Genomic DNA, 72089 nt, shown 5'->3' with positions numbered 1-72089 from the left:
CAAAGCTTGCTTTGCTTTCTTTAGGGATGCCCACCTCATGTTAGCTTACCAAGTTGCCGTGCTTGCATGCCTTCAATGCCTGTCATATGTTCGAGTGAAGTATAACGGTGTAAACAAACTGCTTGAGTGTATGTACAGCACCATATTTTGTTCGGTGATTCTGAATTCAGATCGATAACCCACTACAAAACACTGAACTCAACCCATGCCGCTTCACTCAGTATATTTGCTTACACCAAAGAGTTCGCGTTTTATTTAGTAATGGTAGAATGGAGATAAACATACTGTGTTTTCAATGTAGAGCTACGTTACCTGTAGATTTAACCGCGCTAAATTTAACATTTGAAACCTCACGCTGCGCGTTCTGTTCCAAATTCAATTTAGCGGGGTTAAATCTACAGGTAACCTAGCTCTACATTGAAAACACAGTATGTTTATCTCCTAATTCACTCATTCACCTGTTGCTGCATCCAAAGTGTTGTCTCCTAATTCTCCAAGTGTGTAACGGTCGTATAGCCCTTTCTCTCTGGCTATTTACAACATCCCCTCGCTTCCATCCAAAGCGTCTATTTTCTTGAATCCTTGTTTTCGAAGCTAATAAAAACATAATAAATATACACTTATTCAAAATGGACAATTCTTCAAAATCTTGAGAATAATGATGCGATAATGATTCATAAGCACATACAATGGACTCTGCTTATATAGTAGGAATCCAACAATGGACTCTGCTTACAGTCGGAGTCGTACAATGGACTCTAATTATAGTAGGTATCGTAAAGTGAACTCTGCTCTTAGATTTCTTATTATCAAGGAAATGACTTGCAACGCATTTATTTGCCACTTTGGTGAAACCCACAAGCATGGATGTGGCACTGATAAACCTAGGAAAATAATCAGGGCGAATCTGGGATTCTTACCCACGGTCGTAGGTTTCTGCTGCACCCAAGAGACGCAAGACGCCTCAGGCGGCTGTGTCATCCGTGCACCAAATGTTTGGCCATGATGGTTGAAAAGTGAGTGAACTAAACCCCTGTATACGTGTGAACACGTGACCGAAACTGGATTTTCCGCGCCATTCGGCTTAAAGTCGGCATCGTACAATGGACTCTGCTTATAGTCGGAGTCGAACAATGGACTCTGCTTATAGTCGGAGTCGTACAATGGACTCTGTTTATAGTCGGAGTCGTACAATGGACTCTGCTTATAGTCGGAGTTGGACAATGGACTCTGCTTATAGTCGGAGTCGAACAATGGTCTCTGCTTATAGTCGGAGTCATAGCAGAGATTTCTTATGATTATGGAAATGATTTGTATCGCTTTGTATTTGCCACTTTGGTGAAACCCCGGAACATGGGTATGGTGCTGAAAAACCTAGGATTATGATCAGGGCGAATCTGGGATTCATACTCACGACCGTAGATGGCTGTGTGATCCGTGCACCAACTGGAAATGCTGGTTGATAAGTAAGTGAATTAAACCCCTACATAGGTGTAAACACGTGACCGCTGGCTATCACGTTTCAACATATTACAGTGGCATCTGATAAGTAAACGAAGCCTACAGCCCCGATACGCTGGCTACTGACAGAGAAGGGAAATCAAACTGTCTGTTGCAAAATGGCGGCAAATTTGTCATGACGTCATGTCATGTGTCACATGACCAGCAAGAGTTAGAATCGAGGATGATTTCGCGGACCAGACTCAACTGCAAACTTTTTTAAGAGTGAGTGAGTGAGTATGGTTTTACGCCGCTTTTAGCAATATTCCAGCAATAATGGGCTTCACACATTGTATTGTACCCATGTCGGGAATCGAACCCTGGTCTTGGGCGTGACAAGCGAACGCTTTAACCACTAGGCTACCCGACCGTCCCTTACTTTTGTAAAGAGTCTTCACATCTCCAATATAACCCTTGAATTCTTTCTGGCACAGGATGAGTTGGCATTGAAAGTGAAGGTCAATCATTCTGAACCAAGCCTCTTAAAAGCTTGCACAAACATTAACTTGAGTATTTATAGAATTTGTGAAATGAACTATAGTTTTAATCAAATCAACACAATATTAAGACAATGTCAAAGTCATTTACTCATGAAGTATTGACATTATGATATGGAGACTTAATATTTATGACACTGTCCAAGTTTCAAACATGAAATGTTCTTGATTGTCACTGGTAGAAAACTGGTAAATTTAAAATTCGTAGATCTGAGTGTAAATGAACTGCATTAGTTTGTCTTTTCTTCCAACCTGTTCTGCACATATCCCAGTGCCAGCCGCTATATCCAGAATTCTGACATTTTCTCTGTTGCTAGGGAACCGTTCGACAGTCGTGATCGCCAGTTCCTTTTGACCCTGGGCGTTGAAGATTCTCGTTGCCTGTATAACACGAAATAAACCAATATGTGACAATGGGAAAGTTTGTTTGTTTATTTGTTGTTTAACATCGCACTCAGCAATATTCCAGCTATATGACGGCGGTCTGTAAATAATCGAGTCTGGACCAGACAATCCAGTGATTGACAACATTAGCATCGCTCCACACAATTGGGATCGATGACATGTATCAACCAAATCAGCGAGCCTGACCACCCGATCCCGTTAGTCGCCTCTTACAACAAGTATAGTCGCCTTGTAAGCCAAGCAGGGGATACTGAAGACCAGTTCTACCCCGGATCTTCACGGGTCTATGTATTAATGCTGGTGGTTGCTGAAGACCAGTTCTACCCCGGATCTTCACGGGTCCATGTATTAATGCTGGTGGTTGCTGAAGACCAGTTCTACCCCGGATCTTCACGGGTTGCCAATGGGCAAGAGTTCATTACAGGTGCACAGTATACCTGTGGTCAACAATGAATCACCTTGGAGGAAACGTATGTTGTTCTGTTTTCTTTCATTATGGATATGTTATAACAAAAAAAGTAAGGTGTCATGAACTTGGGGGGGGGGGGGGGGGGATATTTTTGTGAAATTGTAAAAATAAATATTCCCAAAATATAATAATAATGCTTAGATTTGTCAGGATACAGCCAACGAATGTGAGCGGTATCCTAGAGAGTCACTTACAGTTGAAGTTGAAAGTCAGGAAAGTACTACTTACAGTAGTATATTCCTAAGGCAGGATATCCATCGCCCCAAAACACACATACGTGTGTGTATGTATGTGTCTATGTCTGTGTGTGGTGAACGTCTAAGACCTGCATCACTTCAGGCTCTCTCTCCCCCCCACACACACAAACACACACACATGAAGCTGACATGTTGTGATATAACTGGACTACTGTTAAAAGCGGCGTTAAACCCAAATCACTGACTCACTACTTGGAGAGTATATACGTGACAGGACTGAGTATTTAACACCCACATTCAGGTATTCAGTTATCATATTTTCCTTTGGGCATTCAATATACAGTAAACTACGGTTATAACGAACACGCTTATAACGAACTGACGGATATAACGAACTTACTTTTTGCTATTTGCTGTAGTTATGCTGTATATATGCTTATAACGAACTACGGTTATAACAAACTAAAATTAGCAGTCCCCTTGAGTTCGTTATAACCGTACTTTACTGTAGTTTAACATAGATCAGGTGAGTTCGTATATGCACCTGTTTTTCAAGAGATGTGCCATCGTGTGTCATCTTTGAATAGGCCCACATGCCTAAGTTACAATAAACAAGACGTCTCGCTTAATACATTATTCATTGCAGTTGTAATGGCGACGCGTGCATTCAGTCAGCCATGTGAAGACACGACTTTACAAAGGTGACATTATACGACTCCAGAAGGATGTCATTGTGCACACCTCTACAGGGACGACAGTGTAACATTCATGTTGCTCGTCAGACAGAAGACCCACATGCAGTTCTATACAATGGCGGGTAGAAAAATACAGGTTGAACCATCGTTCCCACGCCGATGGTATAATGTTTAAGCGACGTAAATACCAAACTCTAAAGTCAGTATTTTACAGAAATCATGTCAATTCCGTAATGAATCTGTTTTACATATTGATATGGTCAGTGATATATTTCGTGGATCGATGCTCATGATATCAACCAAAAGATTGTCTGGTCCAGACCCGATTAATTACAGACCGCCGTCAAATAGCTGTTAAACAACAAACAAACATATTTCGCCCTTTATTCATCTCAGCAGGTACAGCATCTATATACATGTCACGTCAACAAATTGTGGAACATGACATTTAAGAAGTGTACAGCTATTCATACATATACATTCTTGCCTATCAAAGTCAAAGTGGGCGGTCGGGTAGCCTAGTGGTTAAAGCGTTCGCTCGTCACGCCGAAGACCCGGGTTCGATTCCCGACATGGGTACAATGTGTGAAGCCCATTTCTGGTGTCCCCCGCCGTGATATTGCTGGAATATTGCTAAAAGCGGCGTAAAACCATACTCAATCACTCACTCACAAAGTCAAAGTGCCTGTATCATTATGTATTGCAGATTGTTTTTTAAATAAAATTTGGAAGGAAGACTTGAAACGAAAAAAGTTTGCAAATTTTTTTGTAAAAGACATTACCTTTGTAGCTGTCTTACAACTTATTATCTCATGCTGCATTTGTTCAAAATGTGACATTTTTTCCCCTACATTGTCTGTATAATACTTGTTCTGTTATTAAAAGTACAATATTCAATGGGTTGTTATGTTTGCCTTAAAATCCAAATAAAACATTTTCTCTGTTCAAATCATTGGTTCCATCGACAACGGGTTTTTATCCAAATGTTCAGTTTCTTCCAAATTGTTCTTACATGTTCACAATCATAGGATCCGTTTCACAGAATGTCTTATTTAGCATACTTTCCCATTAATCAATGCCATGAAATTTAACAAACTTCGGTGCTGATAAAGTCTTGTAAAATTCTTTACTACCTATATTTTGGTTTAGAAGATGGGATATATTGAATGGCATGGTTGGTCAAGGAGATACAGAATTGAAAATATTGTGTTCCCTTACCTTACAAAATCGTTTGACTGCGTTTACAACTCCATAATATTCTCTATAATTTGTTTCAATTCCATTCATACACAAAAACATCAAATATGTTAATGTTACCTTTGTCATCCACTAAATCCCCAGTGAAGGTTATACCTCTGCTTGACAAATGTTTTGAAGATTGAACTCTTTCCTATTTGTATCCGACTATTAAACCATACACATTGATCCCATAATATCTTGACCAAGTTCCATTTTACTTTTGGACAGGTATGTTGCCCAAGCTTCCAAAAGATCCTTCCAAAATGAATCAATCTCATTAAAATCAGATCTTTGTTCTCGCTGCCGCAAAACAAAGATCTGAGGACATCCCATTACGGATCACGTCAGACCGACCTTTCGCAAACTCTGACCGACCAATGGAATTATACACAAGAAGTCGACATTAGCCAATCAGAAGGCAGCTTTCTCATGCTTTACGGAACTAATTTCAAATTGGCGACTACGCTTCGAAACATATTTTGACAAATTCTCGCTTAAAAATGTGAAACCTGATTAAAAGAACATTCTCGAATGGCTAATACATGATCTAGATTGTATATATAAATTCAGTCGTTAAGCCCGTAACTATCGTTCGGAATATCCCGTATTAAAATCTTCGAGGCTGCATGATGAGAAATCACATTCCGACTGTCACTTTCATGATCTGGTAAGCGACGCTCTGATTGGTCGGATGAAAGGTCGTTCTGACGTGACCCCAAATGGGATGTCCTCAGATCTTTGTTTAGCGGTAGCGAGAACTAAGATCTGATTTTAATGAGATTAAAATAAATTCATGTTATTTAGAGTAATAACTATACATCAACATAGGAGGCATCTGCCAAACATAATCTCTCTCTACTTGGAATACAGCACGAAACTGACTGAGTCCATTTTAAGTGATTACCATTATAATCTTCTGATCCATGAACGTTTTTGTGCTGCAATCACATCCTTTATGATTAGCACGTTAATTCCGCTATGATTTTGGGATTGAGACATTCTTTTTCTTTTCACTTAATCCTGTTTTCCCTTTCATACAAATTTAAAAATTCTTTCCTGAAAAGTATCTGTCAAATCGTTTGAAGGATTGGGTATGGATGAAAAAACATGATTCGATTTTGACAATAAGCAGCTTATTTTAGAACCATATTTCTACCTATTGAGGTCAATTTTTTTTACCGTCTATAGGTTCATTTCTCTTTATTTTACATTTATTCTCCACAATATTATCTAAATCTACATCAAAGTTTATTCCTAATAGTCTAAACTATGTAGGTTTCTGGAAAGGCGTGACGGAATTGATAACTTTCCGTTTAATCCATTAAGTCAAATATATGTCTAGTCACCTCTCCAGTACATCTCAGAGCTAGGAACAAGTCCCTTTTGGTCCTCATTTATTATAACAGGTAATACAGTTTTAAATCTATTTGCTATCACTGCTGGTGCAAGTTTATAACATGCATTTAACAATGAGATTTGGCTTCAAGTTTTCGAGATGTTTTGGGCGTATCTTCTTTTGGTAAGCAAGTGATAAGCCCCTGTTTCTGTGTTATAGATAATGAATCATTTCTTTATTACATACTTCAGTGTGAAAGACTGAGTTTGCCGAAGTTGAGAAAAGCGATCTTTTCATTGAAGTGAACATAACACTTGATAGTTCACTGCAGTGAACATAACACTTGATAGTTCACTGCAGTGAACGTAACACTTTGACGAAACTGTCATACAAGAATTACCTCCCCTTAAATTGTCTCCCTTTATCCTAAGTGACTCAATCTCCTTCCCGGCGCGTGACACCTTCGTTACACCCTCGGTATAGAGATCTCCGCGAAAGGACTATCGCTGTGAGGAGCTTGTAAAGTGATTAACCCGAACACAAATTGCAGACGTTATTTTTACATTAGGTCTACATTGACAAGGCAAAATAATGACAGATAGTCGTTTATTGAGTTAATATCACTTCTTGCCGTTTGTTATACTCTCGAAATTGTTCTTAATCAACTGTAAATTTCTCCTTTAACTCGTCAATCGAGACTGTTCGTTTCGCAAAGCGCCATTTACCACTCTCCTACCCAGAGTTCCATGCAACCAGCTTAGTACCTCTGCCACCATACTCCGGCGCAGTGGTGACTCAGCATAACACCTCTGCCTCAGGCTAATTTGCATATCACGTGATCGGACTTTTCGCTTGTTTGTAAACAAACGCGCTTTTTCAGAAATCAGTATAGAACGGACTAATGTAAGTATTTGGGGGCACTTTACATATTGTTTTGCATAATTATACAGATATGCTACTACAACTGCGACAGTAAGTTGCATGACAATATATATCTACACATGAAAGTGACCGTATCTCTTGCTCTCCGTTGGGCTTCGATGACAGCACGTGGAGCCGTACAACCAATGTAAACAAAGGATAACTACGCAAAACCAAGTAGATTTTCACGTATTAGGATACTTTCTTAACGAACCGTAATCATTCTTTGACATTTGTTTATGAAAATGTGTAGACTTGTCAAACATGAAACGGATGAAAAGCATATGCAATATCTTGAATGGACTGTGTAAGATGTGACGAATCTTCACATGGCGCTGGCCCGTTGCAGAGGTACTATGCGGGCTGCCGACCGCAAGGAACTATGGGTAGGAGATAGAGTGCTCTGCCACAGGCCACGTGCTCTGTTTTTCAATATTTTGATATTTCACTTACTGTTATCGTAACCTTTTGCAAATTAACACGGTTTGTCATACAAAATGTGATAAATCATGTATAAAGTAGATATTGAATCGCTGAAAAGTGAAGCGAAAATGTCAAAAACTAAAATGAAAATGTCAAAAACAAAAACGAAAAGGATTGTCTGGTCCAGACACGATTAACCACAGACCGCCGTCATATAGCTGGAATATTGCTGAGTGCGGCGTAAAACAGCAAACAAACATATTTACGTACGTTATATATTTTAATGTTTCATTATTATAACATGACATACATACCTCGTCATAACCCTTTGCCGTCTTGGAGTAACGGTCGTACAGGGTTTGGTTATCTAAACTGTCGTCAACGGTTTTTGACCAGTGGTCACGAGCCATAGCTTTCTGTTCCTCAGTGGCGTCTGTAGAAAATTCCTGACTCATTGTTGGCTGAAAGTATGCGTGAATGAGTTCGTGGTAGTCGTGTGAATGAGCTCAGTCAACTGCAGAAGAATTGTTTGGGCCGAGACGTTAAGACCAACCCCAGTAAGCGAGTATAGTTTTACACCGCCTTCAGCACTTGACAAACAAAATAGGATGATAATTTCGACTTCCGTGGCTCGTTTTATCCCCCGCTGTACCATCTTTAGTGTATAACATACTATTAAACCAACATCTAGTGGTTAGATAGGCTTGTCTATATAATAAATATCAATATAATATATACTCAAAGTTGTGTTAAATTTTATGAAAAAGGTGTGCTGGTGATCATGGCTAGGATTTTGCTTCTACTTATCACTGTGCTGTAATCTCTCTAGACAAATGCTTATTTACTCGAATGGAAAAATAGATCACTTTTTGCTGCACGACAAACATGACAGAGCACTAGTTTTGTTTGTTTGTTTGTTTGTTGTTTAACGCCGAACTCAGCAATATTCCAGCAAAATGACAGCGGTCTGTTAATAATCAAGTCTGGACCAGATAGTCCAGTGATTGACATCATGAGCATCGATCCACGCAATTAGGATACGACGACATGCATCAAGCAATCAAACAAGTCAGTAAGCCCGTTAGTCGCCTCTTACGCGACAAACTCAGTCGCCCTTTACCGATAGAATGGGTTGCTGAAGACCTGGGACACGTTCCACAAAGCAATCTTAGCACTAAGTCGATCGTAACTCCCATTCTTTAACACTGACCTACGACAGTCGTAGCGCTAAGATCGCTTTGTGGAACGGGTCCCAGTTCTACCTCGGATCTTCACAGGTCCAGAGCACTAGTATGTCAGTAGTATGTAGCATGTCACAGCAAGTGTACTAACTACACTCATTCATACCAGACTTAAATGATACCAATTTTGGTCATTTTCAATCACTGGATTGTCTGGTCCAGACTCGATTAATTACAGACCGCCGTCATATAGCTGGAATATTGCTGAGTGCGGCGTAAAACAGCAAACAAACATATTTATGTACGTTTATATATTTTAAAGTTATATTAGTATAACAGGACATACATACCTCGTCATAACCCTTTGCCGTCTCGGAGTAACGGTCGTACAGTGCTTGGTTGTCTAAATTGTCGTCAACGGTTTTTGACCAGTGGCGACGAGCCACAGAGAGTTTGAAGATTTGTCATGTTGAAAGTTCTTAATTTTCCATTACGAGTGAGTGAGTAAGCGAGTATGGTTTTACACCGCTTTCAGCAATATTTCAGCAATATCACGACCGGTGTCACCAGAAATGGGCTACACACATTGTACCCATGTGGGGAATCGACCCCGGGTCTTCGGCGTGACGAGCGAACGCTTTTACCACAAGGCTGCCCGCCCGCCCCTGTCAATTATGGAAGTGTGGAACTGATTACAAAGTAATTTTAGCGGAACATACCGATTTGGTTCTGGCTTGTCTTGACAAGTAATAACAGACGAAAACAGGTGAGCTTGAGCTGGGACGATATACACTAAACATTCGCACAAGAGGCGTTGTACTGCATTGCTTCGTGAGTAATGCCTTCCCGTTGGGGCGGAACGATGAACCCGAATTTGTGAACGTACTATTAGTGTGCATATATTTTTTTATGCCTTTTTAATTTTTTTTTACAAATTAAACTTAACAAGGAAATATTTGCAAGCTGCTTGCTAGACCAGTGTATCTCGTTTGTATCTCAACTGGTCTGTTCCTTGGCGAGCGCATCGCGAATATTAAATAACGTAATCTTATACCCCGTTCACATGCGCCTCTATACATATGTGTGTATCGGTAATATTCCTGGATCGGGTGGTATATGTGCATACGTGTGTAGAAATACATACGTGAGTATACTTGTCATGTGAACGCGTTTACTCATGTGTGTATATTTACACCAGGAGCAAATTGGCATCATGTCTGGAGCAGGGGCAAATGTAAATGTAAATTTGCCCTGTGTCAACGTAAGATGATGATGTCATTAATATCTGTTCTTTTGCCAACACCAAACAAATTGCCAAAACACAGTTGCCAACGTTTATGTGTATATACAGAGTTGAGCGGACGGTGTTTTCTTTTGGTTTCAAGGAGTCAAAACTTTGTGTACAGATTAAATCAAACACATGTTCCTTCACGCGAAAATTTTCGTCGAAGTAACTCTCTTCTCATTCAACTTTGATTGGAAGACAACCTGTTTTGTATTGAAAGTCGTGAACAGACTGACAAATATGAGTGCCTTACACAATTTACATACTTTATTTAAACACCTAAGATGCTTTTCGTGTGAACGCATAGTGAATTTACATATACGCACACATGTATAGTTACACATGTGTAAAATTAATTACGTGAATCCCGGTTCGCCCCGATTATGTTTCTAGGTTTGTCAGCACCATACCCGTGCTCGTGGGTTTCACCGAAGTGGTAAACGTCTGAAACCCGCATCACTTCAGGCTTTCCTCCCACATTAAGCTGACACGCCGTGATATAACTGGAATAGTGTTAAAAGCGGCGTTAAACCCAACTCACTCACTCACTAAACGGGTTGTTAGATGAAGTTGGCGGCGGGTACGTCTCTTGGACAAGAACTGATAAATGTTTTGTTACCATCGGGCGCATGTTTAACCATTGGCTAAAACTGTAATTAAAATCAGCTCTTGTCAGGCAATACTGAGACTATTTTCTTGCCACCTGCTTTGCGTCGTCAATTTTGACAGCCAAGGACAGACATCATTACCAGAAATTGGAACATTAGAGTAATTGTTTATGTGAAACGAGTAGAACTACAGCTTCCCAGCGCGTGACACCTTCGTTACACTCTCGGTAACACCGCTGCCACCAGTGTGGGCGCGGCCATTACAAGAATCTTGAATTTGCCCTCCAACCCCATATGTAGTAACGTTAATACTTCTTTTGATGTCTTTGGGAATGCCATCATATTTCAATTTGAAAAGGTTTACGGCTGACCATGTTTTCCAGATGAATTTACTTTGTTGTTTTGATAATCAGATTGGTTCGAGATTGCAGACTAACGGAAAATCAACTAACTCCTCCCTTACATTCTTACTATATCAATAATACGATAGTTTTAATGAAACAGAAATTCAAATTGACAAACGAAGAAAGTAATTTAGCAGCGATAAGTGTATTCGGCGTCACGACAGTCGTCACTTGTTTGTAAACATAACGGTCATTCGGTTGCGAGTTCAACTACAAGCATGGTTGTGGCCACCTATTCACAGTGGGGAGTTTTGACTGGTGGCAGCGATAGTATAGAGAGCTCCGGGAACGTACTATCGCTGTGAGGAGCTTGGGTTCATATTGGGGAAGGGAGGTCACTCTAATTTCAAATGGGAGCTATCTCCGTTGTTTTCGTATTTGCGAGTAATGGCGTCACTCAGGCTGTACGTTGTTGGTCCAGCTATTTAATGCCCAGCTTATCCCTAAGGTGAAACGTATGCGTAATTAAATGTTTGAATGCATTATATATTTATGTTTCCATCCGTACATCTTCTAAGATTGGTTTAGTGGTGATAACCATTTTCTAAAATGTGGGCCCACATCTTTCCCGTCATCTATGGTGATCGAAACAAGTGGGCCCACATTTGTATTTCGCCTAGCTTCGTTTGGTTATTTCGTTAGTTCTGATAATCAATCCCTAAATGTGGGCAGACGTTCTTCCGTCATATTGATTGCAACAGGAGGGACCACATTTATTAATCGCGAAATTCTACTTAAATATTGATAATCATGTTCTCAAATGTGGGCCCACATTGTTCCCGTCATATATGGTGATCGAAACAAGTGGGCCCACATTTGAATATCGCCTAGTGGGGAGACGTTCTTCCATCATAGTGATTGCAAAAGGATGGACCACATTAAAAAATCGCTAGCTTCATTAGCTTGGCTTACTTATAACCATTTTCTAAAATGTGGGCCCACATAGTTCCCGTCTTATAGTGATCGAAACAGGTGGCCCCACATTTGTAAATCGCTGGGTTTCATTAGGTTGACGAAGTCATTTAGGCTAGTGGGCTCACGTTTGTTATTATGTGACATTATATATTATTCATATTTTGTAATATTGATGGGAAATATCTTTATAAATCATTTCGTGTGACATTAATTCCATGAAAGGCACAAAAGTCTTTGAAGTTTGAATAACTGCGTCATAGCTGATCACACTAGTTTTACAAAAATAGCTACCAAGCAAGAAACTTAAATCTACTTCCAATTACATTTACAGAGGCAATACCACTCATTCTACTTTTTCTAATATAACACATCAATCTATTCATAAGTGTTGGTGGCGATATAAGCCTGAAAATATGTCTACACTTGAATTGATCTCGGACATGAGACAAGCCTCAAACGTTTCCGAGAACTTGTTCCATAAAAGGAATAACTCATGAATATTAATGAACCCACGACCTAGTTTGGCGATGTCCGTAGAAGTGAGTTCTGCTGTATTGCCATCTTATTTGTACATTTTAATCCAATTATAAGTCATAATACTTATTTTAAATAGACAAATTATGAGTTCGTTATGCGGGTTTGTTTACGTAGTATATATTCTCAACAACAAGTGCGTTTAGTTTCGAATGTGGGCCCACCTCGAACTTTTGATTAGGCAAACGGAGTTAGCTCCCTTCTCGAACCACCGCTAATACGAATTCTAAGCTCAGTGCTTGTGGTAGAATTTCGAATGGCCTTTAAATGATTTTGATCGTAATATCGGTACCCGTCAGGGCGGCATTTTAAGCCCTAAACTATTTATCATTTTCATCAATCGACTTCTTAAAGTCATGTAGGACTAAACTTCGTTGAGAGGCATTTAGAAGTTGGAGTACTAGGCAAGGATGAGATATATGAATGAATAACTTTTTTATTACATTTAGGAGCGACTTGTCGGTGTAGGTTCTAACACCGTTATCAAGCAAGTGATGTCCAGAGTATGGTTGACATATATACAGGATAGGAGGCAGTGTTTATACAGTTGATTTCGTTACACTGGAGTAGCCTGTTATGTACACTGAACGGAAAAAATACAAAATCGATTCCTGAATAAATATTCACAACAATGAGATAGTTGGAATTCCACAAATCATAAACGCAAAGATATATAAGATTCGAACAAATTACATTGTTTTTCGAAATTTGTAAAAGAAAACGCTCGATGAAAGGAAGCACTCGTAAAATGATCAGAAATTGTAACGTAATAAATACTATCGATTTTAAATTACCCTTATGACGTACATATATTGTGTTTTATTAAACCTGTAAGATACTTGTTGTGTTACTCCCTCACAATTTAATTTATGTTATACCCAGCATGTATTTTGTGCTCAGCAAAATGTCTTTACTATAGTTAAGATTGTAATGCGTCCTTTTTTTCTGAACGAGATTTGAATTTTAAAGCTTGTTTCTTGTTTAACGCCACACTAAGCAATATTCCACCTTGATAACGGCTCCTCGTACAACATCGAGGCATCACCAGGCAAACCAGTAATTGATACTATAAGCAAGGGTCCACTTTGTCGAGGTACGATGGTACGCAAGGCACCGTGTCTGACCACCCCATTAATTGTGACGCCTCTCACGAAAATGATAGGCGAAATTGGAATCCCTCGGGATTTGAATATTAACATGGTCTGACTATGTCTTATATATTTAGAAATACTTCTATATATCTCTACACAAAATGGATATGATATTACTCCATATTTTTATATTTTAATTATTCATATAAAATGTGTGTACTATTTGTTAAGGTTGTCCATGAAAAGAGAGATTCAGTCTTTTCAAGCTTTTAAAAGACAATGTCAAATTTGCTACACATACCTGAACATGTCTGAGTAATTCATTGTTGAAATTCGAAAACCATCCTCGTCTTTTGTCAGTTTTCTTCATCTAATTTTAATATATTATTAAAAATTAATAATTTAAAATAAAACATAAACAGGAAAGAAAGTTGGATGGCTTCCCAAATATATTTTTGTAGAAAAGAAATAATTAGATCGATATCAGAGAGTTTCAATGGTTTTACAACAGGAATCTGCGAGCGCCGGTGTAGCGCCTACATTAATTTTACTATGACGCGAGTTATCGTTCTTGTTTGAAGTAGTTCTCGTATTCATGCGCCATTATGGAAACCTCCAATATAAGTATGAGTGGGCAAGTGCGTGCCTCACTCATCTCACATCTCAGATTACATCAAGACCAGCGGTTATGTGAAAGTCATTGAATTTCACCCGGGATATCCAGTCTAGGCCATTGCTGCGAGGTGATTTGTTATCATTTCGCTATTACCGCTGCCGTTGTAATTTACACTGCCTCTCCATTGAGTACTGCCATTGTAATTGCTCAGCAGTAATTTGTATTGATTTGTATACGGGGTTAATTTTGTAATACAATTGTTGATATTATAACATGACTTTGCCGCTTGTTGGTTTCACACTGATATGTTTGTGTGTGTGTTTGTGTTAACTTTATGTTTCAATTTGTAAATCGACATGAAACCTCTTTTTCGTGTGATTCAAGCAAATATATATTTTGATTTGGTAACATAATTTTTAGGGGAGGCGCTAAGCTGCTTTGCAAATGTGCGCACATATAGCTTAGTAAACAGCATACGAAGCAATCGCACCGTCCGCACCCTGTATCGATCGGGTCTATTTCTGGATTAACCTTCAAATTGGGAATCAACACGTAACACTGTTGTAGGACTACCTCAAATCGTCATTGGGAGACTTTTACGTCGAGTGAATGAATGTTTGACAAATCGTGGGGGCATTGCGCACTACTGATCCCAAACTTTCAAGTTTGAAATTTCCTAAGTACCTCAATCATCCTTCGAGATCGTTGGCGTCATAAAATCTACTGTCATACCTCACTATCAGTTGTAATGTGTTCCCAGTTCATTCATTATTTCTATACAACTATTACTAGAAACTACTAGCTCTAACAATTTTGGAAACTTTTTTGGTAGTATCACCTACCTATTTGGAGTACTATATATCAATTACTTTTCACGTAATGGAATTGTTGGAGGCATTTTGACATAAATTTTGATATTTCAAAATTACATTTAGCAGTTTAAAATAACCCATACACTCGGAGTACCGATCGTACAGGGTTTGGTTGTCTAAATTGCCATCAACGATTTTTGACCAGTGGTCACGAGCCACAGCTTTCTGTTCCGCAGTGGCGTCTGCAGAAAATTCCTGACTCATTGTGGGCTGAAAATATCCGTGAATGAGCTTGTTGTAGTCTTGTGACTGAGCTTGTGGTAGTCATGTGAATGAGCTTGAATCATCAAGTGAGTTAAAATTTAACGTTTCATCTCATTGTTCAAGACATAAAGCAAGGTGTCTCGACAAGAAGAACAGGTTTGGAACAGCAAGCGTCCTTGAGCTGAGAAGGGTATACAGAACACGCGGAAATTATAAAGCCAACCATGCATTTGCACTAGAGCAGAACAACTTGTACTGACAGCACAGTGGTATTTTGTCCTTGCTGTGGTTGAACGACGGTAGAAACTGTTGATAATCCGACACTAAGTTTTACAAGCAAATTTTAATGTGAAATGACATAGAAGCGTCTCACCAAACACCTTAAAAACATCAACACCAACCTTGGAAAATTATTGTAGAGAAATTTGATAAATGGGTTCATTGGCGACATTCATCTCACTTTTGGCTTCGGTGGTGCACGTTCCTCATGACGGTCATTGCATCAAAGAAGGATATTAAAGACCAGAAACACTGTGAATAATATTTTTATTTGGCAGCTGGTATACATTGAACTAGATTAAATATACTCAAGACACAAAAGTAATGCAACATTTGATTTCAACTACTTTAATGTCTTAGCCGAACATATACGATTCAATTTATTAAATCAGACGGCATGATGATGGTACTAAAACCATTTCCTGAAACATTTTATTAATTTTCACTACTGAGAATAGAATCAAGCCATTTGATTGGTCAGTGACTGACTTGTAAAACCTGCACAAATTGGAGTCACATGACGTCACAAAACGACTCATGCTGGACCTCAGACATTGCAATATTTCCGGCGAGACGCCCATCTGTCGCCGGAAAAGGTCTTGTTAAAGCCTGATAAGATCAAGCAGCGGTCCACTTGATAAATTAGTATCTGTCGATCTTGCCTTCTGGCCACCCTCTGTAAACAGGCCTTCTGCATCAACTTAATACTCCCCACATGACTGTACACTTCTCACATACCTGAATACTCCCCACTAACTTAAGAAGATTATATGCAAAGCAGCAACTCTCAGGATACCAGGACTTCGTGTAGGACTTTCATTCCAGCATCATTGGTAAAGATGTGTGTGTTACACAGTTCTCCAAGCATCTTCCAAGTCCACTATCTTGTGTGCATTTGCATCCAGCCCAAAGAAATTAAATTAGCTGATGAAAGGTTCCAAGCATCAAGACAGATGGTAAAACTCACTCCGAGTGCTGGACTTTCTTAAAATTTGGGGAGAGGCCATTTAGGCATCAAGAATGCATCGCTAAGGGCATAGTGCTCACCAACTATCTGATCTGTTTCATTATGCACACGAGTCTAGGGCAATTGGTGAAGTTTCATATTTAAAAGCGAGAAAACAATTTCAAAATCTTCCCGAGGCAAGGGAGTTAACTGACTATAAAAGTCCCGTTACCATCCTTGCTGATCAAAGCTGGTATTATGGAGTTACATATTGGCTGGACTAACGAGTCTATGCATAGTCCAATCAAAATCGCGCAACGAAATCGAAATCATGTTCAAAAACCGCCGTGCAGATTTCGGTCGATTTCAGGATTTACAAAGCCTGTGCACTGCCGACTCGTTGTCAACAGATATTTTCCCGATCTTTTCATGTTCTTAAATAAGGTGCTCACGTGATTTGATCTATTTCGCGATGTAATACCCGTTTCATCACAATATAGATCTTGATTATGGATCAGATCGTCTTGATTGGGCGCCGCCATTTTGTTTGAAGCAAATGCAAGTAATTCGAGAGGTGGAATCTGATTGGTCCATAGGAGAGGCATATAAGGGACAAAATTGGCAATAGACACTGGTTGCGCTACGATCGAGCCCAGGCATTCCATCCTAGTTCGGCAAGGGTGGAAACTGGACTTTTATAGTCAGTTAACTCTCTTGTCCAGGGAAGATGCCATTTTCATAACCGATGATCTGATATCGTTCAATAATGGTAGCCAGTATTCCCTTCCACTGATTTACCCTCCTGAACTAGACATAAAAGCAACCCGTGAAACTGCCTTATGCGTTTTATGTTTAGACCTATGCATACAGTTGGTTGGATTGTTGATGAAGGGATTTTTGTTAATGCCAACGTAAGGTGTTTGATATAAGTTTCATCATTTTTCTCGTAAATTGTTTCACAGATGTTACACCTTGGGGCGTTGCCTCTGCTGATATTTCCTCGTTTTACATGTCTGAAAGGCACTTTGCACGGTCACGTACAATGCCTCTACATGATTTCAAAGTTCTGTGCACTGAGACAACAATATAAGTATTCGGTAGTACTATCTAAGGTAAGCAGTGGTGCGGACGTTACTATATTTATATGCTTTTGTGAGTCAAGTGTAATCTGGAATCTTCTAGAAAAACTAGACTAATCCAGTACTGTATAGAACCTTCCAGGCCGGATTTAGACTATATAAGTGGGCAAGTGCGTGCAACTGCATCTCACATCTCAGATTACATCAAGACCAGCGGTAATGTGAAAGTCGTTGTTTTCACCCTGGATATCCAGTCTAGGCCATTGCTGCGAGGTGAATTGTTATCACCGACATTTCGCTATTACCGCTGCCTCTCCATTGAGTACTGCCATTGTAATTGCTCAGCAGTAATTTGTATTGATTTGTATACGGGGTTAATTTTGTAATACAATTGTTGATATTATAACATGACTTTGCCGCTTGTTGGTTTCACATTGATATTTTTGCGTATATATATATATATATATATATATATATATATATATATATATAAATATGTTTGTGTTAACTTTATGTTTTGATTTGTAAATCGACATGAAACCTCTTTTTCGTGTGATTCAAGCAAATATATATTTTGATTTGGTAACATAATTTTTAGGGGAGGCGCTGCCTATAGCTTAGGCTGAGAGTTACCTCCCTTTGCTCAAGCACATGTAATGACCCACAAGCTGCTTTGCAAATGTGCGCACATATAGCTTAGTAAACAGCATACGAAGCAATCCGACCGTCCGCACCCTGTTGTAGGGTGTCATCATTCCTGGGAACACGATTTTGAAGTTTCAGTTTCATGGATCTGGTGGTCGCAGTAAAACAAACCGAATCAGTAAATAGAAAAAGTGCAAACAAGGCTTTCATTTGTTTTATTGAAGCAAAAATGTTTCAGTTATTGGCGGCCATACATTGCATTGTACTGTTAGGCTTCACTTAATTAAGGTTAGCAGGTTAACAATTAATGACTAAAGATGGAACAGACACGCGAGTCTATATAGAGCTGAGCGACAAAGAGGTGACGTCATTGTTCAGTGAATGATTTTAGTAATGAACATGAATGAATAATGCCTTGCATTGTTCAAATATAAACTATGTAGGTGCGTAGTGGAAATGTTATTTCTTTCATTGCCATAGCACAGCCAAAACATTAATGAATACTCATGGAGTGGAACAACTAGCAGATCTGATGTACTGAAACACCACCATCACTTCCTCGCAAATAATTTTTGAAATACCGAAGTTCCACATGTTTCCACTTTCCCTGTTCTTCCAAAGTCCTGACGTGTTTTCTCCTATCTGCCAGTTCAGGGTTGTCATCAGTAAACACGTTGTCGAAACTGGCCCAAATAACATATCCTCCTGAAAAAAACAAAAACAGATAGCGCCAACTGAATATCTGATTCGAGTTAAGTCCAAATAGTGATACAATATGTAGGGAGACTTCATCAAACAATGATTCAGAGTACATTCTCAATTTTGTTACATGGATTTTATCCTTTCATATTTGTCCAGGTAACAATTTATGTTTCAGGTTCAGATGACAGAAATATTCCAATATTATATTACTTTTACAATTATTTAGCGACAGACCATTTCATATCCGTCGGTGGGGTGGGCGGAACAATATTTCTTTTCCACAAAAATTACTTTGCCAGATAACAATTTCTTTTTCAGGACAAAAATATTCCAATATTATATTACTTGAAAAAAATATTGAGGGACAGACAATTTAATAGTCGGCGGGTGGGGTGGGACCTATTTAACAAAAGAATACTTCGTTCCAGAAAAATGTCTTTGTCCTTTGGCCGTGACCGCATCAGCAAAGAAAGTCCACCAGCATTAATACATGGACCCGTGAAGATCCGGGGTAGAACTGGTCTTCAGCATCCACCAGCATTAATACATGGACCCGTGAAGATCCGGGGTAGAACTGGTCTTCAGCATCCACCAGCATTAATACATGGACCCGTGAAGATCCGGGGTAGAACTGGTCTTCAGCAACCACCAGCATTAATACATGGACCCGTGAAGATCCGGGGTAGAACTGGTCTTTAGTAACCACCAGCATTAATACATGGACCCGTGAAGATCCGGGGTAGAACTGGTCTTCAGCAACCACCAGCATTAATACATGGATCCGTGAAGATCCGGGGTAGAACTGGTCTTCAGCAACCACCAGCATTAATACATGGACCCGTGAAGATCCGGGGTAGAACTGGTCTTCAGCAACCACCAGCATTAATACATGGATCCGTGAAGATCCGGGGTAGAACTGGTCTTCAGCAACCACCAGCATTAATACATGGACCCGTGAAGATCCGGGGTAGAACTGGTCTTCAGTAACCCCTGCTTGGCTTACAAGGCGACCATGCTTGTTGTAAGAGGCGACTAAAGGGATCGGGTGGTCAGGCTCGGTGACTTGGTTGATGCATTTCATCGATCCCAATTGCGTGGATCGATGCTCATGATATTAATCACTGGGTTGTTTGGTCCAGACTCGATTATTTACAGACAGCTGTCACATAGCTGGAATATTGCTGATAGTATATATATGGCGTTATAGTGGCGTTAAACAACAAACCAACAACAACATAAAAAAAGGTCAACGCCAATGAACAATTGGTCTCAATTATCCGTCGAAATTTCATTGGACGGGAAAGGCAAAATAGTGGTGCGCGAACGCGAACAGAACGTATTTGCATGCTATGTGCATGCACCCACCTTTTTTGACAACCCTGATAATTTCTTCGTAAGCCTCGATGGGCAGCTTCTTCAAAACTGGAACGTTCAGTCCGCAAATCGTAATTGCGTCGTACGTATCTGAAACAGAATGAACCAGCAACATGTGTCGATGGATACCGTGTCTCCCCACATGTACCACTATGCGGCAATCACTAAACCGGAGCTGAGGGGACTGAACAATCGGTCCGGTTTAGACAGGTTCAGATTAGTGAGATTATAGCAGGAGATAAAGAAACAGGTAATAAAGATAAAGTTGAAAGAAATACACATTTAAGAAAGTAAATGGACAGAAATCCGGATTCCACTGTACACGTGACACTGGGCCGGGAGGATGGCGTGGTAGTTGAGGGCGCCGGAATTCACGTTGCAGAGTTGCGTCCCTTTGTTTTGCCATGATCCGGTAAGTGTGGGTTCGAAGCCCTGATTCGACCTGATCGTGAACCGTGGTTTGTCAGCACCTTACCCTTCTCGTTGGCTTCACTACGTAGCAAGTGTCTAAAACCGTGCTCGTGGGTTTCACGGAAGTGGTAAACGTCTGAGACCTGCATCACTTCGGGCTTTCCTTCAACATCAAGCTGACACGCCGTGATATAACTGGAATACTGTTAAAAGCGGTGTTAAACCTAACTCACTCACTCACTCACTCACTCACACTATTATTACTGGGTGAGATCGATTGCGGTAAAAGACATCAAACCAGCAAAAGCAGCTGTTCAGAATGATGGATGTTTGTTTGAAAAAATTGTTCCAGAAAAAATCATTATACCAAACAATACCAAAGACATTACAGCGTTGGCTAGACATGTTTGGTGTTTGAAACAGTGCAGCGCGGGATTTCGGAAAGGAAAATGTACAACGGATAAGAAATTTACTTTACAATGTCGGTGACTTGGCTCTGTATATATCATCGCACACCGATGGCATGATTCGTCCATGATACGTTTGCCTGGTCCATACAAATATGTATAGATTGTGATAGCTGTGTGGTATATTTTCATTGCGGCGTTAAACAGCATTCGCTCATTCACCTGTGGCTGCATCCAGGGCTTCGACTCCTAGTTCTGCAACTGTGTAACGGTCGTATCGGCCTTTCTCTCTGGCTACATTCAACATCCCCTCGCTTGCATCCGTACCGTCTATTTTCCTGAATCCATGTTTTCTAAGCTAATAGAAACAAAATAAATATACACTTATTCAAGATGGACAATTCCTCGAACTTATGGAATAAGAATGATGCGATAATGATTCAAAAACACATGCTTCTAGTCGGAGTCGTACAATGGTCTCTAATTCTAGTAGGAGTCGAACAATGGTCTCTGCTAAGTGTCGGAGTTGGACAATGGTCTCTGCTTATAGTCGGAGTCGTACGATGGACTCTGCTTTTAGTCGAAGTCGTACAATGGATTCTGCATGTAGTCGGAGCCGTACAATGGACCCTGCTTATAGTCGTAGTCGTACAATGGATTCTGCTTGTAGTCGGAGTCGTACAATGGACTCTGCTTATAGTCGGAGTCGTACGATGGACTCTGCTTATAGTCGGAGTCGTACAATGGACTCTGCTTTTAGTCGAAGTCGTACAATGGATTCTGCATGTAGTCGGAGCCGTACAATGGACCCTGCTTATAGTCGTAGTCGTACAATGGATTCTGCTTGTAGTCGGAGTCGTACAATGGACTCTCCTTATAGTCGGAGTCGTACGATGGACTCTGCTTATAGTCGGAGTCGTACAATGGACTCTGCTTATAGTCGGAGTCGTACAATTGACTCTGTTTATAGTCGGAGTCGTACGATGGACTCTGCTTACAATGGGAATCGTAAAGTGGACTCTGCTCTTGGCAGAGATTTCTTAGAATTAAGGAAATGATTTGCATAGCTTTTATTTGACACTTTGGTGAAACACACGAGCATGGGTATTGTGCTGACGAACCTAGGAATGGAGGAGTAGTATCCAAGTGTAAAATTAGTATCCGAGTGTAAATTAAAATTGCGACACTTCGTATTTTCTTCCTACCTCGACTGAACACTTCCCAGTGCCACCCGCTATATCCAAAATTCTGACATTTTCTCTGTTCCCAGGAAACCTTTCGGCCGTCGTTTTCGCCAGTTCCTTTTGACCCTGGGAGTTGAAGACTGTTACTACCTGTGTAACACGAAATAAACCAACATGTGACAATTGGAAAGAGTTCATTACAAGTTCACAGTATACCTGGGGTAATGATGAATCACGTTGGAGGAAACGTGCGTCGTTCAGTTTTCTTACATTATGGATATGTACAAAACCAAAAAAAGTAATAGATCATGAATTTTCATGCACACAGTATATACATATTTACTTTTCCATTTCATTGTCCTAGGAAATACTCGAAAAATAATAATGCATCCATCTTCCCAATGCGAGGGAGTTAACTGACTATAAAAGTCCAGTTTCAACCCTTGCCGAACTATGCTGGAATTCCTGCCTCGATCGTAGCGCAACCAGTGGCTAATACGAGTTATTTCAGTTCTATGCCTCTCCTATGGGCCAATCAGATTCTACCTCTCGTGTCACTTGCATAATTCAAACAAAATGGCGGCCCCCATGTGATAAAACGGGTCTTACATAGCGAAGTGCATCAAATCACGTAAGCTCCTTGATTAAAACCATGAAAAGATTGGGAAAATAACCGTTGACAACGAGTTCGCGGTGCACTTACTTTGCAATCGATTGAAATCTGCATGACAGTTGAAGAACCGGATTTCGATTTCGTTGCGCGATTGTGATTGGACTATGCATATAGACTCGTTAGTCCAGTCAAAATGTTACTCCATAATACCAGCCTTTTTCGGCAAGGGTGGAAACTGGACTTTTATAGTCTGTTTACTCACTTGCCTCGGGAAGATGAGACAGACTGGTTATCATGTGTCGCGCATGCAAGTGTATCACACGCTTGCCGCCGTAACTAGGGCATGGGGTGAGGTGAGGAGAGGAGAGGTGAAATGGGGTTTTACGTCACGTTCAAAATATGCATTATACATCAGCGAGTCCCCGTTTCATTCGTAAAGTCATATACTCTCTATAACAATTAGGGGAGAGTCGAGAGAGTATTGGGTGATGGAAATAGATGGATAAGCAAAAGGAAGGACTAGGTGTCACATGGCAGTTAACAGAACATGTTAGCGAGGTAATGTAAAGGTGAGAGGGTTTGAGATGACTTGATAAAAAATGGGTCATTCTCCAACGACTCCCCCCCCCCCCCCCCCCTACACACACACACACACACAGACAGACACACACACACACACACACACACATAGTGGCAATTAGTGAGAGACTTGTCCAATCCTCCACTCCAAGGCGCAGGCCCGGTAGCCTGCAAACGGCACAATTACAGGCACCAGTTTGGTGTCTGAGTAGTACTGCCTGGGGACCCTTCTATGGACAATATGCAGTGGCGTTCTAGAAGTTATAGTGATCCCGTCCCACATTCGCAAGACGTTCGTTACAGTATGGGAGTTACGATCGTCTTCGTGCTATGGTCGCTTTGTGGAACGAGGCTCTGGTCAGTAACTATAACTCCGGTGGCCTGGCGCCAGTGAATAACGATGTTATTGGCTGTTTGGCCTCGATTTCATATAAAGCCTCGTCTCTGATTGACCGATCCTTAACTTGCGTTCAAGTACGTGCTTTGCGGGGCCGATCATTAATATTTTATGTTTGCAGAATCCTTTTCCAAAGTCTTCAATCACAGACTGAGACACATTGAACATATTGGCTTTCTTGAGTTCTACCAGTCTGAATCATGCCAATAGCCATTAGGCGTCCATCACGTTGTAGACGATCTGATCACAAATACTGCATTAAAGAAGAGCGATATGACGACCTTTCGCTAAAATGTCCAAAATCATGGCCCCCTACCCACGTGCACGGACGAAATGAACGTCAAGCCAGTATCAACCTGAGACCCCATGACAGATTTGGGTGAGGATCGGTTATGGTGTTGGGTGACATTGCAATGACTGACCGAACCCCACCCCATATTGTTCCACGAAGGGTCACTGCACAGTACTATCGGGACAACATACTGACACCCTTTGTTGTCCCGTTTGCAAGGCGTGTGGGTCGACATTTTGTTTTTCAGGATGCCAAGTCCCGTGCTCACCGTGCACAAATCGCCAGTGCTAACCTTCAGCAGCACAACATCCATAGAATACAATGACCCGCAATGAGTCCAGACATTTCTCCACTGAACACGCCTGGACATACTAAGGAGACTGAACACGTTGGCTGAACTTGCCCAGGCTCTACAAGAGGAGTGGGACGGACTACCTCAAATCGCCATGGGGAGACTTTTACGTCGAGTGAATGAATGTTTGACAAATCGTGGCGGTATTGCGCACAGCTGATCCCAAACTGTCAAGTTTGAAATTTCCTAAATTACCCCTATCGTCCTTCGAGATCGTTGGCGTCATAACATCTTCTGTCATACTTCACCACCGGTTGTAATGTGTGTCCAGTTCATTCATTTTTTCTATACAACTATTACTAGAAACTACTATCTCTTATAATTTTGGAAACTTTAAGTTATTTGCTAGTAGCACCTACCTTTTTGGAATAGTATATATCAATTCCTTTTCACGTAATGGAATTGTTGGAGGCATTTTGATATAAGTTTTGATATTTTAAAAATAAGTTTAAAATAACGCTCTACATACATACCTCGTCATAATCCTTTGCCCCCTCGGAGTACCGATCGTACAGGGTTTGGTTGTCTAAGTTGTCATCAACGGTTTTTGACCAGTGCTCACAAGCCACAGCTTTCTGTTCCTCAGTGGCGTCTGTAGAAAATTCCCGACTCATTGTGGGCTGAAAGTATCCGAGAATGAGTTCGTGGTAGTCGTGTGACTGAGCATCCACAAGTGATTAAAAATTTGACGTCGCATCGGCATTGTTCCAGCTATAAAGCGACTGTCTCGACAAGTAATTATATACGAAAACAGGTTTGGAAAAGCGAGCGTCCTTCAGCCGAGAAGCCAAAAATATACATTTGTACTAGAGCAGAACAAATTGTACCGACAGCACAGTGGTATTTTTCCCCTCGCTGAACGACCGTCGATAACCCGACGCTGAGTACGACAAACAATTTTTAATGTGAAATGACATAGAAGCGTCTCAGCAAACACCTTAAAAACATCAACATCAAGTTTTGAAAACTATTGTAGAGCAATTTGATTAATGGGGTCACTGGCGACATTCCATCGCACTTCTGGCTTCGGTGGTGCAAAGACGTATATACAAATGCTACGAAAGTGCTGCAATCAGTAAAAATCCAAACACAATGTCTTCTCTCTGTTGTCTAGCGATAGTGAATTACCCAAGATGCCTTGCCCGATGAACCCCTGCTGTGACAATTAGCGCGTCTCACATCAGAGAAGACTATTAGAGAAGGCTGCTTATCCTTTGTATATACGTCTTTGGGTAGTGCACGTTAAAGACTAGAAACACAGTGAATAATATTCATTTGGCACCTGGTATACATTGAACTAGGTTACATATACTCAAGACACAAAAGTAATGCAACATTTGATTGCAACTACCGTATGTCCGTAAATCAGACGGTATGACGATGGTCATAAAAAGCATTTTCTGAAACATTTTATCAATTTTCATTACTCAGAATAGAATCTAAAAATTTGATTGGTCAGTGACTGACTTGCAAAGCCTGCACAAATTGGGGTCACATGACGTCACAAAACGACTTGTGTGGATTTGGTGACGTCATCGCATGCTGGAACTGAGACATTGCAATACTTCCGGCGAGACTTCAATCTGTCACCGGAATCGGTGTTGTTAAAGCCTGGTGTGATCAAGCAGCGGTCCACTGGATGAAATTGTATCTGTTGATCTTACTTTCTGGCCACCCTCTATGAAAAGCCTTCTGCATTCACTGAATACACCTCATATGACTGTACACTTCTCACATACCTGAATACTCCCCACTAACTTAAGAGGAGATTACATGAAAAGCAGCATCTCTCAGGAGACCGGGACTTCATGTAGGACTTTTATTTCAGCATCATTGGAATAGATTTGCTTGTTATGTTACACAGTTCTCCCAGCATCTTCCAAGTCCACTATCTTGTGTGCATTTGCATCCAGCCCCAAGAAATTAAATTAGCTGATGAAAGCTTCCAAGCATCAAAACAGATGGCGAAACTCACTCCGAGTGCTGGACTTTCTCAAAATTTGGGGACAGGCCGTATAGGCATGAAGAATGCATCACCAAGGGCATACTGCTCACCAACTATCTGATCTGTTTCATTCTGCACACGAGTCTAGGGCAATTGGCGAAGACGTTTCATAAATAAAAGCGAGAAAACAATTTCAACATCTTCCCGAGGCAAGGGAGTTAAATTACTATAAAAGTCCAGTTACCACCCTTGCCAAACAAGGCTGGTATTATGGAGTTACATTTCGGCTGGACTAACGAGTCTATGCACAGTCCAATCACAATCGCGCAACGAAATCGAAATCTGGTTCATAAACCGTCGTGCAGATTTCGGTCGATTGCAGGATTTACAAAGCATGTGTATCGCCAACTTGTTGTCAACAGATATTTTCCAAATCTTTTCATGTTTCTAATCAAGGTGCTTACGTGTTTTGATGCACCTCGCGATGTAAGACCCGTTTTATCACAATATAGATCTTCATTATCGATCAGATTGTCTTGACTGGGCGCCGCCATTTTGTTTTAAACAAATATAAGTGATACGAGATGTGGAATCTGATTGGTCTATAGTTCGGCAAGGGTGGAAACTGGACTATTATAATCAGATAACTCTCAGTATGCAATTTCCATAACTGATGATCTGATATCGTTCAATAATGGTCAAGTAGTCAGTCGTCCCTTCCACTGATTAATCCTCCTGAACTAGACATAAAAGCGACCCGTGAAACCGCCTTATGTGTTTTCTGTTTAGACCTATGCATACAGAGTAATAAAACACTATCCACAAGACTATATGACAAGAGGGATGACTTAAACCTGACCTTCACATCTAGCAATATTCCAGTAGCTCCAGCTCCATCATAATTCCTTATCTGACTTGTACCATTATATTGCGTTGTCCTATCAAGGGAACAATTGACTTGCCTCTGCATGTGTTTGTGACGGATGCCACGAGTAGGGCAGGATACGCTCACCTTCCGCGAACACTTTGTATCATCACTATTTGATAGTGATTCATAAACAAATGCTTGGGGTATAGTCGGAAATGTACAATGGATTGGAATTATGGAAAGGGTTTTTGTCGCTTTATTTAATTGACACAAATGAGTGACGGTTAAATGAAATTTGAAATCAGAGTCAGTAAAAGTATCACATAAGGTTTTTTTTTGTTTGTTTGTTGTTTAACGCCGTACTCAGCAATATTCCAGCTATATGACGGCGGTCTGTAAATAATCGAGTCTGGACCAGACAATCCAGTGATTGACAGCATGAATATCGATCCACGCAATTGGAATCGATGACATGTATCAACCAAGTCAGTGAGCCTGACCACCCGATCCCGTTAGTCGCCTTTTACGACAAGCATAGTCACCTTTTACGGCAAGCATGGGTTGCTGAAGCCCTATTCTACCCCGGAATCTTCACGGGTGGGGTGGGGGAGAATCGCGTTACGTAAGGTTCGGGGCGTTGGTCCTTTTTAAGCTGTCTGTAAGTTCGTAACCATTTATTGGTTTGTTTGTTTGTTGTTTAACGACGCCCTCAGCAAGCATAGTCGCCTTTTATGGCAAGCAAGGGTTGCTGAAAACCTATTCTACCCCGAATCTTCTGTAGCCATTTATCTTTGTCGTTCCATAGTTCAATAAACCACTTCTGCTCATCCGGGATAAACAATTACTTTTTTACCAGGCGGAGTGTGGATTTGTCGTCTGTGTGTGCGTCGACGATGTCCTCATTCCAAGTGGCTTACTGTATTTTTTTAAGGGGGCACGGGTGGCTCAGTCGTCTAAGGCGCCGCGATTTGCTTTGCTGATTTGCGTCTCTTGGGCACGCCGGAAACCTATAATTGTGGGTTCGAATCCCGGTTCGCCCCGATTATGTTTCTAGGTTTGTCAGCACCATACCCGTGCTCGTGGGTTTCCCCGAAGTGGTAAACGTATGACACCTGCATCACTTCGGGCTTTCCTCCCACATTAAACTGACACGCCGTGATATGACTGGAATACTGTTAAAGCGGCGTTACACCACTGTTCTGTACCGTTATCATAACAATGTGTTCATTAAGACCCCAAATACCACCTTCGTATGTCATATCTGTCGTATAAGTGAGTTATTTTATGCAAGGAATACGCCATCAGCCCACCCAAGCGTCACAAAACTTTGAGCAGCGTGCATGGCTTGCAGATTTAGCCAGCTCGCTACCGCTAGTTTAAACTTTATATGTTCACCCAACCATAGGCTGGGATGTTTGAAAAACGCAGTGTTGTCTAACAAAATATGTGAATTTTGCTTAAGAACAACTCATGTCACCCGGTCTATTTGTGACTTGTTACTATTAAGTTGTAATCTCCATTTAGCCCACTATTCAAGTGTCTTGTCTAGCATCTGTTGAAGGTTCTGTACACCTGCTCGGTGGGAATTGGTTAGTTATCGTGTTTATTAACTTAAGAATGGCAACAAACAAGGTCAAACGAGAGTTTCTACCAGTAAATACGGTAAGATCGGTAGAGGCGTTGGATGCAAGGGTCAAGGTGACCCAATGTGAAGATGACACAGATACATCCAGAACCTGCACCCAGAACACAGGGGACTTGCACTTGCCGATACCTGACAGATGAACTCAGAACACAGGGGATCTGCACTTGCCGATACCCGACAGATGCACCCAGAACCTGCACCCAGAACACAGGGGACTTGCACTTGCAGATACCCGACAGATACACCCAGAACACAGGGGACCTGCACTTGCCGATACCCGACAGATGCACCCAGAACCTGCACCCAGAACACAGGGCACCTGCACTTGCCGATACCCGACAGATGCACCCAGAACACAGGGTACCTGCACTTGCCGATACCCGACAGATGCACCCAGAACCTGCACCCAGAACACAGGGGACTTGCACTTGCCGATACCCGACAGATACACTCAGAACACAGGGGACCTGCACTTGCCGATACCCGACAGATACACTCAGAACACAGGGGACCTGCACTTGCCGATACCCGACAGATGCACCCAGAACACAAGGGACCTGCACTTGCCGATACCCGACAGATACACCCAGAACACAAGGGACCTGCACTTGCCGATACCCGACAGATGCACCAAGAACACAGGGGACCTGCACTTGCCGATACCCGACAGATGCACCAAGAACACAAGGGACCTGCACTTGCCGATACCCGACAGATACACCCAGAACACAGGGGACCTGCACTTGCCGATACCCGACAGATACACCCAGAACACAAGGGACCTGCACTTGCCGATACCCGACAGATGCACCCAGAACCTGCACCCAGAACACAGGGGACTTGCACTTGCCGATACCCGACAGATACACTCAGAACACAGGGGACCTGCACTTGCCGATACCCGACAGATACACTCAGAACACAGGGGACCTGCACTTGCCGATACCCGACAGATGCACCAAGAACACAAGGGACCTGCACTTGCCGATACCCGACAGATACACCCAGAACACAAGGGACCTGCACTTGCCGATACCCGACAGATGCACCAAGAACACAGGGGACCTGCACTTGCCGATACCCGACAGATGCACCAAGAACACAAGGGACCTGCACTTGCCGATACCCGACAGATACACCCAGAACACAGGGGACCTGCACTTGCCGATACCCGACAGATACACCCAGAACACAAGGGACCTGCACTTGCCGATACCCGACAGATGCACCAAGAACACAGGGGACTTGCACTTGCCGATACCCGACAGATGCACCAAGAACACAAGGGACCTGCACTTGCCGATACCCGACAGATACACCCAGAACACAGGGGACCTGCACTTGCCGATACCCGACAGATACACCCAGAATACAGGGGACCTGCACTTGCCGATACCCGACAGATGCACCCAGAACACAGGGGACCTGCACTTGCAGATACCCGACAGATACACCAAGAACCTGCACCCAGAACAGAGGGGACCTGCACTTGCCGATACCCGACAGATACATCTAACACCTGCACCCAGAACACATGGGACCTGCACTTGCAGATACCCGACAGATACACCAAGAACCTGCACCCAGAACAGAGGGGACCTGCACTTGCCGATACCCGACAGATACATCTAACACCTGCACCCAGAACACATGAGACCTGCACTTGCACTTGCCGATACCCGACAGATACACTGGGTGCAGGTTCTTGGTGTATCTGTCGGGTATCGGCAAGTGCAGGGCCCCTGTGTTCTGGGTGCATCTGTCGGGTATCGGCAAGTGCAGGTCTCATGTGTTCTGAGTGTATCTGTCGGGTATCGGCAAGTGCAGGTCCCCTGTGTACTGGGTGCATCTGTCGGGTATCGGCAAGTGCAGGTCCCCTGTGTTCTGGGTGTATCTGTCGGGTATCGGCAAGTACAGGTCCCTTGTGTTCTTGGTGCATCTGTCGGGTATCGGCAAGTACAGGTCCCCTCTGTTCTGGGTGCTTCTTACAAGCATGGGCTGCTGAAGACCTATTCTCACCCGGATCTTCACGGGTGATATGTTAATCTGAAGCGTATCAAGTTACTTGCAAACAATCCAACACTGAATTCTGACAGTCAGAGACCAGCATACATTTCACGTCCTGTAGGCAATAAAACATTCACGAACAAAAATCTTCTAGGCCATGTTTAAGGCCATGTTAGAAGTGAGTGAGTGGCGGAGTTGGGTTTAATGCTGCTTTGAACAGTATTCCATATATATCACGGCGTGACGGGGCTTCGGTGTGACGAGCGAGCGCTTTAACCACAAGGCTACCCCACCGCCCGCATCTGTTAGAGATTGTTTTGACACTAGTCGAAAGAAGAATTCATTTCCAATGGCAGTATTACAAAATACACCTCCCCTGTGTTCCTTTTCAACATTGCCCCATCCTCCCTGCAGTTTGAATAGGAAGCCGGTGATAGGACGTTCTGAGTCTTTAGTTAGCCATAGGTACTACCAAAATTTGGGTTGCGTTTGGGGTGTCTATGTTTTTTCAGTACAGACCTGTGTTTTTACATAGTATAATATACTCCGGAAAAAAAAAAAAAAAAAAAAAGAAAGAAAGAAAGAAGTGATTTTTGGATGTATATTTTATATTTCTTATAAATAATCAACAGATGGTAATCGATTGTTCATTTCACACATCATTGTCATTGACCCAGTTTCCATATAGCATATAGCACAGTAGATTTTCAAGTTGAAGGTCACATGATCTCGATATCTTGTATAGTCACCATTAGAGTTCTAAACTGACTGGCATCATCGTCCCATGGAAGCAATCAGATCCCGAATTGTGGCCTGGGAAATGTTCACCACTCTTCCTGCAGAGCTTGTGCTAACTGTCGGAGGTTTTGTGGTCGTGGCTGACGTGCTCGCAGTCGTTGGTCCAGTGCATCCCATAAATGTTCAATTGAGTTTAAATCTGGAGACGTGGAGGGCCATGGCAGGACCTGGATGTTGTGATTCCTGAAAAAGGCTGTTGTCAGTCTTGCCGTGTGAGACGTGGAGGGCCGTGGCAGGACCTGGATGTTGTGATTCCTGAAAAAGGCTGTTGTCAGTCTTGCCGTGTGAGACGTGGAGGGCCGTGGCAGGACCTGGATGTTGTGATTCCTGAAAAAGGCTGTTGTCAGTCTTGCCATGTGAGACGTGGAGGGCCATGGCAGGACCTGGATGTTGTGATTCCTGAAAAAGGCTGTTGTCAGTCTTGCCGTGTGAGACGTGGGGGCCATGGCAGGACCTCGATGTTGTGATTCCTGAAAAAGGCTGTTATCAGTCTTGCCATGTGAGGTGGGACGTTGTATTGTTGGAAAATGGCGTTCGCTTGTGGCATAATGAGTAGGATGTGTGGCTGAAGAATCTCATTCGTGCCACGTTAAGTTCCCTTCAACTTGCACCAAGTCTGTTCTACCAGTGTAGGAGATGGCTGCCCACATCATCACACTGCCACCACCAAATCTGTCCACTTCCTGTATGTAGTTTCCTGCATAACGTTGCCCGCGACGCATGTAAACACGACGTCTACGTACCATCCACACGGCGAAGCATTAAACGTGACTCGTCATTAAACCAAACTTTTCTCCATCGCAGTTGTGGCCATACTCTGTGACCAGCCGACGATACAGGTCCGTCATTATGACACCTCGAACTGGTTGTCTGGCGTGGATACCTTCAGCGCCCTTTTTTAAGATAACAAGAGGTTGTCGTCGGGGGGATCCAGTGTCGCCTTATATATTTATTATATGTGCAGAGATACTTGCACTAATGATAAGAAAAAACCCAAAAGAATTAAGGGAATAAAGACTGGCAGTATTGAGCATTTACTTGCACAATTTGCAGTTGATACGACTTTGATGTTAGATGGAGCAGAAAAAGGCCTCTACAATGTGTTAAATACAGTTAATTTATTTTTGAGGATTAAAAGTTAATACAGACAAATCCAAACTGATATGGATTGGTTCAAAAAAGAGATCACGATATAAGCTCTGTAAAGATTGGAATCTTGACTGGACTCCTATAACGTTTAAATTATTGGGAATAAACTTTCCTATTCATTTGGAAGAAATTACTGCCTTAAACTATACACATACATTTGAAAAATTTGAAAGGGAAATGAATGTATGGAAAGCAGGATTATAAACTCCAATAGGTAGAAATACAGTTTTAAAATCACTTTTGGTAACCAAAATGAACCATTTGTTTACATCTATACCTAGCCCAAATGATGAAGTATTAGAACATTTAAAAAAAGTTTTTTCTTTTGTGTGGAAAGGAATGCCAGACAAGGTTAAAAGAAATGAATGCCACAGCCATATCAGTTTGAAGGGATAAAAGTACCTGTTATTAAAGATATGACAGATTCACAAAATCTTTCCTGGGAAAAAAAAGTACTTTGTAGTAACTCAAAATGGGTATCACTTTCATTGAATTCTATCCCAAACATAGAATATATAGTTGATAAATATGTCCCTGATGAAATTATTCCTGTTGTAAACAACTATTTTTGGAAAGATGTATTACAAGCCTGGAACATTTTCTTTTCATCAAAGAGTAATATTAGTGGTAGTATTGACATTGTAAACCAGGTTTTATGGTTTAATAACAACATTCAGATAGTAGGAAGACTATATTTTATCCGACTTGGTATTGTAAAGGAATTACATTTGTTGGTGATTTGTTATGAAACAGGTGAAATAAATTCATATGAATCTTTTATTGATGGATATGGAATAACAACAAATTTCCTGACATATCAGGGCATAGTTCAATCAATTATGAAACTTGCCAGAAAAAACAGTCGTTACTTTAGTCTAGTCTCTGAAATGAACATATCGTACAGAAAAAAAACGGTTGTTCAATTATCTTAATAAAAATATAATAAAACGGAGCCCGGAGACTCTCTTCATTTTCAGATACTGCAGTAATCTAGACTTGCCAAACATTATAGACTTGCATGGGCTGTATTTGATATATTTGTATCAGGGTCTGTAAGACAGACTAGCCTAGAGCCTCTTTCCAAACTGTTTTGCCATATATATATATATATATCTATATCCATCCATCCATCCATCCATCTATCTATATATATATATATAACCGAATTAAAATTAGTGGTCCCTTTGACTTCATTTTAACCGTAGTTTACTGTATATATGGCGCTACAATTGCGTCCCCTTTTTGTGCCAGGTTCCGGTGTAAGCTAGGACTTAACCCAGTGTGGCAGCTTCTCGTGGGCTTCAAGTGGTAAGCATCTATGCAGGCATCACTTTGAGCTTTCCGCCCACGTCAAATGGCGTGATACTGAAACATCTTTATATCTTACTCTCTCACTCGCCCTGTAACCCGTGCAGGTGACATGACCTATCTGTGGAAGATAACACCCAACCCTCACGCACCTCACATCAACGACACGCATAGAGGAGTTCATCACGTCACCACCCGACAGCTAGAACGCTCCTTGTTTCAGCTGTTTGAAGGTATGGCGATATTTCCATTTATGCATAGTTTGTTCTTATACTTTATATTATATACTTATGTAAGTATACTTATGTAACTAGACCCGTGAAGATCCGGGGTAGAATAGATCTTCAGTAACCCATGCTTGACGAAAAGGCGACTGTGCTTGTCCTAAAAGGCGACTAACAGGATTGAGTGGTCAGGCTCGCTGACTCAGTTGATACATGTCATCGATCCCAATTGCGTGGATCGATGCTTTTGATATTTTCTAATCACTGGATTGTCTGGTCCAGACTCGATTATTTACAGACCGCCGTCATATAACTGGAACATTGCTGATTGGGGCATTTAACGACAAGCCAACTTACGTAAATAAACTCGTATTGGAATATATGTTATTCAAGGCATGCCGAAAAGAGTGAACGACTGATCTGAATTCCATAAGCCGACCGACGTTGATAACGTGCATTGACTAAATGAAGGTCAAGCTGTGTAGAGATATGGGCCTGTCTATACTACTCAAAACAAAAGGGAAGAGAATTTATTCTTTATTATTTGGAAACACAACGTTTCGTAGTAAGTGCTTACTCCTTCAGATGAATGCTATGTGGCAGAGAGTATATATATGTACATGTAAGAACAACTAACAAGGGAAGCCAACAGATAATTAGCGCTGATAGGTGATTAGCAACAGACAATGGAAGCCAACACTTTACTGTAATTAGCGCTCATGGTAATGGACAACTGGAAGCCAGCCCTTAAATTATAGTGATTGGCAATGGTTATGGGCCGGAAGAGCGAAACCTATAGCCATAATCAACTCTAAAATATCTTCGCTTTCGTGAAGCTACAGTAAGACTGGTCACGCTACAGTAAACACAGAATATTGCTGTACCGGGACTCTCAAATTACAAGAAAAACACAGAAATGCGTATACCGTATTTACAGTTGTAATTTATTAGATGCTGAAGTATAGTATAGTTGCACAAAAGTACTTTACATTTAACAAATTTAATAACACTAATACTTTAATATTTCATAGATGTACATTATAATTTCTACAAAAACAACAATAACTTACATCTTAAAATATGGTAAATACATTTACACATTCTATAATAAATTTGTCATTCACTCCAAGTGGATCAGGTCACCAACGTGATCTGTGTACTCGTTGTTGACGAGATTGTCCTTCAGAGCCTGAAGACGGTTGTCAATCAGCCGGTATCTTCTCTTTCTGGGTGGTGCTGACCAGTGGGATCCAATTCATTGAATGGGGACTTCTACGTTGGATTGTTCTCTTTTAAATAGCGTAACAACTTCATAAATGTTCGGATGGTTCTTACTGGCAAGTTTACCGCCTCCGTGGTCTAGGAGTAGAGCGTCCGCCCGGAGAGCGGAAGGTCCGGGGTTCGATCCCCGGCCGCGTCATACCAAAAGACGTTAAAAGATGGTACTTGTTGTTACCCTGTCTGGCGCTCGGCATTTAAGGGGCTAAAACAAGGACTGGTCGGCTCGGAGTCAGTATACTGTGTCTGAGTGGGGTATTCATGTTAAACTGCGGCATGGTATCTCAGTGAGCTAGCACTATAAATCGGCATCAGCCCGGACTAGTACAAGCAGCCACACAAACACACACCCGTACATGCACGTCGCTATATAAGTGCAATAATCTTGGACGCGACGTTAAACCCCATTTCACCTCACCTGGCAAGTTTGTTGAGTTTGTGATTCCACCCCTCGACGTTATTGTTAGTGCGATGCCCTTGGTTACCAAAATGGTTCCAGGTCTCAGGTCCGAATTGGCATCCTTCCACCCACGTTGTCGCGACGTAGTCCATGAAGGCTGCGACCTTGGGACCCGCGGGACTGTCAGCGATGGCTTGGAGCCAGACGTCGCACTTCATCATCGTTCTTGTAGTCCGTAGCCAGACCTTCCTTCTGTACTCGACGCCAAATGCACTGGGTGAAGTGAAAATAACAGCCCCTGATCAAAGTGTTGGGAAAGGCACTCCGTACGGCATTGTGGGCAGCCATTTCAAAGTCTAACTGGAAAGTTCTTGGATTGAAGTAACAATTCTGCTGTTGAGCCATTAGACGTAAATGTTCAAATGTCCTGGTGTACGTATTTTCGGACTTGTTCGGGAGCAGACAGTACGCAAGCGGGAACATGTGGCCTTGGAATTCAGCATGCAGTGTGTAGATCTGCTCAAACAGTCGTGGAGCCGAGGAGAAGGTGCCGTCACCAAACACTTCATCTGCCTCACACAGGTGTTCAATATTCTTGCTTGTGGTGAAGATGAGAATGTCGTTGTCGATGCGACGAAGGAAGTGTTCTCCTGCTTCGGTCAATGTCCACTGTCCTTCAAGATGAATCTCAGGTCGGGTGGCAGGAAGTTTAGGAAGAGTCTTGTGGCGTTGTCGGTACGGAATGGTCTTCAGGGATGCAAAGGAAGGAATTTCTTTAAGCAGGTCGTCTGGAACTACGTCGTGGTGGCGGCGAAGTCTGGAAATCTCATCTCCGTATATGGTTGGATTCGGCAATGGGCAATGGGCAATGGGCAAACGGGAGGCCGGGGTTAATTAGCACTGATAGGTAAAAGAAAGGACACAAGTGCAAAAGGAGGCCAGCTAGATAATTAACAACGACAAAGATCAAAGCTATAAGTCCCAAGCACTCGGCAGATAGAAGCCCTGGACACCAGCCAGCCATGAACCGTGACCAGGGCACCTATGTGCCTACTGTTTATGTGTATCACTTCTAAATGTAACAGGGGCGGTGGGGTAGCCAGGTGGTTAAAGCGTTAGCTCGTCACGCCGAATACCCGGGTTCCATTCCCGGCATGGGTACAATGTGTGAAGCCCATTTCTGGTGTCCCCCGCCGTGATATTGCTGGAATATTGCTAAACCATACTCACTTACTCTAAATGTATCTTTGGGATAACACTTTCTTAGCAAAGCACAGATTCTCGTACGGGTCCCATCCGGGATTCGAACCCACACTGCCAGAGTGAGGCACCTTATCGCCAGCACAAAAAGTCAGCGATCTAACCCACTCAGCAACCGAGGCTTCCACAAAAATGAAAGTCCGACAACTGGTAGTCTAGATCGCGTACTTTGTGTATCCCTCTGACAAGTGTAAATTGGCACAGCTCCCATGGCCGAAAGCTATGAATACACAATGCCATTTAGAAAGTGGTCAAATGTTATGTTTGGGATAACGCTTTGTTAGTAAATCTAGACTACCATTTGTTGGACTTTCATTTTTTGTGGAAGCCTCGGTGGCTGAGTGGGTTAGATCGCTGACTTTGTGTACTGGGGATTAGGTGCCTCACTCTGGAAATTCTGGAATCCCAACGCAGTTTTGCAGTAGGAATAACCATTAAATATCTAAACGGACCGTTTTCTCACGTTCAAGAGATTGTTAATTTATGTTGATCCTGATCAGATTGTTTTGTTTGTTTGTTTGTTGTTTAACGCCGCACTCAGCAATATTCCACCTATATGACGGTGGTCTGTAAATAATCGAGTCTGGACCAGACAACCAAGTTATTGACGTCACGAGTATCGATCCACGCAATTGGGATTCAATAACATGCATCAACCAAGTCAGCGAGCCTGACCACCCAGTCCCGTTAGTCGCCTCTTACGACAAGCATAGTCGCCTTTTACGACAAGCATGGGTTGCTGAATACCTATTCTACCCCGGATCTTCACGGGTAGTCCTGATCAGAAATATGGTCAAATCGGCAGTACGCTTGACTCGAACTATGGATACGGATGCGTTCGGGCTATCGAGGTTTGACTGTACAATAATATCCAATTATTGCAAGGTATTTCAATCAGACTGTTACATTAACAGTTGCCAAGAGAACATTTCAACCCCGTTGAATAAATCGGTGTGTTTTGGCCTCATACCCGTGTATAAGGCATCAACGAGAAACTTTGAGATAGCGGGGATTTCGTCATAAAGGCATGTTTATCTGAACGTGTATACATATTTATTAATATGCCTCAAAGTGAGTCTGGCCAATCAGAGAGCAGAACTACTAACCTATTTGAGCCCGTATACCGTCAGTGAAAATCTAAGATGGTTGTTACTGACCTAATATGAGACCGTACACCGTATATTAACGCCTCGCCCAATATTTTTCTGCTAACATAATATGACACAGTTCACGGCAACTAAAGACACCATATCTAATAAAATGAAGCCGATAAAATCTTGGCTTAGCTTCGAGCTAGAAAGAAGGGATTTCGTGATAAGGGTATTTAAATGAACGTGTATACTTTTATGAATCCGAGTAACCTTGATTATATTTCGTGATGAAGGATATTTAGCAAGGACAGTATTTGTGATTGAGATTCTTTTTCAGCTTGATACACCACAAACTGTCATCGGCGGCGTCCCTTGAACTATGGACAATCCGGGATTTGGGAAGTCGAGCGAGTTCCTCAATGAAGATGGAGTAGTCAGTGTTGATGAACACGTCTCTGGACCAGGTACATATTCGTAGCCTCAGTTATAGAAATGTCAAAATTATTGTCACGCAATTGTGATACGATGACATGCATCAACCAAGTCAGCGAGCCTGACCACCCGATCCCGTTAGTCGCCTCTTACGACAAGCATAGTCGCCATTTACGGCAAGCATGGGTTGCTGGAGGAAGATTCTACCGCTGATCTTCACGGGTCCCCTTTAATGAAGTTAGTTTTGGCTATGTATGGCAAAGTCAGAGGTAGACTACCCTGAACATTTCATGAACATAAATCACTCAAAAAGACTAAAGAGTCTGTATATACAGAAATGGAACTCGGTACTATTATTATCACCAAAATGTATTTAATATTTCATTTAAAAATGAAGAACATCATTTGAAACCTCTTTTGCAATTTTTTTTTATCATTTTCTCGAATAAGATGCTCATAGACCCGTGCTCGTGATGCAACTGAAACAACGTTTTAGTGTGGAATCCTAGAAGGGACATTGTCGTCTTGTCGCCCTTACAAAACAAGCAAAAAGTGTCAAAAATAAGTGCATCTTCCCGAGGCAAGGAGTTAACTGACTTTGAAAGTCCAGTTTCCACCCTTGCCAAACTAGGCTTGAATCCCTGGGCTCGATCGTAGCGCCACCAATGGTTATTACGAGTTATGTCCCTTTTAAGCCTCTCCTACGGACCAATCAGATTCCACCTCTCGTATCACTTGCATTGTCAAACTAAAACGGCGGCGCCCAGTCAAGACGATCTGATCGATAATCAAGATCTATATTGTGATAAAACGGGTCTTACATCGCGAAGTGCATAAAATCAAGTGAGCACCTTGATTAGAAACATGAAAAGACTTATCTGTTGACAACGAGTTGGCTGTGCACATGCTTTGCAAATCCAGCAATCGACCGAAATCTGCACGACAGTATACACACCTGATTTCGATTTCGATGCGCGATTTTGATTGGACTATGCATAGACTCGTTAGTCCAGCCAAAATGTAACTCATCAATTCCTGCCTTGTTCGGCAAGGGTGGAAACTGGACTTTCATAGTCAGTTAACTCCCTTGCCTCGGGAAGATGACCAAAGTGCGACAACGCGACATTTTGGCCTTTTGTCGCCTTGTCTTGCTTTAAATATATTTTTTTTTATTTCAGCAAAGAGCGACAATGCGACAACGCGACAACGCGACATTTTGGTCATTTGTCGCCCTGTCGTGCTTTAAATATTTATTTTTTAATTTCAGCAAAGAGCGACAATGCGACAACGCGACATTTTCCAAGGTCATTATATGTCGCCTGTCGCGCTTTGGTTAAGTTTGACATTTTGTTTTTCAAGGGCGACAACGCGACAGTGTTCCTTACAAGATTCCATAGTTCAGAGCCCGACCTGCCTGGACGATACAAAGCGGCATGAAGTCCCATCTCACTCAGTGGATAGAGCGTCTGTCCAGAGAGCGGAAAGTCGGGTGTTCGATCCCACGGGCACGCCATACCAAGAGACGTTAAAAGATAGTACTTGGTGTTGCCTGGCGCTCGGCATTAAGGGAGTAAAACAAGGACTGGTCGGTCAGTATACTGTGTCTGAGTGGGGTATTCATGTTAAACTGCGGCATGGTATCTCAGTGGGCTAGCACTATAAATCGGCATCAGTTCGTACTGGTACAAGCAGCCACACACACGCCTGAATGCGCGTCGCGATATTTGTGGCGCGCGCGTGTGCGTGTGTATGTGTGTGTGTTCACTGATACTAGTCAAGACTAATGCAGATTTTATAGTACTAGCCCCCTGAGATACAGTATATTAATTCCAAGCAGATCAGTCCTTGTTTTAGCCCCTGAAAGCCGTGTGCCAGGCATGGTTACACCAAGAACCATCTTTTAACGTCTTGTGGCATGACGCGGCTGGGCAGACACTCTATATCCAGTAGTCTTGAGTAGGATGGTGAAGCGACCGCACACAACACATACAGCATATGTCACATGTGCTATATCAGTATTATCATAAATATCACCGGATAGTTAAATTCTCGATAAAAATGAACAGTCATACACCAGCTGATGCGGGACACGTAGCTACCTACTGACAGGTATTGACAATATTGACACACGTATTATGAATACATGACAAAGTAGGCATTCTGACTATCCACCTGACCACGGTGGCGGCTTTGCCGTTCATAGCAGCATTCTGAGTCTGACATTAAAAATAGATACCTTGGCGCTGTTAGAATAAATCCTATAAAATAAAATAGTTATTACACACGATGTGATTGTTTCGAAACGCGTGTCAGTGCTTGCGTTTGAATCGATGAGTTGACGTGACGTCACAACAAGGGCAGAAAATTGAAAACTATGCATGCGCTAAGAACTGATGTAAACATAAACAACCTTGGTTAATAGTTACAAAGAAATATGTAACAATTAAGGAAATATCATTAAACACATTTTAGTAATTATATTACTCCAATGATAAAGTTTGTATATTATTGACGGGGATGTTAAACTATTTCAAATAATTATGAGAGTACGACATTATGCAATTCGGGGTGTGATGGATAATAGAAATCCTACGTGGTTTAACACCCTGCTAATGATTTATCATGAAGAAAATTGAGACTCATGACCGTATGTCAACATTGTTTATCTAAACTATCAACCGTGTACAATAGCGTGCAATGTGTATCAACATTATCGGATTACACTCCTTGTGAGCGGATCACATGACCGTGATCACATGACTTCAGTGTAAAAGACAAGATGGCGGATGAGGAGGAACGGACCCCTCTACTGAAGGAAAACACGGGAGGTCACGAACAGGAACTCCCACCGCCTTACTCTGATGACCCCAGCAATTTTGGTAATCATGTTAACCCTCACTAGTCCTGCTTCGTGATTTGCTATGAGGTGTCTTGTCATAAAATTGTGTCGTAATATCTTGATTAGTTGTCAGGTTCGTTTCCAGGTAATTCTGTAGAATCTTTCTTGGGGTATAGATACATCCGAAACATCACGCCCTTAGAAAATGTTTCTGGAAAAACAGGAATAGGTCTGTTATTGGCGGAACACATCATCTATAGTCATTAAAAAATTCAAACTCGGAATGATTCGTCAGGGAAGTGTTATTTACAAATTACAGTTGAGTTCGTTTATCTGATTTCATTGACCATCAGATCAATGTTATGTCTGTATGAATGCTATGCTTTACAGAATCGACACAGATCTATAATGTATGTCGAGCTTTTAAAGGTTGAATGACAATCACATTTTGTTTCATAAACATTGCTGCCATCTAGTATATATATACTGGGCTTGGATTTTATAAGGGGCCTACACAAACCTGATCAATGTAGGGTTGTAGGATATATTGTGTGATGTATGTCGTGATAGACACTCCTATAGCAAGTAACTATCCCTATAATGTGAGATTATACAGATTTGAAAAATGTACTGGTACTGAGGAAGTCGTGATCAAAATATAGGATTTCTAATTTATTGAGGTGTATGTCGGATGTAGTTCGATTTCCAGTTTTGTGAACTCTTTGGGTCAACATGACATATGGCAATGCACTAGTTCCTCAAAGAAATATTGCTTGGTATTGTATTATTTATTTCCTTTGATTGTTTGTGTTAAAGCAATTGGATACAGGTCACATATTTTGCTTTCAAGTAAATATGATAAAACTATAAAAACAAAGGAATACCTCTCCCACCAACTGATGAAATGGAAAACTATATTTCTGACATCATGGATATGTGTCTAAACAAATCTTAGTTGCATTATAACTACACACTTCCTACTTTTTTTACGTACAATTAATATCGGATTCTGATTGGCTTAGACCCATTCTTTTGTTTTCAATTTACCCAAACTAACTTGTAAGGTACATCCCTACTACATTTCTTATGTTCCCTGCTCGAATAGCCGAACTGATGGCATTACATTTGCAACATACCAACCATAATTCTATCTCAATTTAATCATCTGATCGCCAGATATTTTCGATTTTTTCCAAATGAAATAGATCTAGGGGGAATAACTCTAGTTTGTTTTCTGTAGTCTGCTATTTTGCGTTAGTGTGGTATTCTTGCAGATGCAGACCAATGCATGCATGCATGAGACATGCAATATAATTAGGTGTGCAATAAGGTAAATTTGTTGTCCACTTGTCCCTCGGGTGAAATGGGTTGATTTACCTTCTGTTTGTTCCACTTCAGGCTTGTTTCCCATATGACAGTATCATAAGACTAATGTGATCGGCGGTGAGGCTCACTGTCTTGGTTGATGCATGTCATCGTATCCCAATTGTGTAGATCGATTCTCATGATGTCAATCACTGGATTGTCTAGTCCCGACTCAATTATTTGCAGCCTGACATCATAGCTGAAGTATTGATGAATGCGGCATTAAATAACAACAATCCAAACAAACCATGTGTAATTGTACCCTAATGATGTGGATTGTTGCTCTAAATATCAATCACTGGATTGTCTGGTCCAGACTTGATTAGTTACACTACAGGCTGACACCCTATAAGTCGAATATTGCCGTGTGCTGATGTCAAACAACAAATAGAGAATCAGGCAAAGGAGGCTATTTTTGATTAATTATTATTTCAAGTTTTATTAGTTTAATTCATTGTTTCACAATAGTGTTAACTACTCATTGTTATGACTGATTAAATGCGTGTCGAACAATGAAAAGCTTTTCACTTCAGCACGTTCAGGGTGAATATGATTGGAGTGAAACACGTAACATTTATAATATTATTTCATTAACAGCGATACACTTTAATCAAAAGTGGAGAAATGATGTTGCCTCGAGCTGAAAAGGACTTTATTATCAATATCTCAAAACGTATCCATTATCATGTGATTATTTGATGCATATCTATCTTTTCCAAAGCGGTTCTATATTCCATTACTAAGATTTATTACATCTAATCATAATCTACTGATAGAAACTGGCCACTGGGAGAACCTACCACGATGTGAGAGAACTTGCAATCTTTGTAAATCTTTTTCTATTGCTGATGAATTTCATTACATATTTTACTGTAAAACTCTCTGTGAAGCAAGAAAAATGTACTCACCATCTCTCATAACAAAATATCCAGGTATACCAAACTTTGTTAAATTATTTACAACCAAAGGCGTTAAAGAAATTATTAATCAGTCAAAATACCTCTCGAAGGTATTATCTCTTACAAGAACAGTAGAATTTTAACTCCAGCCAACTTGTATAATATCTTGTATTTATTTATTCTGTATTTCATCATTGTGTATTTTCATTTGTCTTTGTATACTGTATATGCTCTTGTACCACCAAACATGGTTTTTGAGAATAAATGAACTTGAACTTGAATAAGATAGTTGTTAAGAAATGAGTATTAGCCAAATTGTTAACGTTAAAACATAACTCTTGAATATTTTAAAACATTCTCTGTTTCAATAATAATCATTTCTGATTGACCTTTATGATGAATATCATGTATTTTTAGTTCAAGCTGCAACATCTGCAGAGGTGACAGTCCCTCCCATCCAGCCGGATGAGTTGCCTCCCCCTTACACCCCCACCCCACAGGGGGGGCTGCCGATGGTCAACTGCAAGGTGTGTCAGGCCATGATCAACATTGAGGGGAAGAGTCACCTACATGTCGTCAAGTGTGGAGTGTGTCAGGAGGCCACGGTTAGTTGAGTCTGTCGGATCGAAAAAAGATGTGAAAAGATCGTTCTTGTTGTTACCCTGACTAGCGCTTGGCATTACCTGCTAACCATCATATTAATTCATAAATATGAAACAACAGTTTCGATTATCCGACGAAAAAGATTCCATTGGGCAAAGACCACCTCCTTGGTCTAGTGGAAGAGAGCGGAAGGTCCTTGGGCGCGTCATACCAAAAGACTTTAAATAGATGGTACTTGTTGTTACCCTGCCTGGCGCTTGGCCTTAAAGGGCTCGCTGCCTTATTTGATGTATGTCGTCGTATCCCAATTGTGTAGATTGATGCTCATGATGTCAATAAATGGATTGCCTGGTCCACGCTCAATTATTTACAGACCACTGCCATTTGGTTGGAATATTGCTGAGTGCAGTGTTAAAAAACAAAGAAATGTACGAGTCAGTAAACTCCAACACAATGATGGGATTTTACGGGGTGTTTTATCTTTCTAGCCCATCAAGGCAGCCCCACCTGGGAAGAAGTATGTGCGATGTCCGTGTAATTGTCTGCTTGTCTGCCGCAGCGCTGCACAAAGGATTGCCTGCCCAAGGCAAAACTGGTAGGGAGGGCAGTAGAGTAGGCGGCCAGCTAAATGTTGTCACGCTGAACACTTGTGTTCAACTCCCACCATGAATACAATATGTGAAGCCCATGTGTTATGTTCCTGGGTCGGTGGAGTAGCCTCATGGTTAAAGCGTTTGCTCATCACACTGAGGACTTGTGTTCAGTTCCCACGATGAGTACAATATATAAAGCCCCTGTGTTATGTTCCCTACCATGTGACTTGAGAATTTGATGAAAATGGTTTGATATCACACTCAAGCTCACACTTTTTGAATTGATCGGAGAATGGACTCTATCACGATCAGTTTGAACTTTATAGTGACAAGTTTGGTTGTAAGATGTTCCCACAAGTCACAAATTATTCAAATTGTTTTGGTTTTGTGATAATTGACACAATATAATATAACTAAGAGATTTCTAGGGTGCTAAATACCAATATCCATCATGTTCATTTTACACATGTTATTCTGACACATGTTACCATGACACATGTCACTATGGCATATGTTTCTATGACACATGTTACTCTGACATATGTTTCTATGACAAATGTTACTATGACACATGTTACTATTACACATGTCACTATGACACATGTTACTATGACACATGTTACTATGATACATGTTACTATGACACATGTTACTATGACACATGTCACTATGACACATGTTTCTATGACACATGTTACTATGACACATGTTACTATGACACATGTTACCATTACACATGTTACTCCGACATATGTTACAATGACACATGTTACTCTGACATATGTTACTATTACACATGTTACTCTGACATATGTTACTATTACACATGTTACTGTGACATATGTTACTATTACACACGTTACTATGACATATGTTACTATTACACATGTTACTATTACACATGTTACTATTACACATGTTACTCTGACATATGTTACCATTACACATGTTACTCTGACATATGTTACTATTACACATGTTACTATTACACATGTTGCTATGACACATGTTACCATTACACATGTTACTATGACACATGTTACCATTACACATGTTACTATGACACATGTTACTATGACACATGTTACTCTGACACATGTTACTATGACACATGTTACTATGACACATGTTACTATGACACATGTTACTGTGACACATGTTACTATGACACATGTTACCATTACACATGTTACTCTGACATATGTTACAATGACACATGTTACTCTGACATATGTTTCTATTACATATGTTACTATGACACATGTTACTCTGACACATGTTACCATTACACATGTTACTGTGACATATGTTACTATCACACATGTTACTATTACACATGTTACTATGATCATATGTTACTATTACACATGTTACTGTGACATATGTTTGTTCACATGTTACTGTGACATATGTTAGTTCACATGTTTCTCTGACATATGTTACTGTTACACATGTTACTATTACACATGTTACTATGACACATGTTACTCTGACATATGTTACCATTACACATGTTACTGTGACATATGTTATTATCACACATGTTACTATTACACATGTTACTATTACACATGTTACTATGATCATATGTTACTATTACACATGTTACTGTGACATATGTTAGTTCACATGTTTCTCTGACATATGTTACTATTACACATGTTACTATTACACATGTTACTATTTCACATGTTACTATGACATATGTTACTATCACACATGTTACTATTACACATGTTACTATTACACATGTTACTATGACATATGTCACTATTACACATGTTACTGTGACATATGTTAATTCACATGTTTCTCTGAAATATGTTACTATTACACATGTTACTATTACATATGTTACTATACAAATTTTACTGTGACATATGTTACTATCACACATGTTACTATTACACATGTTACTATGACATATGTTACTATTACACATGTTACTGTGACATATGTTAGTTCACATGTTTCTCTGACATATGTTACTATTACACATGTTACTATTACACATGTTACTATTACACATGTTACTATGACATATGTCACTATTACACATGTTACTGTGACATATGTTAATTCACATGTTTCTCTGAAATATGTTACTATTACACATGTTACTATTACATATGTTACTATACAAATTTTACTGTGACATATGTTACCATTACACATGTTACTATTACACATGTTACTATTACACATGTTACTGTGACATATGTTAGTTCACATGTTTCTCTGACATATGTTACTATTACACATGTTACTGTGACATATGTTAGTTCACATGTTTCTCTGACATATGTTACTATTACACATGTTACTGTGACACATGTTAGTTCACATGTTTCTCTGACATATGTTACTATTACACATGTTACTGTGACATATGTTCTCTGACACATGTTACTATTTGTCAGTGTGTGACTACTTGCCTTTCAGTCGCCGTGTGATCAACCTGAGTGGCGGTCTAGCCAGTGTTACAGTCCGATCTCCTGGCTCTGGACGCATCTGCTGTGCCTACTGTAGCCAGATCTTCATAGTAAGTCAGGGTGATAGTAAGTCGGGTCATCATAAGTCAGGGTCGTAGTAAGTAAGGGTCATCGTAAGTCAGGGTGGTAGTAAGTCAGGGTCATCATAAGCCAGGGTCGTAGTAAGTAAGGGTTATCGTAAGTCAGGGTGATAGTAAGTCGGAGTCATCATAAGCCAGGGTCGTACTAAGTAAGGGTCATTGTAAGTCAGGGTCATAGTAAGTCAGGGTCATAGTAAGTCAGGGTCATAGTAAGGGTCATCATAAGTCATGGTCATAGTAAGTAAGGGTCATCGAAAGTCAGGGTCATAGCATGTATGGGTCATCATAAGTCAGGGTCATAGTAAGTAAGGGCCATCGTAAGTCAGGGCCATCGTTAGTCAGGGTCATAGTAAGTAAGGGTCATCATAAGTTGGGGTCATAGTAAGTAAGTCAGGTCATAGTAAGTCAGGGTTATAGTCAGTCAGGATCATCATCAGTCAGGATCACAGTCAGGGTCATAGTAAGTCAGGGTCATCGTAAGTCAGGGTCATCGTAAGTCAGGGTCATAGTAAATCAGGGCCAAAGTAATTCAGGGCCATAGTCAGGGTCATCGTATGTAAGGCGTGGACATCGTTGGTCCAGTGGTATCATATGGAGCACCAATTTGATGTGCAAATCATGCACACCCCTTCTGAATCTAGATTTCGCCCAACTATGATAGTTGACTCAGGTGTCAGAGAGTCTGTAATTCACTGTGCGGAGTTCCTATCCCCTGGGTGACAACATCTGTGGCCTGCAGGCCTGTCATCTGGCTGAGTCTGCTATTGATAACATCCTTACATGTCAACCATGACATTTAGCTGAAACAGTTGTGAATAGCGTGCAGAATGATATTCAATAGCTCACTAGTTAGGGATTAATGCTTCCCTAAAAACAATACTTTTTTCTCTGTAACATATACATATTTATTGAATTTAATACTTATGGAACAAAATCCATCAATTTGACAAATCAGACTTTTTTTTCAAATGACATCACCATTGTTTATTTATAAGAGTTGAATAGGTCTTCAGCAACCCATGCTTACCATAAAAAGCGACTATGCTTGTCGTAAGAGGCGACTAACAGGATTGGGTGGTCAGGCTCACTGACTTGGTTGATGCACGTCATCGTATCCCAAATGTGTGGGTCGATGCTCATGCATTGTCTGGTCCAGACTTGATTATTTACTGACCGCCATCATAGAGCTGGAATATTGCTGAGTGTGGCGTTAAACAACAATAACAACAACAATATTAGAATTGCATCAATGATGTTTGACTTTCATGGAGGTATAAATATGTGTCACAGATTTACACAAAACCTGCACTCTAGTTTCAGCATTTGTACCTCCATATACACAAAATTATGTCGAAGACACGTAAATAAAGAAGTTATCGGTAACACACACAAAAACTGAAGACAAGGATTTGAAATCAGTAATATTGTTTAGCGCAACAAATTCAACACATGGCCACCCACTCTTTTAGCAAAGAGGAAACTAGTCTTATTGGGCAGTACCTAATTTGGTTTTGGTTAATGGAAGCTTAAAACTCAAAAATAATTGTCAAATAATATAATGGTTAGCCATTTAAATGACATGGAATCACTTGAAATTTACTATTCAGCAATACTTGAGGATGCAGAATTTGTAACTTTTAAACAGAAATAAGGTTCAGTATCGTTCCTTCAGATACTCTGCTGCCCCACACAGCCATACCAAATGTTTCAAGGGAGATAATCCATTTTCCTAATCTCAGTTCCAGGTGAATTCCCGACTGTTGGCTCGATGTCCTCACTGCCGTAAAGTGTAAGTATGCTGTGAATGACCTAGAACTGTACACATTAATCATGCTGTATGTGTAAGCCCTAATGTATACCACATCTTCCCGAGGCAAGGGAGTTAACTGACTATAACCATGATAAAAGTCCAGTTCTCACCCTTGCCGAACTAGGCTGGTATTATAGAGTTATGTTTTGGCTGAACTAATGAATCCATGCAAAAATTGCAGAACGAAATTGACATCCGGTCCATAAACAACATGGTTCACAACGTACAGATTTCGGTCGACTGCAGGATTTGCAAAGCGTGTGTTCTATTAACTGGGCATCGACAGATATTTTGCAAATCCTCTCATGTTTTAAATCAAGGTGCTCCCATGATTAGATGCACTTTGGGAAGTAAGGCCCATTTCATTACAGATCTTGATCATCGATCAGATCGTCTTGACTGGGCGCCGCAATTTTGTTTGAAGCAAATGCAAGTGATATTGGAGGTCGAATCTAATTGGTCTATATGTGGTGCATAGAAGAGACATAACTCGTAATAGCCACTGATGGCGTACGATTGAGCCCAAATATTCCAGCCTTGTTCATCAAGTGTGGAAACTGGATTTTTATTGTCGGTTAACTCCTTTGCCTTGGGAAGATGTGTTTACCATCATATTCTTGAACAGTGTAGAATTTAAACAGTGGTTGGAGTTGTCAAGTGTTCTAAGTTATACAGGGAGTACAGGTGGCCCAGTCGTCTAAGGCGCCGCAATATGCTGTGCAGAGTTGCATCCCTTGGGCACACCAGAAACCTATGATCATGGATTCAAACCCCAGTTCGCCCCGATTATATCTCTTGGTTTGTCAAACCATACCTGTGCTTGTGGGTTTCAGAAAAGGTAAACGTCTGAAACCCGCAGTACTTTGGCTACCCACGTCAAGCTGACATGCCCTGATATAACTGGAATACTGTTCACATTGGTGTTAAACCCTACTCACTCGCTCACTCTGTGTTAAACATACTTGGTTATATTCCGAAAGGATTTGATATTCTAGTGATGCAATTCGTATAACAAAATTCAACACATGAAATAAGCATTTGTAGATGAAATGACTTTTGTGTGATCTTTTAAACATTTTTTGCCCTCTAAGGAAATGTGTCTGGTCTTTTTGTATCAATGACATTTGAAGAGAGAAAATAACTAAGAGTAGCATCAAAATTTCCGCAGTAGTTGTTGTCGAAGTCATTCTGGATGCAAATCTCAGACACCCCTGTCCATGTCATTGTTTTTCATGGTAAGGATATGTTTCACCATTTGTTAAAATGTGCAGTTTCCAGATAATTACATGTGTAGTCATAAAATCTCAGTTGTGAGACTAGGGTTGTCATATAGGTTTGAGGATATGCTGAAACAATTCCTGTGATATCTATCGCACACATTCATGGTTTCAGTGAAGACTAAAATACCGCAGAAATAGAGTCGGAGGATACAATAATGTGAATATGAATATAATGTACAGTCGTCATCGAGTTTACTGAATGACTGTTGCAGGTCGGAGGTCGGCAGTGGGTATGTCCGGACACGGGCATTGATTTGCCTCATCATCGGCATCCTGTTGCTGGGCGGAGGGATTGGGGTCACGGTAAGGTCACACCAGTTTCTAAGGCTGCTTGAGGAGGACCTATTAATTTTTGTATCATCAACTACATGTTTTTTCTCAAGCTTAATGAAACAGTTATGTTTTTGGAGCTCTTGAGTTTTTTAAGTGACCAAAACACAAATCGTCTGCAGCATATCATAGATTCAATATAATATGCAAGAAGTAACATGTATTTAAATAAAAATAAAACATACAGAATAAAACATTCACTGACTTTGATATGATCACCCAGGCCAAGAAATATTTCCTCTCATTTTAGGCTAAAAATAATGATAGTCTTGGTTCTCATCATAAAGTCATAAAGTCTGCCACACGTTTCGTTTTTATTTCATTTAAAAAAAAATATATTCTTATTTTTTTTAACCAATGTGATCATAGCATGACATAGCATGCTATTACTTCCCACTACATGTGCACTAGTTTACTGCGCATCTCCTGTTATAGTCATGGCGGCAAAAGGAGTTTGTATGATTGTTAATGTAATGAGGCCCTTGCGCAGGTTGATGGTGCACAACTGTTTATTTGGTTACGTATTAGTTGGAACAAGCAAAAGTCATTGCCTGAGAACCAATTCTTTTATTTTTTTAAACCTTATTCTGGTCATATTTCCCCTTCCAGATTGGCACCTATGCAATAGCTAGTGACTATGGAGGGATCTACGTGGTGTGGACAGGTAGGTGGCATGCAGGTTATATAACCAGTGCTGGCTCGCGATACAGATCATAGAGATCCATAATCGTTAACTAAATATTGATAAATATCAGTGGAAAACTTTGAGCAAATACGCAAACGGAATTCTGAAAGAATCAGCATATTTCACATCACTCGTGAGTGGTGGTCCATACATGCAGGGATTACTTTGTGGACATTTGAGATGTAACAAAAACCGTTACTTTCCATCTTCAGCAATTGACATATTGACTGTAACTAGTCTGTTTTGGTAAATCTAAACTTTATTTCATCACAAAAGTTCATGTCAGTTATTATCAATGTCCTAATTTTCATATCAAATATTGGTAACATTTCTTCCCAGCAACGATAAATCCGTTTATCGACCTTTTTTGCCAGCGCTTACCACAAGTACATTCATGTTATGAGTGTCACCTCTGCACCTGTAGTAAGTGCTGCCACATAGTGTTTGAGACATCAAGGCAGACAAGTGTCAGAATTCTTGTATTTCCTTAGCGAGAGGGTTTTCTGTAAAGAATTTTCATTCAAACTCATATATATAACAATTATCATTTTATTCATGAGAAGATAAACATGTTTTATTGAATATTCAAAACCCAGAAGTTTTATTTAGAACTTGCCTATAGGATTTTGACACACACTCTTATTGGTTTTACAGTCAAGTATTAAAATCTATGTTTTAACAGAAAAGTGGACACAAGTATGTTCTGTTTGTTGCAGGCGCATTTATTTCTGGCATCTTGCTGGTGATCCGAGCCTTGTACTACTTCTCCATCCGTAGCAGCACCGTGGTGGGAAGCGCTTAATCACAGGTCAAGGTCACAGTGGATAGGTCAAGGTCACCTCAGGTCACAATGGGCGGAGCAGGTCACGTGATCATTCACAAGTGTGCAGCCAGAACTCCTCCCGATCAAGATCAATCTGATGATTTTACAGTCCACTGATTGTTTTATTGGTGCAATGTCACAAAGTCAAGCTGCGACCATGGCAACTGGTTACAGGATAGAGTTTTAAAGATCGTTATACATGTTATACAAGAACACGCATACACAAATGTAAGGTTGTAAAGCTTATTTCAACATCAATTTGTGCGACAGAATAGTTTAATGTGACCTATGGGGTGTATGGTTTTGTAATGTTTCAGAATTTGTTGTTCAATAATTATATCATTCTGTTGTGATCTTTACAGTTCTAACAGTTGGTGAAGAACTTAATGATTGTTTGATAAAGATGTGTATATAAGACTTTTACACGTTATTCACATTATCTACATGTCAGATTTACTTGTGTGTTTTGAAACAATGCCGATTTGCCTCAATTCACAAGTCTGTTTTGTAGGAATGATTTATTGTTGACCTACTGTTGAGAGTTCTCTGTGTAGATTTGGACACACACTACCTAATCTGACCAACTTGGTGTCAAGTTAGTTTGCTGCTTATAATATCTAAAAGACCATAAAAGAGCTATTTATCCAAATAGTTGAGAGTTTGAATGACATTTTTTAGATCTGCTTCGAAATGTGAAGTTTCCTTCTACATTTGAAAGTAAATCAAAATATTCAAACTCGATTAAAGATACACAACTGATTTCAACCAAGTTTGAAGGCACCATGGTTATTGAGTTAGATCACACAGCAGAATGAGTGAAGAACAAACGAGGCTATCCCGCCATGGACACCTATCTACTTAATATCATTCATCAGTTATGGTTGTCGATGTGTCTGAAACATCTAGTTACTTCTCTAGTGTATTTTGTCCCTCAACAATCGATGTAAATACGTACCTGACATTTAGTATGTTGTACAGGCTAAGTATTTATAGACTTGTGCTCATTGCCTGACGTTTGGCAAACGCTTAATGTGGTCTGCTCTCAAATAAGCAGTTCCACAATAATACTCACAGAAGGATGAACGCTCACTTTTCTCAGTACCCAGGGTATATGAATGTCCTGATATCCCCGTCTTCACTGACTTTAAAAGTCAAGTTTCCACCCTTGATGAAGTAGGCTGGAACTTCCAGGCTCAATCATAGCGCTACATGTGGCCATTACGAGTTACGTCCCTCCTAATGACCAATCAGATTCCATCTCTGATATCACTTGCATTTGCTTCAAACAAAATGGCAGTTCCCAGTCAAGACAATCTGATAGATAATCAAATCCTTGTAATAAAACAGGTCTTGCCCCTCGAAGTGCATCAAATCACTTGAGCATCTTGATTAAAAACATGAAAAGATTTACAAAATATCTGTCGACACTCAGTTGGTGTTATACATGCTTTGCAAATCTTGCTGTCGACCGAAATCTGCACATTGAAATCCATGTTGTTTACAAACAATGTTTAGTTTGATGCATGATTTTGATTGGACTATGCTTAGATGAATTTCCAGCCAAAATGCAACTACGCAATTCCGGCCTAGTTCGGCAAGGGTGGAAACTGGACTTTTATGGTCAGTTACCTCCCTTGCCTCGGGAAGATGTGACAGTCCACCACAGTACAGACATGGTGGTGGAGATGGAGGTGCTCAGTGTTAAAGAGTATGTCACCTTATATCTAGTCATAAATAAGACCAAAACATTCAAAGAAAACCTGTCTATGACACTATGAATATATTGTTTTTTGCAGATTGATGATCAGGTACAACACACATGACATCTGTCTCTCCAGTATTTTGTGCAATAAAGGCAAACACCATCACTTCACAGCATGCTTTATCTGTTGTGCAATATTGGTGCGAAATCAGCAGTGCTGGAAGCACTCATAAACTTCCCCAACTCTTCCTCTTCTTGCAAACTATGCTAATATAACTTCTTTCAGTGGCATTTAGAAGTTGGAGTGATGAAGTAAGACGAGTTCTATGGAAGAACAACTTCTTTATTACAATTAGTGCGACGTTTCGGTGTATCTATTGCTTGATAAAGGTGTTAGGATCTACAACGAAACGTCGCACTAAATGTAATAAAGAAGTTGTTCATCCATAGAACTCGTCTTACTTTATGCTAATATACATTACATAACATGCTCTACAGAAACTTACAAGTCCTATAATTCTGTTTTTATTGTCATAAAATACAGAAAAAAACATTAAAAAATTGTCAAAGTAAAACAAGAACTATTTAAATAAAAATAATTTTTATCATTATTTTTTTAGATCTTCAAAGGTTCATCCATAAAACAATATAGTGAGCTGGCCTTATTTCTGAAATCTGACAGTCACAGGTGGAAGTGGGAAGGATTTGGGGTTGTTTTGGGCCATATTTTCACTATTCATGACTTATCAGAGTGGACTTTTGTACCATTGATGTTATCAGCTAGTGCTGTTTCCTTCTGGTTGAATATGTAATACACCTGCATGTAGGATTCGTTTAAATCCTTCATATATGATTCAATTCTGAGTTCATTGTGATGTTTGATTATGAAAGGAAAATCTAACTCCTAGAACAAATTGCATGTATTAATAATTAAGATATTGAAATAAGATCAATGATCAGAGTGATAACTTGTCATATAATCAAACCTACGAATACATTTAATCAATATGAATGAAGAATGATTTAGATAAATTTGTAATCTTTAAGATATAACAGTAACATTAAATTCAATTGTAACTATTGTTGATTATAATGTGTTATTCATTGTTGATAATTTTATTCTTGCATCTGGTCATGTTATGTTAATGATTCTATGAGATATATCGATTTTCATTTGTTAATATTTCACAACTTGAGACAGTTAAGTTTTACATGTGTCGGACACACAATTGGACTACAGGTTCTCGAGTTACAGTGTGTACTAAAACTGATGGAATAATAAATTAATAGATAAATTATAATAAATCAAACAATTGCATTCTGGCTTGGAGCCTTAATAATGAATAATATCTGTTATGTACAAAGCATGTCTGTCATGATATTACTTATCTTGTTGCCAAGTGATACTGTTATGTTGAAAATCATGTAAATGCATTCCTCAGTGAATCTGTGATCTTGTGCGCATCATATTGTTTGGAACAAAGAAATCAGTTAGCTTTGTCAATGTTGTTCTCAATACATTGAAGCAATGACAATTGTGATACATGCACAAGACATTTAGACAGACATTGTTCATGCTGTTAGTTTATGCCAAAATTCATTGTATATATATACATCATCATGTTTCAGACTGTTAAGTATTTTTGAGTGTTTAGTTTGCTCATTTTTTTCTATGTAGGGACTTCTGACAGATTTGATTTTGTTATAAAAAATTATAGAATTGTGTTAAATATTTTTGTACTATAACATGTTTGCAGGAAAGCAGTTTTTTCACTTCCTTACAAAATTATGAACGGGACATGTTCTTGTGATTGTGTGTCATATGCTAATCTTCATAACGTCTTTACATGTGAATTTATGTTTAGATTGTGTTGTGGCAAAACTTAATTGAAGTTGAGGTCACATGCTCAGCACATTATAAATTCCACAGGAATAGAAAGATCACATGACATGAACAGCAGATTGGACAAGAATGTTTAGCTGTTATTGATACTTAGAAAACATGTCGTCATTCACAAGAACATTAGCTCATACACAACTGCTTTCAGTTGGAATTTGCACTCCGTTATTTCTATATTCCAGTATTATTATTCCTTTAATCATACCATGATGTATTTTGTTGTTGAATTTACAACTTCTGTGATGCCTTCTATATATTGTCTAGATGTGGTACTTGTAGCATATCATTGTCATGACAACATATTGAAATAAACACTCCACTGCAGTGCAGAATTCTTATGTTGTACTTGCTGCTGTGACCTAGAATGGAGTCAACATGGTGTTCTGATGTTGCCGTCCTGGAGCATGAAATCTTGGTTCTATCAGAGACATGGTGAAATTGGGTTTAACTGCGAGTCCAAGATTATTGCACTTATATATAGTCTGGAAGGTAATTTAAGGTAACGACGTTTACTACAATATCTGAAAAACTATCAGACCTACTCCAGTAAAAGTTGGCATGAGATTATTAAACAGTCATACATAACTGGATATTACATTTAAAGACAATCAAAGCATGAATAAAAAATCTGTCTATTTAGCTATCACTATATTTCATCAACAACCAGACCTGTTTGTCACAAGTGAAACGAGCATTCATTGAAACAGCCATCTGCATAATGCTACTCCTGCGTCACAGGGCCATATGACACAGTTGAACCAATCAACTTAACTCGAAAGGGTGCACGGGAATCACGCACGTTGAGACGCCCATTGCTAACACCGTGTTCATGCGTGCATCGATTGTCTGTAAATGTAATATCCAGTTATGTATGACTGTTTAATAACCTCATACCAACTTTGACTGGAGTAGGTCCAATAGTTTTTCAGATATTGTAGTAAACGTCGGTACCTTAAATTAACTTCCAGACTAGTGACGGGCATGCAGGTGTGTGTGGCTGCTTGTACTAGTCCGGACTGATGCCGATTCATAGTGCTAGCTCACTGAGATTCCATGCCGCAGTTAACATGAATACCCCACTCAGACACATTATACCGACTCCGAGCCGACCGGTCATTGTTTTAACCCCTTAATGCTGAGCGCAAGACAGGGTAACAAGTACCATCTTTTAACGTCTTTTGGTATGATGCGGCAGGGGACTAACAAGGGTATTTATCAGGATAAGAAATGGATTTAAACCTGGATTTGAGTTGGGTTGAGACAGCAGTCCGGATTAGACAGTAATCCATTCTAGTGAAGAGTTATGTCCCTTTGTATCATGGGGAGTGAAGTGTCAAGACAAGACATGTCAATGCCTACATTGTCTTGAAATGTTACCTTTGAGCTGAGGCCACTCTTGGCACCAATCTACGGTATGTAAATACACTGATAATTGATGAGAATAGCTTACTGACATGGACATTGTGACATGACTTCTCAAAAGGAGCTATAGTGGCAAATGTGTCAAGTGTATTTATAACTAAACAGAACGGAAGTATACCCTGGATAATCGAGTGAGAGTGAGTTGGGTTTAACGCTGCATTTAACAGTATTCCAGTTATCACTGCATGTCAGCTTACTGTGGGAGGAAAGTCCGAAGTGATGCAAGTCGCAGACGTTTCCCACTTCGGTGAAACCCACGAGCATGGGTATGGTGCTGACAAACCTAGAAACATAATCGGGGCGAACCGGGATTAGAACCAATAATCATACTTTCTGGCGTGCCCAAGGGACGCAACTCTGCACAGCGAATCACGGCGCCTCAGACGACTGGGCCACCCGTGCCCCCTGGACAATCGAGGATGCACAGATGAAGTAATCTCACAAAAAACAAAAGAGTAAGTGAATGATGTATGATTTAATAATGGATGTTTAGCGTTAGTTGAAAATTAACTTTGTCATAACATGATGTAAAATACATGATTAAAATGATGTATGAAAAGGGTTTTGTAGAATGATACTGTCCAAACAACACACAATGGATATACCTATTTGGTGTACTGCATTCACAAGGAGTAATAATCATGTCTTTTGTTACCAGCAGTGGCATAACACCAAGGCACTCGTCCTTACCCATGTTCCCTGTAAGGAGCTGGCGATACTACATGTACATCAATCAGAAGAGTTTCCTGACAACATTGTTACCAATGACTGCTCCTCCAGTGAACACAGTACACAAACCGGACATACCCAAAGTGTTCCATGCTAATTATTGATATAACTGAGCGGCCTAACAAGATATTTTGGACATTGTTCACCGAATGTAATCATGGATGAAACTGATACAATAATAACCTGAAAACAAAAACATTTATCCTACTCCTGTATTCTCTGAACAATATCAAGGTAATTCCCCATTTGTACAGCATAATAATGTTTCTTATGCTACTGTTAGCAATATTACAGCAGTATCATGATGGGACACCAGGAATGGGCTTCACACTTTGTACGCACGTGTGAAATTGAACCCAGACTATCTGCATGTTGAGTGAATGCTTTAACCACAAGGCTACCCCACCCTCATATGATCATAAAGAGATTTTCAAAAATTGTACTTGTTCCAACTTGGTTCATCAATTTTCAATTGCCCTTTTTTCTATGTCCCCTCTCTCCAAAGGTTAGAATATCGATTCATTCATTTACAATGAAAATGAGTTTCTTCCTTCGTCCTAACTCAATCCTAAGGTTTACGTAAATGTTAACATGACAAAAGCTTCATTTTACAAAGATCACTTACAAAGGCTTCCAGATTGAAAAGCTAGCTCTAGCACTAAGGCAAGTCATACACACACAGGACAACATTAACTACAGCATGACACACACGACTCACACACATAATTAAAACATATCACATTGGAATACAACCTGGGAGGATTACGCTCCTTTTTACACCAGTTGTAAAAGTGCTAGCAGCATACTTATGTAATTTTGGTTCCCTCTATAGTACATGCATGACACATATAGGGGTTTTCTGGTTCTGTCCATTGTGTATAGGTTGTCTTGGAGTGTACAGGTTCCATCTGTAGAACATAGGTTCTGTCTGTAATATCAAGGTTCAAGGTTATGCATATTGTATAGGTTTCATCTGCAGTAAACAGGTTCTGTCTATATATTGTCCATGTTTTCACCTCTTGTATCGAAGGTTTTTCTATAGTACCTAGGTTCTGCCTGTAGCATCTTGGTTTTTCTAGTGTAGTATGGTTTTGTAGTGCATACATTCTGACAAATGTATACATTTTGTCTGTAACTTATATATGTTCTGTTATAGTTTCTAGATTCTGTCCAAAGCATAATGTTTAGGTTTTGATTGTATCTAGGTTCTGTCCATGTGTTGTTTGCTATAGCATACAGGTTCTGTCCGGAGAATATAGGTGTTTTCTGTTGTACATATGATGTCTATAATTTCTAGGTTTTGATTGTAGTAACCATATTCTGACTAATAGTGTCTAGGTTCTGTCTACAGTTTCTAGGTTTGTGTATAGTATCTAGTTTCTGTCTATAGCATAGAGGTCTTTCTCAGATGAATATACGGTTGTATATATGACTTTTCGAATTTCAAGGTTTTGATTGTAGAATCCAAATTCTGTCTAATAGTGTCTAGGTTCTGTCTTTGATGTCTAGGTTCTGGCTACAGTTCCTAGGTTCTGTGTATAGTATTTAGGTTATGTATAGTGTCTCGGTTCTGTCTCTATTATATAGGTCCTTTTCAGATGAACATATGGTCTGTCTATAATTTCAAGGTTTAGACTGTAGTATATAGGTCTTGTCTGCAGAAATAACTTCTGGTGTAATTGTTGGGTGGACACTTTCATGTACAAGACGTATTTAGCACTGCTTTCGATACAAACATTTGTTCCCATTTTCTCCATAACCACTGATAACAGTCAACTGGATCTTACTGCTCATCATTGCACAAGAACTATCAACATACACTGCATCGTCAATTCCCAACTTCTGGTTGTCAAAACCAATATAATACTGTTATGTACACAAGCACCAGTAGATTGAGCATGTTGGATATCACCGGGACAAGACATTGACAATACAATATTACACATTGGGAAGGAAGCATCAACACAAATGTGATTGTTTTCAGGATGCTCTGCTGTTTGATTAGATTAATTGACTGATTATGGTTTTACGCCCTTTTAAGCTATATTCCAGGAACATCATGGCAGGGGACACCAGAAATGGGCTTCACACACTGTACAGATGTCGGGAATTAAACCCAGGTTTCGGCGTGAGGAGCAAACGCTTTAACCACTAGGCTACCCAACCGCCTCCAGAAGTAACCTGGACAGGTCATGAGTGCAACTGCCTGCTTAATGCCTCTTGCAGTAACTGAGGAAACAAAGCTCGTGGAAAGCAAATATAAACATGTGCATTTGCCAAATTGAAATATTTGTATGTTTCTTGTCTCCATCTGCATCATTTTAACTCTCCACATCTGGCTAACTTTTCTAGATGTTAAACAAAGGGCACATAACACCAATTAGCCGGACTGAAATCAAACCAGTTACATGCTTTTGAACAAATTAAATCACTTCTGATATGCTTGACCAAAAGAAAATTCTACAAGGTTGCATCATTTTAGGCCAAACCAAAAAGAGAAACATGAGTATTTTTAAATTGGGTCTAAGGCTTGCTTTCACAAATTAGCTTATCTACCACTCGTTCTGGAGCAGCATTAGCTCTGAGTAACGTCCTGGTCCTGTGATACGGCAAATGGATACATAGAGGTATATACAGATGAATGAACAGAACATACTGAAACAACACACTAGGCATCAACACAAAATAACAGATGACTATGATTTGGTAAAAAAACTAATACAGTCAAGTATCTGAGTACTTCTGAAGGCAACAGTGTGAATACTATTGTCACTATGCCGTAACAGCAGAGGCTCAACTAAAGAATTCAGACATCCAGAATTGTCAGTCACCAATTATTTAGCCTATGTGGGCAGTTCTGCACTTGAAAGAACATCTTCATGTTCTGCGTCAATACTCTACAAAATATATTTGCAAGTTCCGGGATAAACAATGACTGCTGAATTGGGAGAGTTCAAATACAATACAGGGGTAAACAAATCCAGCTTTGAATTCCTCAAATTTTAATTTGCACTAGAGAAAAATGTCAACGTACTTTAAGAAAGGGTAGCCCAGCCCACAAATGAGCCCTTTCCAAGTCAAATGAACATAAACCTTTTTAGTAGGGAATAGCCATAAAGAACATTCTATCCATTCTGAGATTCTTTACACGAAACAAAATTCAGCAACTGAGGAATTCATATTCACAGGACTTCCTTACCATGGAAACAATTCTTTAGATACTTATGTTAAGAAACATACACATTCTTTGTCTAACCTCTGCTCTGCTATACCACAGTCATCACACCTAAAACAATGGTCCCTTCAGACAGTTTGTGAAGTGCATCTTCAGAAATTCATCCTTACAAGAAGAAATCGTCACTTTCACGACTTCCTTGGTTACTGTTAAATCCAAATGATCGGAACTCATGAATGCTGTCCATATGGCACCTCTTTTCATTGATGTCAAAGTTTCTGGTTCGTCCCAAAGCTCTAGGAGAACAGGCCTTCAGGTCAAACGGCTCAAAGTAACGATCCTGCAAAAAAGTAAGCGAAGATTCACACCCATTCTAGCATAGTTAGCAATTTCCTCCTCTACAAGTGAAGAAACCCTTGTCAAAGTATTTGGCTTCATCACTAGATCTGCTACTTGTATTCAGGCCAGCAAGAGGTCTATGCTGTACTGTGCACACAGGGTGTATTGATCTCATGGGACGTGTATTAAGGTCTTGCATTACTAGCCTAGAAGATCTGAGGGTCAGGAAGACTAAAAAAAAATATATGGCAAATGAAACAAATTGCTTTTGAGTAATGACAGAACCTGAATAACTTTTCTCACAGATCATTTGATGTTGAATTAGGTGACATGGCTGCTTCCCAATAACATATTAAGCGAAAACCAGTGGCTTATCACCAGGAACACTCCACTCCTTCTCTATTGAAACGTACTTCGTAACATTCCATAAACAACAAATATTCTCACCTCATGGGCAACTAGTTCTGGGAATGTTTCTTTAATAAGAGGCCAGTTCCGGGGGGCAATTTTGGCATGTGGCTGTTTAGCCATAATGAGGAGATCTTTCACAGTGTAGCGTATTGTTGAATTGGCTCTCACAGGATCTAAAATGAATGATAATAAGGAATATCATTAAAAAGGTGTCTACCCCTTAGGCTAAAACAGCGTAAGTCTTGGTTCTCAGGCACCTCCTGCATCGTAAAGTCTGCCGCACATTTCATTTTTATTTTCATTTTTAAAATGATACATAAAAATCTTTAAATATTTCAGTCTGGACCAGACAATCCAGTGATTGATATCATGACCATCGATCCATGCAATTGAGATACAATGACATGCATCAACCAAGTCAGCGAGCCTGACCACCTGATCCCATTAGTTGCCTCTTACGACAAGCATAGTCACAGAGGCATGGGTTGTCGAAAACCTGTTCTATCCCGGATCTTCACGGGTCCCCTACACTCAGCAATATTCCAGCTACATGTATAAGATGTCAGCCTGATGGCAGAATCAGGACCAGACAAACCAGTGACTGATTTTGTGTACGATGATATGCAATCAACCAAATCACTGAGCCTGACAATCCGATCCATTTACTCGCCTCTTATGAGTAGCATAGGATGATGTGGATTTATTCTTATCCAGAATACTTGAATCCTGTGAAACTGTTCATTAAGAAATCAAGATCAGTACAACAATGACAGATTTTCATGCAAAAACCTGATGAAACAAAATTTAAATCAGGCCAAGTTCACAAATAAGAATTTTATCCAATCAACATGAACAAGTTCCCTTAGTGAAGGATTGTGTGACATGTTGCTGTACACAGCGTAGTTATAGCCATGCGACAACAGCTTGTAAGAAAAAGAAGCTGTTCCAAACAATCAAGTGATCAATCAATGTAGGAACAGTCTAACACTGTAACACACACATACTCTTGGCCCTGGATCTCCAATGGGTCTGATTCCCCACACAAGCATGGAGCACAAGGATTCTTGGCCCTGGATCTCCAAAGGTTTTATTCCTCAAAGTAGTATGGATCATTAGGGCTCTTGGCCCTGGATCTCCTCAGGGTCTGATTCCCCACACAAGCATGGATCACTAGGTCTCTTGGCCCTGCATCTGCCAAAGGTCTGATTCCCCACACGAGCATGGATCACAACAACTTTTGGCCCTGGATCTCCTCAGGGTCTGATTCCCCACACAAGCATTGATCACATCGACTTTTGGCCCTGGATCTCCTCAGGGTCTGATTCTCCACAAAAGCATGGATCACTAGGTCTCTTGGCCCTGGATCTCCCAAAGGTCTGATTCCCAACACAAGCATGGATCACAACGGCTTTTGGCCCTGGGTCTCCTCAGGGTCTGATTTCCCACAAAAGCATGGATCACAACGATTTTTGGCACTGGATCTCCTCAGGGTTTGATTCCCCACAAAAGCATGGATCACTAGGTCTCTTGGCCCTGGATCTCCTCAGGGTCTGATTCCCCACAAAAGCATGGATCACTACAACTTTTGGCCCTGGATCTCCCAAAGGTCTCATTCCCCAAAGGAGCAGCATTCATACTAACCCATACAAGAAGTAGGAGGTTCGCACCTCCTATCATCCTCATCTATAAGAGACCACTCCAGGTCACTTTCTTCATTTGAGCAGCTGCTGCGGCTGCTACTACTGCCACTGCTGATGCTGCTGCAAGATAGCCTCTGGTCATAATCTGCCCAAACAGATACAGGGATGTTAGTAAGCTAATAACTGAATGTAAATGGCGTAAACAACTTGGGTGTGACATGACAAATCAGCATGTCAATGGTGAGGTGGCAATATGATTCACAATGAAATAGTGACATTTACACTTGTTACTTTTGTTTGTTTGTTGTTTAACGCCGCACTCGGCAATATTCCAGCTATATGATGGCGGTCTGTAAATAATAGAGCCTGGACCAGACAATCCAGTGATTGACATCATGAGCATCAGTCTACACATGTGGGATTCGATGACATGTGGCAAACAAGTCAGCAAGCCTGACCGCCCGATCTTGTTAGTCGCCTCGCATGGGTTGGTGAAATATTCTCTACTCGGATCTTCAAGAGCCTGATAGAAACATGTTGATTAGTGGCAGTGTCTAAGTTTATCATAATTTTACCTGTAAAAGTACCATTTTAAGCTAATCACAGTGCCAGTTTAAGCTAGATTAAGTAGATTTGCGTTATTTTGATATATGCTATTTTCCTAGTCCTTTGATTGATATTTATTAAGAAAGCATTTTTCTAGCATTTCCGACCGTACTTTAAGAGATCATGCATATCAAGTTTCTTCCAATTCCAATCACAAATACTCAAATTATCGTACATGTACAGAGTAAGATGTTTGGACACCAAGTCCATGCTAAGTGACCTTGATCTTTCATGTTTTCCTATCATATCAGAAAAATTAACCAGGGGCATAAAATTGAATGAGTGAATTGGGGTACGTGGGTTTGAACAGTATGTCACTGACATCTTGATGTGTCAGTTTGATGTGTGATGGAAGTCGTCGATGTTTGGTGAAGCCACAAGTGTCCCTCAAGGTTATATGTATAAGACACATGTCATTTGTTTGTTGTTAACGCCGAACTCAGCAATAATCCAGCTACATGACGGTGGACTGTAAATAATCAAGTCTGGACCAGACAATCCAGGGATCATGAGTATCGATACAAGCAACTGGGATATGATGACATGCATCAACCAAGTCAGCAAGCCTGACCACCCAATCCCGTTAGTCGCCTCTTACGACAAGCATAGTCGCCTCTTATAGCAAGCATGGGTTGCTGAAGACCTATTCTAACCCGGGGTCTTCAGGGGTCCACTTGTTACTTACTCGGTTTGAAGAGACCGGGGACTTTGGGCATATTAACTGCTATTTCTTTTTTCTGCACCTGAAGGAAACAACAAGGTCATACCTTTCAAGTGGCTCCTACATGAAATATTTCAGCAACCAATTGACTATTTTGACTGACAGGTCTCAAAGACAACTGCATCCTCATGTTATTTTCTTGGTGACGAACAAAATATTTCATGAGGCAACACAATTTTACATGTTTGTTTGTTGTTTAACGCCACACAGAGCAATATTCCACCTATATCACGGCGGCCTGTAAATAATCAAGTCTGGACCTGACAATCTAGAGACATCATGAGCATCAATCCACACAATTGGGATACGATGACATGCATCAACCAAGTCAGCGAGCCTGACCACCAAATCCCGTTTGTCGCCTCTTACGACAAGCATGGGTTGCTGAAGACCTATTCTACCCCGGATCTTCAAGGGTTCAATTTTACATGTAAAAAATTTGAAAATAAAATAATTCAATGTATATTAGGCATCAGTTTCAACATTTTACTCTCAGATGTGAACAAACATTACCTTTCTGGTACCTATAGGTTGCATACACAGAACTGCAAATGTCATGAATGCCAAATGTTTAATTTGGTCAAATACATCACAGTAAACTAACTAGTTGTTATGGTGATACCACTTACATTATCCCAACATTCTAATCATGAATATCACCGATATTGTCTCAAAGAGAGGGTTAAATTAAGCTGAAATTAAACACAGAACAAAACAAATATATGCCCACGCAAACTAAAATATTAAAATTGTTAGAATATGTCCCACATACAGTCAATCAGCAGATCAAGGTGGGAATGCTGTGTTTTTAAGACACCTAAGATGTCATACAGCGATGTCAGTCTGTCTTCATTCACTTCATAGCCTGAATGTGCCCCCTTCACCCCATTTTTAAAAAAATCCTGTATCCAGCAAATGTTCACACACACCTCTGCTGAGTCATCCTCCTCGTTGTCTATCTGAATCAGTTCTCCATCCATGTGACATGCTAAAAGGTTAGCAGCTCTCTGAAACAGCAATGTCCTTCAACTGAGTGTGAAAGAATTGTGACAATACCATTCTGCAACACTTTTAGGTGGGGACTCTGGAATTTGCATCACTAACTACCATATTCGACGTATGAAGCACCTAGGGAGCTCTCAAAATTAGAAATAGGAGGCTCTTATTAGAATATTATTTTGATCAGTTTAAAGATCGTAAATTTTGTAGTTTATGCTGACACCCTGAAATGTTTATATACGACAGAAATATTTTTCCAGAATTTAATTGCCCATAACTAAGGGTGCATATAACACACGAGTGCCTATTATACACGAATAAATAAGTCTTGTGTATATTGATCAATCAGAAGGGGTGCTAATTGGGATTGTTCACTAGCCAATATCGCCGTTCGCTCTTATTAAGTCGAATACGGTTGGGTTTAGCAGTAAGTTCCGAATGAATTGACCATTCCAATGTAATGTGTTTTGATTGGCTGGAATATTCACTTCTGGGAATGAGAGTTAACTCTCTTACATCACATGAAGGCCCTATCCGATTTAAGCTTCCATTTTATGATCTTATTTTACAATTTATTATTCCTGTCACTCTCTTGTCATGGCGTTTAAGAAAAGAAAGCAGACGAAGGGGACAAATATATTTTATTTTTTAACTGAAGTTCTGAGTATTATCTGTTGTGTTTACAAAGTCAAATTATGGGGTAATTTACAATTGACGTTTGCTGATTTTAAAGTTGTTGTTTTTTCTCTCAAACGGTCAATGGATGTACTGTGTTGAGTTAACAATTTTTTCTTGAAGATGGCTGTTGAAAGAACTGAAGATTATGTAAATCTTTAACTCTGATTGGAAGAATGAACTGTCTTTGAAGGGATTAACTAAAATGTGAAAAGTAAAAATGTCACATATGAATACATAAAGCGACACTGACAAGTTGAATACCTGATGGACATTAAAAAAGTAACATTCCCTAAGTTTTCCATCTTTATCTAAAACATTTGTGTGTCCCCAGGTTTCATCCAATGTCCACAATTCTTAGAAAGCCAAGGGTCACTGGGCCCCACTGTTCAAGTTTATGATATGAACACTGCACTTCATTAGCTATGTTTGGAGTTGCAAGTTTCCAATCTCAACTAAAACGTTATACATTTGTCAATTCAGGAAAACAGAGCATTCAAATGTTAGCACTAAATGCCTATGCTGCTTATAACCATTCCAACAAAGTTGTCCCTGAACTTTTTTGTGGGTAATTATTTTTTCTGTGCTGAGAATGATAGAATCACTATTGCCAATATAATTCAAAGACCTTGAACGGTTGAACATAAGTATAAACATTACAATACGGTTACTCTTTTTCATTTTTACTTTGAATTAATTTCGTTTGTGACCACATTTTGTACTTGATAGCTGTGCATATAATAACTTTTCTTAACTGATCTCTTTGTATGTTTAATCAAAACGAAACATCAAATAACCAAAAACTAAAGTTTACCCACCAGGAGACTCTTCAGACATGTTGATGCAATGACGAGTGTTTCTGGTGTATTTCCCCCTCCGAGCTGTATCGTTCCAGTAAAGGAAGAAGTTTTCTTCTTCTCCGGTATATTCCGGGATTCCTGCATCCTGCAACCGGTGCGCGGGAAGCCAGGAGGAGGTCTGCCCTTCAGGGAGTCCAGCACGCTGGTCTTATGCTGAATGTTATTATTCGAGTCACTGCACATGTTTGAGTTACGCAAGCCATTCTGCCCCCTGGGGTAGTGTTGTGTGATGATTTCTGGTGGATGGGCACGGGTGTTGGGTGGCAATGTGTGACAAGGTGTCGAAAGCTGCAAAGAGAGAATTTTCTATAATGAGTGAGTTGAGTTAAACACTGCTTCGAAGAGTGTCAGTTTGATGAAGATGTTGACCAACATCGTGAAACTACTGCACAAGTATGGTGATGTCAAACTCTACCAGTGAAATCATGTGTCTGGTAATAAGAGTGAGTGAGTGAGTATGGTTTTACGCCGCTTTTAGCAATATTCCAGCAATATCACGGCGGGGTACACCACAAATGGGCTTCACACATTGTACCCATGTCGGGAATCAACCCGGGTCTTCGGGTTGACGAGCAAACGCTTTAACCACTAGGCTACCCGACCGCCCCTCTGGTAATAAGAACTAAATATGTACAAAACTATTTTATTTCTGACAACAGTGCATAATGTAAGTACTATGAATTTTAGTCTGATCTTTTTCCTATTCTGCTCACTAATTCCTGGGCTCCTTGATTTCAATTGCTGATTGTTACTGGAACTTCCAGATAATTATTTTGTAACATGATTAAGGTATACAAATTTACATTCACATTATCCACACTGCGATTTACTTAACATGGTTCATTCTTACTGTATAATTGATAAGTATTTAACAAAGAACATAGATGATTATCCTATGTTAAACTGACAGCAATACATTTTATAGTCCATTTCATAAATTAGCCCCAGATCAGGAATATATCTAGACCTGATTAGAGGCCCAGACTACTGTCCCTTTAAGTCTGAAGCAATTGTCAGTAAAACTTCCCAAATTTGAACTACACATTTCCCAATTTACTCAGTTGTATTTATAACTAATGTTATGGCTTTGTAAGGTGACTTGTACTTCACTGATGAACTTCCTAATTCTGAACAAATTAACGTTTTTTCCTAATTTGCCTGCCAAGGGCACTTTGTTTTTGGAATCCGAGATAAATCCCTGTTAGATGATGGTGGTGAAATGTGGTCCAATGTCGTGTCCAAGATTATTGCATTAATACGTACGTCTGCTTGTACAAGTCAATTGTACAACTTTATAGTGCTAGCCCACTGAGACACCATGCCGCAGTATAACATGAATACTCCACTCAGACAATACTGACTACAAGCCGACCAGACCTTGTTTTAGCTCCTTATTGTCGAACACTAGGCAGGGTAATAACAAGTGCCATCTTTTAATGACTTTTGGTATAATGGGAATGGGGATCAAATATACAACCTTCCACTCCCTAGATGGATGCTCTACCACTAGACCATGAAGGCGGTCTCCCTGCTAGATACCCAAACATATCTTATTAAGATACGACAAAATAAGAGGGGGTGGTTAATGGTCTTGTCAATTACTGTATTCAGATAACAATGTCCAATCACAGGGACTTGATAAATCACATTTATTTTGATCTGCTCAGAGGCTAATATTTGGACCCAAGTCTCGGCAAATGTCATTGAAAATTCTCAATTCATGCAATAGTGAGTGAGTATGGTTTTATGCCACTTTTAGCAATATTCTAGCAATATTACGTCGGAAGACACCAGAAATGGACTTCACACATTGTACCCATGTCGGGAATAGAACCTTGGTCTGCGGCGTGACGAGCGAATGCTTTAACCACAAGGCTACCCGACCGCCAAATATTCACGCAATAACTAATAACTCATTTTATCACTTTGTAAAGGTAACCTGCCACTGATAACAGGGCTAAAAGAAGAGGAAGATGCTTCAATGGTTAGTTTTATATTATCCTAAACTGCCTGCCAGGGGTACTTAGTCGTAGAATGAACATATATACCACTGAGGCCTTCACTCGGCAATCTGGTGTGTCTTGGATTGGTTGAGTGGATTTCACAAATTCCTTTGCTCTTTGCTGAATCAAGTTAACTTTGTCTGTGAAATCATCTGGCTCAAACTGTGTGTCTGAAAGGAGATGCAAAGATAAAAAAAACACTCTTTAAGACTCTTTCGCACATTCACATGCTTCAACTAATCACAGAAGTACCAGTGTCACACATTGTTTTTCCTAATATCAGGGACTGAACCTTCTGTCAAGAGAACAATGGTATATGGTCATCATTGGTCAGAGGTCTGGGAGACTGACTAGTCTGAGTGAGTGAGTGAGTTGGATTTAACGCTGCTTTGAACAGTATTCCAGTTATATCTCGGCGTGTCAGCTTAATGTGGGAGGAAAACCAGAAGTGAGAGTCTTTGATGTTTACCACTTTGGTGAAACGAGCACAGGTATGGTGCTGACAAACCAAGAAACATAATCAGGGCGAACCGGGATTGGAACCCACAATCATAGGTGTCTGGCGTGTCCAAGGGACACAACTCTGCACAGCGAATTCCAGCTGACTTGTCTGAAGCCAGTAGATATTAAAGTCTTCTGAGAAAACTAGTACAGTGTTGAGAAGTACTCGTAAAATCAGCAGCCACTTCACAACCATTTCCAGGAGGCACCAGAAATCGTTTTCAGGGATGCCATTACTTTCAGAGTTGTGAAATACCTACCTACTTCAAACTCAATCCAGATAGTTACCTTAGCTCAAACTAACACATAATGAGGAAATTAAATGCATTTCTTCCTTGACATCACTTTCAGTCAAATGATATCAGTTCTGGTTTGGAAAACACATACCCAATGCAGCACAATTCTAAACCAGAAAACCCTATTCCTCTAGCTGCTTTAATAAGAAAATTATAACCATATCTTGTTGGAGAAAACATATGTCATGCATGCATACAGTGCAACCATAAAACAGAAAGGCTCTGGCTCTGACAACATATAATATATATATATATATGAATATGAAAGTTTTATGAACTTCCAATTTATAGGCATCGCTACTGGTTTAGAAAAACACTTGTCCATGCAAGAAAGCTTCTAGCTACTTTAATAAGTAATCTACATGCACTTTCAGCTTAATGGCCTTGGCACTCCACCATTGCAGCCAATCCCAAGCTTAATTGTTTCTCGTTCAAAACTGGGGTGCTAGGTCTTACAAACATGTCACACAAAAGCAAACGTTTCTTCATGCCATGATCATAGTAAAGACCATGACATGGCTGATCAATGGACATTTTGTTTGTTTGTTGTTTTACACCACACCCAGCAATAATCCAGCTATATGACGGCAGTCTGTAAATAATTGAGTTTGGATCAGACAATCCAGTGATTAACATCCTGAGCATTGATCCACGCAATTGGCATACGATGACATGCATCAACAAGTCAGCGAGTCTGAGCACCCGATCCCGTTAGTCACCTCTAACTGGAATATTGCTGAGTGTGATGTTAAAAAACAAACAAGCCATGTCTGACATTGAAATCTCACCTGTGTCCTCTGGTACTTTCTTCAAGGGTCTTGGCTTCTTCAGCCCAGTCATTCTTGCTGCTCGGCCCATCAATGCAGTAGACATGACTAGAAGACAAATACAGCAATATTACAGAGGGAGATAAGAAGGCAGCAAACAATATCCAAACCATCAACTGCTGATGGGCGATTGGGTTAATACCAGGAATATGTCATATTGCATTTAAACAAGTTCCTACTGACCCAATATTTAAAGGGGCACTGACCTAAAGCAATTCCTCGGGACTGGTTGTTGCCTTTGTCATGATTTTCCCCCGTTAGTAACCAGATGATACTGTTGCTATTGAAATATCAAGAAACTACCCTGACTAGTTTGCGACCTGTGCTGAGCAATTTCGTAACTGCATTTGTCACTTTTATTGATTTCATAAGGGCGTATGCTCACATTGATCAACAAAATGAAATACAGTTTTGGAAATAATAAGGA

At 40.3% G+C, this 72089-nt stretch overlaps 2 protein-coding genes and 1 pseudogene across 4 annotated transcripts; 1 reads left to right on the top strand and 2 right to left on the bottom strand.

Annotated features, from left to right (window-relative positions):
- The window catches only part of LOC139452156 (methyltransferase-like protein 27), a 16695-nt pseudogene extending 2625 nt beyond the window's left edge, over window positions 1–14070 (bottom strand).
- A 20454-nt stretch (window positions 14071–34524) lies between these two features.
- On the top strand, window positions 34525–53398 carry LOC139452137 (type 1 phosphatidylinositol 4,5-bisphosphate 4-phosphatase-like). Of its 3 annotated transcripts, XM_071233492.1 has the most exons (9): window positions 34525–34605; window positions 38963–39089; window positions 44578–44765; window positions 45252–45358; window positions 47799–47898; window positions 49668–49717; window positions 51231–51321; window positions 51958–52012; window positions 52811–53398. In XM_071233492.1, exons 2-9 carry the CDS (start codon window positions 39005–39007, stop codon window positions 52903–52905), a joined length of 771 nt encoding a protein of 256 aa, XP_071089593.1. In that variant the 5' UTR covers window positions 34525–34605; window positions 38963–39004; the 3' UTR covers window positions 52906–53398. The 3 variants fall into 3 exon arrangements, with proteins under 3 accessions (XP_071089593.1, XP_071089576.1, XP_071089585.1); XM_071233475.1 differs by lacking the exons at window positions 34525–34605; window positions 38963–39089 and adding an exon at window positions 41833–41936; XM_071233484.1 differs by lacking the exons at window positions 34525–34605; window positions 38963–39089 and adding an exon at window positions 41833–41936 and having other exon boundaries at window positions 52750–53398.
- Window positions 53399–61902: 8504 nt separating this feature from the next.
- LOC139452130 (uncharacterized) lies at window positions 61903–71708 on the bottom strand. The gene is made up of 8 exons (XM_071233464.1): window positions 71624–71708; window positions 70084–70208; window positions 67994–68323; window positions 66431–66508; window positions 65466–65523; window positions 64176–64319; window positions 62571–62707; window positions 61903–62124 (listed from the first exon to the last, which is right to left on the bottom strand). The coding sequence occupies exons 1-8, from the start codon at window positions 71706–71708 to the stop codon at window positions 61951–61953; spliced, it is 1131 nt and encodes a 376-aa protein (XP_071089565.1). The 3' UTR covers window positions 61903–61950.
- Window positions 71709–72089: the final 381 nt, after the last annotated feature.

The sequence above is a fragment of the Haliotis cracherodii genome, unplaced genomic scaffold (genome assembly GCF_022045235.1).
Source record: "Haliotis cracherodii isolate W230 unplaced genomic scaffold, xgHalCrac1.p SCAF_10, whole genome shotgun sequence".
Taxonomy (NCBI): domain Eukaryota; kingdom Metazoa; phylum Mollusca; class Gastropoda; order Lepetellida; family Haliotidae; genus Haliotis; species Haliotis cracherodii.
Note: the sequence above shows the minus strand (reverse complement) of the source record. Positions and strands in the feature narration are given on the sequence as shown.

What these genes read in the sequence shown, in the direction of transcription:
- LOC139452137 (XM_071233475.1), top strand. Translation starts at nt 41,837, where the DNA reads ATGGCGGATGAGGAGGAACGGACCCCTCTACTGAAGGAAAACACGGGA. An exon ending in TGATGACCCCAGCAATTTTG is followed by an intron (nt 41,937 to 44,577) that starts GTAATCATGTTA and finishes ATGTATTTTTAG; the next exon opens with TTCAAGCTGCAACATCTGCA. An exon ending in GCCTGCCCAAGGCAAAACTG is followed by an intron (nt 45,359 to 47,798) that starts GTAGGGAGGGCA and finishes CTTGCCTTTCAG; the next exon opens with TCGCCGTGTGATCAACCTGA.
- LOC139452130 (XM_071233464.1), bottom strand. Translation starts at nt 71,708, where the DNA reads ATGTCTACTGCATTGATGGGCCGAGCAGCAAGAATGACTGGGCTGAAG. An exon ending in GAAAGTACCAGAGGACACAG is followed by an intron (nt 70,209 to 71,623) that starts GTGAGATTTCAA and finishes ATCTCCTTTCAG; the next exon opens with ACACACAGTTTGAGCCAGAT. An exon ending in CCCCGGTCTCTTCAAACCGA is followed by an intron (nt 64,320 to 65,465) that starts GTAAGTAACAAG and finishes CTGTTTGGGCAG; the next exon opens with ATTATGACCAGAGGCTATCT.